Genomic DNA, 72,089 nt, shown 5'->3' on the forward strand with positions numbered 1-72,089 from the left:
AATGGTCATACTTTAGTTCTTTCATTATAGCAAGTCACTAGAGTTTATGTAGTCCCCTGCTTTATTTATTTATTTATTTTAAAAACCCGCATTTACAGCCCGTGAACTACAATTATTGAGTTGCAAGTGTGGCACCACTATCGCAATTATTAGTTGTATTTTTACTTTTTTAATAAAAGAATTACTTCAATGGACGTCGATATCCACATAGCCAAGGGATTAGATGGCACATTTTTTAAATTCAAAATTATAGTGTACCGACAATGGCCCAAGAGGATAAGAGAGGTAAGTAGCCCCCAGGGTTGCCGGATCATTTTTGTAAAATAATCATTCCCAAGTTGGATATAAGAGACTTATGAGAAAAGCAAAATGCTCATTATGGTGACCATGGTGGATTATTTGGATTATGTTTCCCAAAGCAATGAGGATAAGAGATCTACTAGCCCCCACAAAAATTATGAACAGAAGGCAGATCCAGATGGGATTTGCAAATGTTCTAGAATTAGTGGTATTTTTCCCAAGGATTAGTGCCTCGGACGGATCTGTAAATATGTATATACTGATTTCAATTGGATTAAGTAACCTAACAATCCAAAGATTAGGCCAGTCTTTGTACTAGCAGATCTCCATGGCTCTTTCCATGCTTGCTTCAATTCCTAATCTGATCACGCACACAAGACTTCCAATCATAACAAAATCCAGCAGCTGTAAGGCTTCTCCTAGAGGAATCAAGGTCAAAATTGGCAACAGCAATTGTGAGGAAATCACTGTTAGGCGAACTGCAAACTACCAGCCTACCATTTGGGACTATGATTATGTGCGGTCACTTAGAAGTGATTATGTGGTAGGTTTATCATGAATATTGCTAACTGGTTGATTCTAGTTATTAATGTTCCACTTGGTGGTTACTGACAAATACATGCGGTTATGTATGCAGGGAGAAACATACACCAGAAGACTTGATAAGCTAAAGAGAGATGTGAAGCCAATGCTTGGGAAAGTGAAGAAGCCTTTGGATCAGCTGGAGCTAATCGATGTCTTGCAAAGGCTTGGAATATATTATCACTTCAAGGATGAAATAAAGAGAATATTGAACAGCATATACAACCAGTACAATCGGCATGAAGAGTGGCAGAAAGATGATTTATACACAACAGCTCTTGAATTTAGACTGTTAAGGCAGCATGGCTATGATGTGCCTCAAGGTGTGGCTGTGTAGGATTCACTTCTTCATTTTGTTTGTTTTAAATAAGCTAAGAACTTAAATTTAAATGAACTATAGACAACAATACAAATATTGATCTCTTATTTGTTTATCCATTTTTTTTGGAAGCTTTTACAATACTTGTTTTCCAGATATATGTAAGCTATGACTTCATCCCAAATAATAATTAGTAAGCACTCTTATAAATGCAGACGTTTTTAGTAGATTCAAGGACGAAACAGGGAGCTTTAAGGCATGCCTGTGTGAAGATATCAAGGGACTGCTCTGTTTGTATGAAGCTTCATACCTATGTGTACAAGGAGAAAGTACCTTGGAGCAGGCCAGAGACTTCGCACACAGACATCTTGGAAAGGGCCTTGAGCAAAACATAGATCAAAATCTTGCCATTGAGGTGAACCATGCCTTAGAGCTTCCATTGCATTGGAGAATGCCAAGGTTAGAGGCAAGGTGGTTCATAGACGTATACGAGAAAAGACAGGACATGAATCCTATCTTGCTGGAGTTTGCTAAATTGGACTTCAATATGGTACAAGCCACACACCAGGAGGATCTAAGACACATGTCTAGGTAATTAGTTCATCCACTCTCTCAATGTTTTGAGATCCAGCCAAAAACTCTATATCATACTCTTATAATATTTTTATTGTCTCCCTGAGCTCCTATAAAGCTGGTGGAGGAGTACACGCCTGGGAGAAAAGTTGAAATTTGCTAGGGACAGGCTGATGGAGAATTTCCTATGGACTGTGGGAGAGATATTTGAGCCTCAGTATGGATATTATAGGAGGATGTCCACGAAGGTTAACACGCTCATAACTATAATTGATGATGTTTACGACGTTTATGGTACATTGGATGAACTTGAGCTTTTTACAGATGCTGTTGACAGGTTACTGTTTGTCTTACTTTCCATATCCTCTATGCATCATATGCTTCTGATTAAGTTTGCTGCTCTAAAAATTCAAATATCTTCTTTACATATTTAGGTGGGATATCAATGCAATGGATCCACTTCCAGATTATATGAAGTTGTGCTTCCTTGCCCTCTACAACTCCACTAATGAAATGGCCTATGATGCTCTTAAGGAACATGGTTTACACATCATTTTCTATCTTAGAAAAGCGGTATTGTCTGCAACTTTGAACTCATTCCATTTCTTTGATATTAAATTTTTATAAGTTTCCATATGCTGTCTACATGCATGTAATACTCTTGACTCATTTTATTATGATTAATCCTTCAGTGGGCAGACTTATGTAAATCTTACTTACTGGAGGCAAAGTGGTACTATAGTGGATATACACCAAGCCTACAAGAATACATTAGCAATTCATGGATTTCAATATCAGGTCCTGTAATACTAGTCCATGCCTATTTTCTTGTCGCAAATCCAATCACCAAGGAGGCCTTGCAGTCCTTATATATAATATATAAAAAATTATTAATTAATATAATAATTTATATTACTTTTTTATTTTTCTAAATAGACATTTATAATTTATTTATTTTAAATAAATATAATTTATTATATTATATTTTAATTAATTAATTATATTTATATTAAATATAGTGCCTATTGTTTTAATAAAATTTAAAAATATATTTTTATATCAAATTAAAAATATCAATTATTTATTTTCGTATATTATTATTTTTTAAATAATGAAATAAGTATATTTAAAATCAAAATGATATAATATTTTTATTAAATAAATTAAAGTTATATATAAATATATATAAAGTTAAAACCGCAGTTAGTGACTACGACTTTGACCATTTTAAAAAAAAGTCAAAGCCGTAGTCACCAACTACGGCTTTAAACTTAAAGTTAAAACCGTAGTTGGTAACTACGGTTTCTAACCACTTTAGAAAAATAAAACCGTAGTCATCAACTACGGTTTTATGACGTGGCAGTTTATGTGGCACAGACGCATTAGATCGGGCATTATTTTCAAAACAACTTTATTTTTTGGAATTCTTTTTTAAAATGCACTATTTTAGGTCAAAGCTCAAATAGTAGAGTCAAATTTTGAACTTTTAGGTAGTTGAAGTGATGTTAGTATCTCACTTATATTTGGAGGGTTAATTAGGTATATAAAACAGTGACTTTTGAACTTATCATTTGTGTGTTTTAAAGCATAACAAAAATCTATTGTTTTCTTCTTTAATTTCTTTGGGCTAGTGTTTGTTTTCAATTTTTAACCCAAATAAATTTGTACCAAAGCTCGGCTATGGATGAGAAGTGAGACATTTCATTTCAAGTCTTCTAATCCAGAAAATTGGACTTTACTTTGTTCTTAAGATGTTGAGATGTTTTTGAGAAAGGTTACATAAGAAACACAATAAAATTAGTAAATGACTCAACCTTTTTTGGGAGATGAAAAATGAAAATGATAAGAAGGCTCATGAATAATAGAAAGACTTGTAATTATTAAGGCAACTTGATCATTAAGCTTCTCATTATTCAAACCAAGGTTCAAGAAAAGCTCATATGCGATTCCAAAATCAAATGTTTGGCATACACATTTAGAAGAGACAATAAAATAGGACAAAAAATACAATCTATTTTATTTAATCAATTAAAAATTATATATATTTATATATATATATATATATATATTGTCATCTACATCTCATATCCATAAATGATGGAATTTATGAAAGATAAATTATATATTTATTTTATTTTATTTATTTTTTATAGATTCATAATAAAGGAGTTTAGAAATTTTATGTTTCATGTCTTCAAATAGGCTTGCAAATTTGTAAGGGACATTCCAAGCCAATTACTTAACCTTCGTGTTCTAATTACTCATAATCAAAATTTAAGAAGATATTTTTAAAAAAAAAAACTTATAATTTAGATTGTTTTATATTTATATAATAAATAAAAATATTTCATTAATATCTTTTTAAGGTAAAATATTCGGTTGGACTCATAATAATAAGCTTAGAATAATGAAATATTGGTGTTGATATTATTTAAACCATTCTTTTACTTCTTAAATTGATAAAAAATCTGAAAATCAGTAGTCTTAAATAATTTTTTTTATCTTACGAATCTTATTGAGATGTAATATCTTATCCTCAAGGACAAAAATCATGGTCAATCAATCTTATCTGGGATGTAGTATATACTCTCTCTAAAGGAAAAAAAAGAAAAAAAAAAGTCATATCCAATAAATGACAGCCAAAAAGTCTGTTCAATTTTGGTACACTAGTACCTTTTCAATCAATGGTTGTAGTATACACTCTAAAAAAAAAGTCATAAATGACGGCCAAAAAGTCTGTCCAATTTTGGTACACTAGTACCTTTTCAATCAATGGTTGTAGTATACACTCTCAAAAAAATGTCATAAATGACAGCCAAAAAGTCTGTCCAATTTTGGTACACTAGTACCTTTTCAATCAATGGTTGTAGTATACACTCTCAAAAAAAAGTTATAAATGACAGCCAAAAAGTCTGTCCAATTTTGGTACACTAGTACCTTTTCAATCAATGGTTTTCAATCAATGGTTGTAGTATACACTCTAAAAAAAATGTCATAAATGACAGACAAAAAGTCTGTCCAATTTTGGTACACTAGTACCTTTTCAATCAATGGTTGTAGTATACACTCTCAAAAAATTGTCATAAATGACAACCAAAAAGTCTGTCCAATTTTGGTACACTAGTACCTTTTCAATCAATGGTTGTAGTATACACTCTCAAAAAAATGTCATAAATGACAGTCAAAATGTCTGTCCAATTTTGGTACACTAGTACCTTTTCAATTAGTATACACTCAAAAAAAAAAAAAGTCATAAATGACAGCCAAAAAGTCTGTCCAATTTTGGTAGTACCTTTTGTCTTCTAATATTTATGGTTGAAATTTACCCTCCAGATATTTTTTTTTTGTGGCCTACTAGTACATTATTGTCTTTTAATTTTTATGGATATGAATTTATTTTTTTATTTTTTTATAAAAAAATAACCGAAAACACTTTCAAACAAAATTTAGGCCATAAAAATTAAGTTTTAAATTAATAAATTGTTTTTAAATACTACTATAAATTTTTTTCACCTATTTAACTCTTCTATATAAATACATATACATTTTTTTTTAATAATTTTAATTATATTTTACTTTTTTTAATTTTTTTTATAATAAAATCAAATATGAGAAAATAATTATTATTATTATTATTTTTTCTTTTGATCATAAAACCAAATATAATAAGTTTTTTCATGAAAACGTTATCTTTCCCTTGACATTATATCTTAAGAATCCCTATTCATCATTAAATGCCATGGTAAAATATCTCAACAAAAAAAATAAAAAATGAGAGGGTATAATGTTTTTTATAGTTCCTCGTGCTAGATTATTTTTCCTAGTGGTTAAGGCTATGTTTGATTCTCGAAGCGTTTAAGGGAAAATGCGAGGGAAAGAAAATAAAAAAAAAAGCAAAAGAAAAATAAAAAGTAAATTTAAAATGATAAATTATTTTTATATACTATTTTATACTTTCTTTACATATTTAAATTTTCTATATAAAGATAATAATTTTAATTATATTTTAAATTTTTTTTATTTTTCACAATAAAATCAAATATAAAAAAATTATTATTTTTAATAATTTTTTTTCTTTCCTAGTTATTTCTAGGAACCAAATATAACATAAGGAAATCTAAATATAGATAAAAGATTTTGTATACAAGTTTCAGAAATTAGAGATATTTTTCCTAGGAGCTCAGACGAATCTGCATTTCCCATAAATAGTGCTTTCTTGGATCTTAAATACCCCACCAATCGGAAGATTGTAGAGCAGTCTTTTACTATAACACATCTCCATGGCTCTTTCCATGCTTGCTTCAATTCCTAATCTGATCACTCACACAAGACTTCCAATTATTAGAAGATCCAGCAGTTGCAAGGCTTCTCCTCCAGGCAACCAATCCATGATTGGCAACAGCACTTGCGAGGAAATCATTGTTCGGAGAACTGCAAACTACCATCCTCCCATTTGGGAGTATGATTATGTGCAGTCACTGAGAAGTGATTATGTGGTAGGTTTATATATCATGAATATTGCTAACAGGTTAATTCTAGTTATTAATGTTCCACTTAGTGTTACTAACAAATACATGGTTATGTATGCAGGGAGAAACATACACCATAAAACTTGATAAGCTAAAGAGATATGTGAAGCCAATGCTTGGGAAAGTGAAGAAGCCTTTGGATCAGCTGGAGCTAATCGATGTTTTGCAAAGGCTTGGACTATATTATCACTTCAAGGATGAAATAAAGAGAATATTGGACATCATATACAACCAGTACAATCAGCACGAAGAGTGGAAGAAAGATGATTTATACGCAACAGCTCTTGAATTTAGACTGTTAAGGCAGCATGGCTATGATGTGCCTCAAGGTATAGCTCTGTAGGATTCACTTCTTCCTTTTGTTTGTTTTAAATAAGCTAAGAACTTAAATTTAAATGAACTATAGGCAACAATACAAATATTGGTCTCTTATTTGTTTATCCCTTTTTCTTTTGGAAGCTCTTGCAATGCTTTTTGCAGATATATGTAAGCTATGACTTTATCCCAAATAAAATTAGGTACTTAACTAGAAAGCACTCTTATTAATGCAGATGTTTTTAGTAGATTCAAGGACGAAACAGGGAGCTTTAAGGCATGCCTGTGTGAAGATATGAAGGGAATGCTCTGCCTGTACGAAGCTTCATACCTTTGTGTACAAGGAGAAAGTACCATGGAGCAGGCCAGAGACTTCGCACACAGACATCTTGGAAAGGGCCTTGAGCAAAACACAGATCAAAATCTTGCCATTGAGGTGAACCATGCCTTAGAGCTTCCATTGCATTGGAGATTGCCAAGGTTAGAGGCAAGGTGGTTCATAGACGTATACGAGAAAAGACAGGACATGAATCCTATCTTGCTGGAGTTTGCTAAATTGGACTTCAATATGGTACAAGCCACACACCAGGAGGATCTAAGACACATGTCTAGGTAATTAGTTCATCGACATTCTTAATGTTTTGAGATTTAGCCAAAAACTCTGTATCATACTCTCATAATGTTTTTATTGTCTCCCTTGGCTCCTATAAAGCTGGTGGAGTAGTACACGCCTGGGAGAAAAGTTGAACTTTGCTAGGGACAGGCTGATGGAGAATTTCCTATGGACTGTGGGAGTGATATTCGAGCCTCAGTATGGATATTGTAGGAGAATGTCCACAAAGCTTGGCTCATTCATAACGATAATTGATGATGTTTACGACGTTCATGGTACAATGGATGAACTCGAGCTTTTTACAGATGTTGTTGACAGGTTACTGTTTGTCTTACTTCCCATATCCTCTATGCATCATATGCTTCTGATTATGTCAGCTGCTCTAAAAACTCAAATATCTTATTTGCATATATAGGTGGGATATCAATGCAATGGATCCACTTCCAGAGTACATGAAGTTGTGCTTCCTTGCTCTCTACAACTCCACTAATGAAATGGCTTATGATGCTCTCAAGGAACATGGTTTACACATCGTTTCCTATCTTAGAAAAGCGGTATTATCTGCAACTGTGAACTCATTCCATTATATGCTGTTTACATGCATGTAGTAATCTTGACTCATTTTTTTATGATTAATCCTTCAGTGGTCAGACTTATGTAAATCCTACTTACTGGAGGCAAAGTGGTACTACAGTGGATATACACCAACCCTACAAGAATACATTAGCAATTCATGGATTTCAGTATCAGGTCCTGTATTACTAGTCCATGCCTATTTTTTTGTGGCAAATCCAATCACCAAGGAGGCCTTGCAATCCTTGGAGAGATATCACAATATTATCCGTTGGTCATCAATGATTTTAAGGCTTTCAGATGATCTGGGAACATCACTGGTCTGTATTCTACTCTCTCACAATCTCCTTACAAGTCCTAATAAATATATATTTCTGTAATTTCTGTTCATAGACGGCCCATTATAATGGTTTTATTTATTTTTTATTTTTTATTTTATTTTATTTTATTTTTTATTTTTTTATTTTATTTTATTTTTTTTATCCTTGTCTTAGGATGAGTTGAAAAGAGGAGATGTTCCCAAGTCAATCCAGTGTTACATGTATGAAACTGGTGCTTCTGAAGAAGAAGCCCGTAAACACATAAGCTATTTGATTGGAGAGACATGGAAGAAGCTAAATGAAGATGGAGCTGTAGAGTCTCCATTCCCTGAAACTTTTATTAGAATTGCAACGAATCTTGCTAGGATGGCCCAGTTCATGTATCAGCATGGAGATGGACATGGTATTGAATATGGTAAAACTGAGGATCGAGTGTTGTCATTATTAGTTGAGCCCATTCCCAGCTTGAGTTCTGAATAATATTGAAAACCAAATTTGATCTTGAGTTACGGGAGATTCTTGTAGCCCTGATGGATTAATATAATTGAAGGTCTTATAATTGGGGTTAAATGTAATTTTAGTAGAAATAGTAGAGTCAAATTTTTAACTTTTAGGTGGTTGAAGTGATGTTAGTATCTCAGTTATATTTGGAGGGTTAATTAGGTCTATAAAACAGTGACTTTTGAACTTATCATTTGTGTGTTTTAAAGCATAACAAAAAAATACAATCTATTTTATTTAATCAATTAAAAATTATATATATGCACAAAACAATTGTCATCTACATCTCATATCCATAAATGATGAAATTTATGAAAGATAAATTACATATTTATTTTATTTTTTATCGATTCATAATAAAGGAGTTAGAAATTTTATGTTTCATGTCTTCAAATAGGCTTGCAAATTTGTAAGGGACATTCCAAGCCAATTACTTAACCTTCGTGTTCTAATTACTCAGAATCAAAATTTACGAAGATATTTTTTAAGAAAAAAAATTTATAATTTAGATTGTTTTATATTTATATAATAAATAAAATATTTCATTAATATCTTTTTAAGGTAAAATATTCAGTTGGACTCATAATAATAAACTTAGAATAATGAAATATTGGTATTGATATTATTTAAACCATTCTTTTACTCCTTAAACTGATAAAAAATTTGAAAATCAGTAAGTCTTCAATAATTTTTTTATCTTACAAATCTTCTTCAGGTGTAACATCTTATCCTCAAGGACAAAAGTCTTGGTCAATTAATCAATCTTATCTAAAGGAAAAAAAAAAGTCATATCCAATAAATGACAGCCAAAAAGTCTGTCCAATTTTTGTACACTAGCACCTTTTTGTCATCTAATTTTTACGGTTGAAAATTTACCTTCCTTCAGAGATATTTTTTTGTGGCCTACTAGTACATTTTTGTCTTTTAATTTTTATGGTTTAAATATACCTTACGATGAATTTATTTATTTATTTATTTTTGTGAAAAAATAACTAGGAACACTTTTCACAAAATTCAAGCCATAAAAATTAAGTTTAAAATTAATGAATTATTTTTATATACTACTACAATTTTTTTTTTTTACTTATTTAACTCTTCTATATAAAGATTAAACAATATAAAAATATATATATTTTTTAATAATTTTAATTATATTTTATTTTTTTTATATTTTTTATAACAAAATCAAATATGAGAAAATAATTATTTTTCACTATTTTTTTTTTATTGGTACTTAGAGAACCAAACATAGCCTATTTTCCAGAAAAGAAAACATTACTTTTCCCTTGACATTATGTCTCTAAGAATCCCTATTCATCATTAAATGAGTTTTGGTTTTTCTCAAATAATGCCATGGTAAAATATCTCAACCAAAAAAATAAAAAATGAGAGGATATAATGCTCTCTATAGTTCCTCATGCTAGATTATTTTTCCTAAACATGAGGCGTTAAGGCTATGTTTGGTTCTCGAAGAGTTTTAAGAGAAAATGTGAGGAAAAGAAAATAAAGAGAAAAAGTAGAAGGAAAATAAAAAATAAATTTAAAATTGATAAATTATTTTTATATACTACTTTATACTTTCTTCACATATTTAAATTTTCTATATAAAGGTAATGTGGACCCCGTATTTCGGCTCATGCGTTTTCCATTTGATGGCGAGCTCGATTTTTATTTGAAAAAAATAATTTTTATTGATTAAGAAAATGACTTGGAGTCGCTACTTATTTTTGTTTTATTTTTAAAGGGTAAACAAAATAAGAAAGAAAAACCCTAAGTGTGACTTCTTATTTTGGAAAAGGTGGTCTGTAAAAAATCGGATCGGATTCAGGGGTTAGATTACTTATCAGGAAGGTACGGTAAAGACCGTACCACCCCTCTAAGTCCCTAAAGTCGGGTCTCTACTAATAAAATGAATCTGACATGACAATTGATGAGTAAATCAATGAATATCCTGAATTATCATGCACATATAAGAATCAGAACATGCACAAACAACGACCAGAGAGAAAGTGGGTACGTACCTGGGCAATAAGCCACCATGCATTATCAAGAGAGAAGGTTAGTGCACAATTAAGGAATAATAGCATACATGTCAGAGAACAGGATAAATTAATCATGTATGATAATCAAATCAATCAATCAATCAATTATAAAGTCACTTATGTTGGGTCCCCAGCAAAGCCCGTTATTATTTTGAGTGAATCAATTTTGTAAATTTCATTATTTAGAACTACAAAATTTAAATCACGCTTATTTTAAAACATTTTTTTTAAAGTCTTAAAAAATGTAAAAATGGCTTGCCCAAGAGAAACATAGCAACCAATTTTTTTGAAAATGGGACTTGTGAAACCTAAAAAAACTCTTAAGGATGAAAACTTTGGAGACTTGAAGTCATTTTAAAAAAACAGGATTTGAAAAATTATTTACAAAAATGAAGTTTGGGAGAATTGCTTTCAAAATCTAAAAGAGATGAGGAAATGAAAGATGACACGTGGCCCCTTGGTTGCATGCCAAAGGTGGCCATGCAAAACGGGTCAAACCTGTGGGTCCAAATGTTCCTCTGAAAACTCTCTCATTCTGTTGAGTTCTGGTAACACAGCCTTGCCAAGATCAGGTCCGTCTTTCTGCCTTAGTTCTGCACACTGGAGGGCTATCTTGGCGAAGCTCAATGCCTCTTCAAGTGGCCAATCAGACACAATCGGATCCAGTACCTATTCGAATGTATCTTTTTCAATAGCTCTTTCAACAAGGTGGATCAACCTCATTGGCGGCTTGGCTGTTATTATCTGTAGAAGCATGATGCCAAGGGAGTAGACATCAGATTTTATGCCCAGCATGCCTGCTTGCTGATACTCTGGATCTATATAGCAGAAAGTCCCAGCTGTTGATGTCATCCGATACTGGGTCACATTGTCAGCTACAGATGGGGGAACCAGCCTGACCAACCCAACGTCACTAATCTTGTTCACGTAGTTGCGGTCCAGCAGTATGTTCGCCAGTTTTAGGTCATGGTGCACTTGTGGCTCTGGTTTAGTCTGGTGGAGGAACAACAGTCCAATGCCAATTTCAGCTGCAATTCGGAACCTCGGCTGTCAAGACAGAGGTGGAGAGTCTCCTTCCATGAGTCGAACAAGTCCATCAACCATGTCAGACACATAACAAAAACCCCGAGTTTGTGTTCCAGGAGCTTGAACAGCCAAGGATTCACCACGAACTTCTTGAGCAATGAAATTGCTGACAACACGCCCGTCATCAATATTCATTCGGGGTCCTTAAGTATTGAATATCCTGGCAATCCGTATCTCTATTCCATGCTACCTGTGATAATCAAACATCAGAGTTTCAGCCATTCGCTTTCGCTTATCATAGCAACTCCTGACTCATATCTGATTGACATTGCCCCAGTAGCTCTCTTCCTATGGATGCACAGCGGGCTTGCGAGCAATTTCATCCAAGAAATACACTATTAAACGAGCCCATATTCCCATCATACATGCACAGCCTGCTAGCGTGTCAGACGCACCAAAACCACGACAGTCAATAGCTTAGACAATCTGAATTTCAGCCAGCATCACCTTATCTCTCGGCTGAATTAGCTATCCCATGTAACTTTCCTCAGTTTCGCTCTTCATGGAACTTCTTGGTGGGCATAGGCTCATAAGGTTCCATCCTCTTTAAAGTTCCAGATTTTCCGAACCTCATGAGAGGACAACAGTAACCACTTTCAGCAGAGTCAATGTCAAAATTATGGAAGCACCATCTGTGGCCGTATTGATGATGAAAAAGGGGGGGGGGGGGGGGGGGGGGATGGTAGAGAAGTTGAGTGTTAACATGGTGATGGAGATGAATCACACGGCGCACATTGGAGCAAGATCATTCGATTCGAAACTAGGAATTGGAGAAAGAAAATGATGAGTCAATGGGAGAAGGGATCAGGATGATAAGAAGCTGTATTTCTGATTTGAGAGTGTGCACCCGCGCGCGGGGGGGATTTATGGATCCAAGGCTTTGCTTGTTTTTCCTGCTTCCTGTCCAACACTTGAAGATAATGATGATGTCGGGTGAGGTGATGTATATGAGATGAAAATGAAGAGCATGGGGATGAGTTTGATGCACACGAAAGTTGAGGTGACAGATTGGGTAATGAAGGGTAATGAGAAGGATGCACTTAATGGCAGAATGGATAGGTGAGAGAAGATAATGAGGAGAGTATGGTTTTTTTAAGAGCTCCACAGTCCAATCAATGGTATGTATTTTAGCAATGACAGCTGAAGTCACCAATCTTGCATGTCGATAGAAACTCTCGTCATCAAAAGCAGGGTGAAGTACTTTTAGCATATCACAAACAGCATTGTGTTCTTTAACAAATAAGGCTTGTAAAAGGGAGAAACCAACCCAGCAGTTCCTAACATCACCAGAGATAGGAATCCCTTTCCCATTCAAGAAGCCCATCATTCGACATCTTCAATTTGCCATCTTTGAATGTCCTCACTCTCTTCATTCCATCATCGCTATTCCCATAGATTACACTCCCATCCCACTAAGGTGTCCTTGTATTCAAAAAGCCATCTTCCATGTGGGGTGAACTAGTGGGAGTGCTTTTGCTCTTGAAGAACTTGAATGACCTCAATGAGCACCCACTGGCAATATCACTGGGAGCCTTAATCTCTACCTATTGGGTGTCCTCCATATAACCAATCCAATCATGAATTATAAACTGTACCCATGAGCATGCTATCAAGTTGAATTGCTTCCCATAGGACACCTGAACTTCTTTGCCAAAAGCTTTGTGACCACAACTGTTGGGTGAGGCTCCAGCAACCGATATTATTAAGCCCAAGCTCAGCGATCAAATGGTCGAGAAGAGTAAGATTAAAATCCCCGGGAATGGAGAAGACATCACTGACACCGATCTGCACCAAACGGCGAGCCAAGTGACTGCCGAGAGTGGCCTCCGACGAAGCAATGTCAATGGTAGGAGCAACTGATGCATGCTTTGCTTCAATTCCTAAGGGCTTTCTCTTGATGAACTTGGCGCTTATATCAACTGGCTGGAGAACCCCCTTCCTCATCAATCATGTAAAAGCCGGTAATATCCCCCAACTTTTCCAGATTAGCCAAAAACAGAGGGCTATACGAACCTGAATACAGCCATACCATTTGTACCATCTCTTGATTTGGTCAGCCTCGCATCCGGTACTGTCTGTTCATCAGTTCCCATGGACGAGGCAGGCACAAAGAATGGCTATCGAATGATGAATGTGCACTTCTGTGAACGGCCCAAGAACTCAAATCCAAGAGAAGACGAGACTGCTTGCAACAGTGAGACAATGGAGGGATGAATGCGAGGGACTGCAGAGCTAGGGGTGCTCTTCTCTAGCAAAAATGAATCAGAAAACCCATGAGCGCATCTCCTTCTCTGCTTCTCCTCAGTTTCTCAAGTTCAGCAACTATATCTCCCCTTCTGCTTCTCTCTCTCATTTTCTTACTTAGCTCATTTCCATTTCCGTCAATACTCTAGATCAAACAGCCCACCAAGCGCAACACAAATATAGGAATAACAGCATAGACACAGCTAGGGTGAACAATAGGGGTTAAACAAATATGGGAAGGTAAAACATATGATGATACAGAGTTCCACTTAAGGTGACATCCATGGGCTCGAAATAGGTGAGATTAACGTATCAAAGAAAACTCAAAAACAGATCATGTATTCAGAGGACTGAGTTCAACCAAAGTAAACAAAATATTGTCTAGAACTAGAGCTAAAAATGTCAAGAGGATAGGAGAATAATGGAAAATGCGAGATTTATAGTTCATACCTGTAAATGGATTCCCTACCAGCAAGACTAGTTAGGCTTCAAGCTCTTTTCTAAAGCCCACTCTCTTCCCTTTGCTCTCCGCTCTGGTTCCTCTCCCAAGCTCCCCAAAAAGCACCCTCTGAAAAGCCCCCTCCTCCTGCAGCTTCAAACCTCTCTATAACTCTCTCACCAGTAGCCTCCTCTGTCTTGACCTCCTGTGAAAGCTCTCTCTTCTCTCCCCGTCCCACTTGCTTGTCAAGCAAAACCCCTCAAAAAATATCTCTCTCCCCTCTCTGAAAAGGCACCCTCTCTCTGCAGAAGACGCTCCCCCTATAACAAACTCTGAACGTCCCCCCTGCATATCCTCCAACAGGTGTCGCTTCTTGATAGCTCCTCAGAAAGCATTATCTGATTCCATAGCAGCCAACTAAAAGATGCCATGTGGTCTCCTAGGGTTGCGACACTTGGCAACACAAGCTGCATGAAAGTGAGCCCCAAATGGGGGTCTACAGGTAATAATTTTAATTATATTTTAATTTTTTTTTATTTTTCATAATAAAATCAAATATAAGAAAATTATTTTCTTTAATATTTTTTTTTCTTTCCCTAGGTATTTTTAGGAACCAAATATAGCTTAAGGAAATTTAAATATAGATAAAATATTTTGTATCCAAGTTCCTGTAACCCACAACTAAAAATAATTAAAACAAGTTTGTAACAAACTTATTTCAAAGCCTTATATTTACTTGGCCCAAGCCATACTCTCATATCGCCAAAAGAGTAAAAAGTATTCGAGGTGGTTTCAAATCATTTGAAATAAAAAATTTGAAAATCATTTATAAATTTAGGTTTGAAAATGTTGTTAGAATCTTTGTTAATGCTTACAAATACTTATTTTATAAAAATTAGGTATTCATTCCCAATTGAAAAACCATTTTAAAAAACCTATAAAATCAAGTTTTTAGTTGATACTTTGATAGGTGTTTATTTAAAATTTATTTTTTATTATGCAATACATTATTAAAATCAATAATAAAATCATTTTTGTTTAGTCTATATTTAAATGCTATTTATTTTTTATAATTTTTTATAAACAAGTACGAGTAATAAAAATATTAGAAGTACTCCTTAATTGGGATATTGGAAGTCTTAGTGGGAAGAAAACAAATTAGAACTACCATATATTAAAAATGTTAAAGAATGAGTTTCCACGTGATAACACAATGATGGTGTTAGAGTTATTCATTTAGTAGTATTTAATAGTTTTATTTAGTTACTATATTAGAAGTATTATCCATTAAATTATTCTATTTCTTTTTTTAAGAGTAAGGGTAAGTTAGTTTTTTTTTTCTTTCTTTTCATTAGGTTTATTTAAATCATAATATTGTTATATCTTTTTTAAGAGAATTCAAAATCTTAGATTTTTTTCTCTTTAAATCTTTTTTGGATTTCAATATGGTACTAAAGCAAGGTTGGTTTTTTAATGGAACATTTTTTTTTGGTATTTGTTTGTTCATGCAATTCCTTTTCTCATGTTTGATTGTGGGATATTGGAGTGAGTGATCGCATCATTCTTTTTCTATTTGATCCTACTATTTGATTTCATATTTGTTTTTTTAGTTTGTATCTACTTTATTTTGTTTGTTGGTTATTTGTTGTTTATTCATCATGACTAGTGAACAAGATGATTACCTTCAATCTATTAGTGTGAGATTGGATGAAGAAAATTATTTGTATTAGAGTTCTGTGATGAAAAAATTTCTAGAAGGCAAGAAGATGTGAGGTTATATTATTGGCACTCTATGTAAACCTATAAATGAAAAAAATGAAAAATATGCAGAACAGTTAGATGTTTGGAAAGTAAGCAATTCGAAAATAATCACTTGGATCAACAACTCTGTTGAAACTTCAATAGGTACATAGTTGGCAAAGTATGAAACTGTCAAGGAGATTTAGGAACAGTTGGAAAGATTGTATCCGCAATCTAATTTTGGAAAACAATATCATTTAGAGACTGATATTTGAGCCCTTAAAAAGAAAGACATGAATATTCAAGAGTTTTCTTCTATGATGACTAATATTTGAGACCAGTTGGCTCTCATGAAATCTGTAGAGCTTTGACCCTTTGCACTTTATATATATTGCCCATAGAGAGGAATAACGCCTTGTTCAAATTTTTATGACCTTTCATAGTGGTTTTGAAGCATTACGTGGAACAATTTTGCATTGTAACCCACTTCCCTATGTTGATTCAAGGGTCAATGAATTGTTGGTTGAGGAGATACGTCTTAAGTCTTAAGCAGGAAAATATATTCTCTCCACATCTCATACATCTATTTTGTCAATCCCTTTCGGACCACCTTCTGGGCCCACCTTTCAAGCTACCTTCCAACAATCAGAACAAGCCTTATTCAAGGGTTGTTGTGGATAAATGTAGCTACCATAAGTAAAAGGATCATTGGGAGGCTCAATATCCGATGATCCCCCCTAGAACAGTGCAACACCAACCTTCTCAATTGTCTTAGCAAAGTCAATTCAATACTGGCCAACAATGTTTTTATAGGCCTCCACAGTCTAAATTAAAACAACTTTGTTACAAACTTATTCCAAAGCCCCTTTATTAGATTTACTTGATCCAAGTCCTACTCTCATATTGCCGATAGAGTAAAAAAGTATTCGAGGTGGTTTCAAATCTTTTGAAATTAATAATTTGAAAATCATTTATAAAGTTAGGTTGGGAAGCGTTGTTAGAAACATTTGTAGATGCTTATAAATACTTATTCTATAAAAATTAGGTTTTCGTCAATATTTTAAAAATTAATTTAAGAAATTAACCTATAAAATCACTTAAATTGATTTTTAGATTAATACTAAAATCGATGTTCATTCAAAATTTATTTTTTATTATGTAATACTTTCTATAATAAAAATAGTAATAAAAACATTTTTGTTTAGTTTATATTTAAATACTACTTATTTTTCATAATTTTTTATATGTGAGTCCTGGTAATAAAAATATTAGAAGTACTACTTGATTTGATATATTTGGAAGTCTACTTGGTTGGAACAAGACAAATTAGAATTAATACATCAAAAATGTTAAAGAATGAGTTTCTACACGAGAACACAATGCTTACAAAAAGAAGTAGGTGTAGCCCCATAAAAATATGAACCACGAGGGATTTGCCTACGTTCCATAGTCAAAGATATTTTTCCCAAGCATTATGAGGTCAGACGAATCTGCATTTCCAAAGAATTAGTATGAACTACAAGGCAGATCCAGCTGGGATTTGTCCACGTTCCAGAATTAGAGATATTTTTCCCAAGCATTTAAAAAGGATTTCACCCCAACAAAAAACTGATTTTATGGTTAATTGATATCCAAATATTAACAATATATGTTGAAGAATGTAAAGGATAATAATAACCATAAGAATAACTAACCTAACAGACTCAACAATCAATTAACCAATCAATCCAATATATTCAATATCTTCAATCAGAATATACGCAGGAATAAATATAAACTTTTTAGAATAGCCCTAAAAGATATTAGGTTAAAACAAGTTAACCTATTCTAGGCAATTCAAATGTAATATTAAATATAAAGAAATAGACCATGAGACACAAGATTTTTATGTGAAAACCCCCATAGATTGTGGAGATAAAAAAACACAAGATCTAAGACCTATCAATCGAAATTCACTATTCAAAATCAAGTCACATAGATTTACCTGACTGTTTTACCCTAAAAACTTATTCTTCAGTACCTACAAATTGATCCACGTCTGCGACGCAACAACTACCTATTGCTCCCTAGTAGATCATTCAATCCCTCCAAAGGGATTATAGTCTTCAATCAATAATTCAAATAATCAAATCCTTGAATGAGAGAACGAGAATGGTGTGACAATAAAACTTTTCACACCAAAGAGTACCTCTAAAGAATGAGAGGTCTCTAACAATTAGATTTCTACGATCTCTAATCTCTTAACCTAAATCTCTAACCCTCAAAGGGTTACAAATAAAGTTTTTATAGAAAAAAGCCATAAGGATTTCAATATCTCAAGTTTTCAAATTAGTTGGATTGAAAATCATTCAAATTACGTTTCTGAACTTAGCAGGATTGTCATGACCACTTGAGCGGACTTAGACTGCTTGAGTGCTTTAACTACTTGAGCGGGATTAACCGCTTGAGCAGTCCCTGCTTTTTGAAAAACATTTTTAAAAACATTTTAAGCTAAAAAATGATATCAATCCTTTTATACCTCAAATAAGCCTTTATATACCACAAGTCAAACCTTTTAGGACATACCTGTGACTTCCCAGTTGGACGAACAACAACCTTAAATTTTCAATGGAGAGGAAGTTACTATCTAGAAAGACTTCTATGGTCAAACATAAATTAGAACAAAATTGTCAACAAATAAACAAGACTCAATGTCCTAATAGTGTGTAACTCAAAGTTGAAATGAAGAAGACATGACCGATTGAAGCAAGTTGTATAGTGACAATATGTCAAGTTGAAATGCATGTATAAAATTTCAATTCAACAACTTACCAAGTCAAAATGAATTTTGACCACATGTCAAAATTTGAAAATTTTTACTTGACACAAAGGTTATGAGTTTTTCAAATTTGAGACTTTAAGGATTCGAAATTTTTTTACTTGAGACACTACATTTATTAAAGTCATTAGGATTAGTACCATAAAAGTGAGGATGTTTGATGGTGTTGTAAAGATATTAACTAATGTTAAGCATATGCCCAAGTTAAGGAGGAGTTTAATTTCTTTGGGGGCTATGGACACTTTAGATTATGATTTTTCTATAAAAAAAATGGTATTATGAGTATCAATAAAGGTACTTTGATAACTATGAAAGGGATAAAGGTAAAAAAAAATTATATACTTCGATTGGAAAGACAATTTTAGGTGGAGCTATGAAAGTAGAGCCAAGCCATGAAAAGTCTTTTGTTAGTGTTAAAGAAGTTTTCAAAGTAGAAGAGTGCAACAAGATGATCAAGACTTCGTTTTCAACTAAGAGTACTCATTGGCATGAAGATGGAAGTATTTGCAAAAGGAATGAAGTTTTGAAGAAGACAAAAATGATTTCTCGAGTCAAGTTTGACAAGAATTTGAATTTGACACATGTTTATTCTCATTGATTGTGTAATATTGAGAGAATTTGAGTCAAGGTGGAAATTGTGTTGAGATTTGACTCAAATTATTTATTTATTTTTATTTAGGAAACTCAACATCTATAGAGTTTGTGTTTTAGTAAATTATTTTTTAAAGTTTGATTAAGATTGGGAAACTATTGGTTTAGGGTTAATCCATAGGACTCTATACATATGTAGTTTTTATGATAAATTCACAAAGAGAGATAAAGAGAAGAAAAAAGTAAGAAAAGAGTGAAGAGAGATAAGCAAAGAGTATATTGGTTTTTTTATAGCAAAAGGTTGAGAGAGTTTGAAGTGTCCAGTCTTGATGTTTATAATAAATTTGATATTCCTTTCCTATGGATGTAAGTGTTACATTAAACTGCATAAATATTTTATCTTTCTATTTTATTTTATTATTTCCTATTGTGTTTGGATGTTGTGATTTTTGCCCAACAAGTGACATTAGAGCTTCCACTTACTTAACAAGTGGTATCAAAGCTTCCACATACTCAACATATAAGAGCCAAAGAAAATAATAAAAATATAAGAATATGATAGGGAGTAGGAGGGATCCCAAAACATTAAGGTTATGCTTGGTTCTTGGAAAGTAATAGGGTGTTGGATTGCCAAGGGTAACTAAGCCCCCAATGTTTTTTCCTATTTTGAGATTGGACCTTGCTTTGCCCTTACCTAGCCCTCTAGATCTACTTATAATAAGAATATTATAAAATGATTTTCTGAAAATTGAGAGAGAACCATTTTTTTTTGGATAAATTGAATAATTATTATGGACCACCTTGATTACTTATCATACTAGTGAGTTTCTTATGATCAAACCTTTAACTTTGGGATCAGATATGAGGTTTCAGGTTCCCTTGAAACCTAAGTCTTGACACTGATAAACTAGTTTAAGGTCAAGTTGCCATAATAAGAGCCTTTATAATTCATGGGAATTAACCTTCTTTATCACTTTTATTTTCCATCTTCCAAAAATCAATAGGATTTGCTAATTTTGGCATATGCTTTGATGTATCCTTTCTCCAAAATCTCCCGACATCTTGAGAACAAAGCAAAGTTAATTTTGCTTAATTTGGAGGCTCAAAATCAAAGCATCTTCTTATCCATGTTCGAGCTTTGGTACGAGTTTATTTGAACTTAAAAATTGAAAACAATTCAAACATAGATTATCAAAAATTAAAGAAGAATACAAATTTTTATTATGCTTGAAGGTACATACAAATGATACATTCAAAAGTAACTTTTTTATATACCTAATTAGTCACGAAATATAACTAAGATGCTAACATCACCTCAACTATCTAAAAGTTAAATTTTGGTTCCATTATTTGTACAAAAATTACATTTAACCCCTATAGCACGACTTTAAATTATATTAATACATCACATCTACAAGAATTTCCCATGACTGAAGATCAAATTTGGTTTTCAATATTATTCAGAACTCAAACTAGAAACCTTTTGTCATTGTCTAAGGGAATGGGCTCAACGAGTAGTGACAACACTCTATCCTTAGTTTCACCATCTTCAATCCCGTGCCCATCTCCATGCTGATACATGCATTGGGCCATCCTAGCAAGATTCGTTGCAATTCCAATAAAAGTTTCAGGGAATGGAGACTCTGCTGTTCTATCTTCATTTAGCTTCTTCCATGTCTCTCCAATCAAATAGCTTATGTGTTTGCGAGCATCTTCTTCAGAAGCACCGGATTCATACATGTGACATTGTATTGACTTGGGAACATCTCCTCTTTTCCTCTCATCCTAGGAAAAGGACAAAAAAAAAAAACATTGTAAGGGTATGGAAAGAAATCAGAGAAATCTTTATTATAGGACTCATAAGGAGATTGTGAGAGAGTAGCATGCAGACCAGTGATGTTCCCAGATCATCTGAAAGCCTTAAGATCATTGATGACCAACGGATAATACTATGATATCTCCGTAAGTATTGCGAGGCCTCTTTGGTTATTGAATTTACGACAAAAAAATAGCCATGGATTAGTGTTAGGGGACCTGATATTGAAATCCATGCATTGCTAATGTATTCTTGTAGGGTTGGCGTATATCCATTGTAGTACCATTTTGCCTCCAATAAGTAAGATTTACATAAGTCTGCCCACTGAAGGATTAAGCATAATAAAATGAGTCAAGAATACTACATGCATGTAAAGAACATATAGAAACTCATCAAAATTTAATAGCAAAGAAATGGAATGAGTTTACAGTTGCACACAATACCGCTTTTCTAAGATAGGAAATGATGTGTATGTTGGAATTTTTATGTGTGGACTTACATAATCAATTTAATAATGTCATAAATCAGTGTTATTTATTTTTGCATTGTGGTCCATAATGGGACTGGACACATATTGTTGCTTGATTTTTTATGGGCTCACCCTAATTCTCTTTACTGACCTATTAAGTCAAGTGGTGGTCCAAATAATGTGTGTGATATATATATAAAAGAAAAGGAAGGGCTCTCTTGCTGGTTGGCTCCCTGCTCCTTCCTCCTTTGGCTGAAAGAGAGCATGCACTCTCATTTTGGACTGAATCTGGGTGTAGAAGGGAAGAGCTCATTAACCCGTAATTCTCGCACCATCAAGCACTAGAGGAGCTTCCTGAATACCAGAAAAGAGGAAGAAATGGCCTTTCACGGAATTAACCAAGGTGAACGTTTCCGTTTTTGCCGTTCAATGCATGCTTAAATGTCAACATGTGATCCTATGCTGTTTAAATTTTCTTCAATTGGTATCAGAGCCAACATGGATGACATTTGAGCTGCAATTTTGGGTTAATTTTTGGGTTTCCTGTTTCCTATTGTGGAAGCCATTTTTTTGGAATTTTATTTCTCGTTTGATGTTGATTCTCTGTTTTCAAGCCCGATTGTTGTTGGAAACTTGTAGAGAATATTGTTTGGAGCAAAACCCATCATTTTATTTGATTTTTGGAGCTTGTTTGGTGGGATTTCGAGAATTAGGGCTTGCTTTGGTTTTTCCTATTATGCGATTTTTGTGCAAATTTTGGGATTAGATTGAAGGTTTGATGTTTGAGGATGGAAATCTAAGCGTTTTTTGTCGGAAAATGCCCAAAATTTTGGCCGAAAAAGGAAAATTTTTTTTTTCTCCTGCACCAGGCCGTGTTCAGCTGGAGAAGGAGATGAATAGTGATGTGATGACGTCATCATGACGTCATTAAAAAAAAAAAAAAAAACAAAAGCAATTTTATTTTTTTATTTTTGTTTTGTTTGCCTTGGTATTCTTGGATTGATTATGCATATGTTAGAATTATTATGCAATTGTTAAAATTCACTTTATTGGGACAATTATTATAATTATTGGTTTTATGGTATAATTTTTATTTTGTACCAATAATGTTGTCCAAGGTCAATTTTGTTAACTATTTAAATTTATTGTGGCAATTTATAACACTTGTGTGATTGCCTATCGCAATTTCAAGTGTGTCAAGTTGCGCAAATTAAATATTTCAGTTTATCATGACAATAGTGAACATATATGTGGTTGCCTATCGTGACCCTATATGTGTCAAATTGTCTTTGCTGAAATAATTTAACTCCCACATTTAGTCGCTTTATTATTGTTATTACTAAGATCCATACGAGTACTGTGATTGTCCTATCGATGATTATAATATTTGGTAGGATGCTTGGATTGGTGAAGGAAATTAATTTTATATTATGAACCGTACTAATTTTCTTTGCTCTTTCGGTAATAAAATTAGTGCATCTTGGTTATGATATTTAATTGGTTGTCCTTACCGCCGTGGAATTTTCAAAATTCCAAGCTGTTGCTAAATTGAGAAATTCTGGAAACTAGCAAATGCATGATTTTGTAGTAACATGCATATTGCTTAATTTTGCTATTTTCCAACTACTAGCAATCCTGGTATTACTCTGCAATTGTCTGCCATCAAACCTCTTACTGGAATAATTTTGAGGAATGTTTTGAGTCTTTCAATGTGCATATGACTATGCACATTTTGGATTGGGTTTTGAGAGTTGATAAGCCAAGTAAATTTCAGTTCTTCCATATTGTGGCACAAACGCCTAGGTCATATTTCTAGGCAAAGATTAGAGAGATTGGTTAGAGATGGTGAGTATTATGGGAGATATGATGAGACTGGACGAAATCCTGGACCATTTGCTAAGTTTTTGTTGGAATGTGGCATTGATGCGAAATATACAATGCCAGGCACTCCTCAACAGAATGGGGTTGCAAAAAGGAGGAATCGCACATTGTTAGATATGGTGAGGTGCATGTTGTCCAATTCCTCTTAACAGAATTTCTGTGGGGTGAAGCCTTAAGGACTGTGGCATATATTTTGAATCAAGTGCCCATTAAGTTTGTGCCTAAGACACCTTATGAGCTATGGTCAGGAAAGAAACCTAGCCTTCACCATTTCCATGTTTGGGGATGTAAGGCTGAGGTTAGGCCCTATAACCCATAGTCAAAGAAACTTGATCCTAAAACCATTAGTGGTTTCTTTGTTGGTAATAGCATTGGATCAAGGGATTCCATATTGTATTGTCCATCTCATACCACCAAGATCATTGAGTTAGACAGGGTTGTATATTTTGAAGATGTGAGTTCTGTTGATGAAAGATCTAGTGGTATCTAAAGTTTAATAGTATTATCACCCAAAATGGTTTTAAAGAGAATACAGTTGACAAATGCATATATTTGAGGGTCAGTGGGAGTAGTTACATATTTCTTGTTTTATATGTTGATGATATACTACTCGCATCAAATGATTCTGACTTGTTGTTTGAGACAAAGCACATGTTGTCAACCCATTTTGACATGAAGGATCTTGGTGAGGCTTCTTATGTTTTGGGCATAAAGATTCTTCGTGATAGGGATAATGGAGTGCTTAAATTGTCTCAAAGAACCTATATTGAGAAAATATTGAAGAGGTTCAATATGCACAACTGTAGTTCTACTAGAGCGCCAATTGTGAAGGGTGATAACTTTTCAAAGGCTCAGCGTCCTCAAAATGATGATGAGAGAGAGGAAATGAAGACCATTCCTTATTCATCTGTGGTGGGCAGCCTTATGTATGCTCAAGTATGTATACGCCCTGATATTGCTTTTGTTGTGGGCATGTTGGGAAGGTACTTGAGCAATCCTGGGAGTCAACATTGGAAAGCAGCTAAGAAGGTCCTTAGGTATTTGCAAGGAACTAAGGACTTAATGTTGACATATCAGGGCACCAGCTTACTTGATGTAGTTGGGTTTTGTGATGCTGATTTTACTGGCTGCTTAGATGATAAGAAATCCACTACGGGCTATATTTTTATGATGGCAGGAGGAGCTGTATCTTGGAAAAGTGTCAAGCAGACACTTACAGCATCCTCAACTATGGAGGCAGAGTATGTGGCATGTTATGAGGCTTGTTGTCATGCTATGTGGATGCGGAATTTTATTTCAGCTTTGGGAGTTGTTGACTCCATTTCTAGACCGTTGAAATTATTTTGTGATAATTCTGCAACTGTTACTTTCTCCAAGAACACTAGGAGTATTTCTCGCTCCAAACATATTGATGTAAAGTTCTATTTTGTTAAGGAGAAAGTGGCAGAGTCTCTTATTGATATTGAACACATGTCCACAAAAAGTATGTTGGAGGATCCATTAACAAAAGGCTTACCCATAATTGCGTTTCAGGAACATGTATCTCAAATGGGGTTGTTGGAAGCCTAGGTTGTATTGAGTTAGTGGGAGCCATTTTTTGGTATTATAATATTATGGTATTGTTGGAAGGATTGCTACTATTGTATATTTCCCTGTGAATCAAGCAATGAAGCATGTATGATTGCTTTTGATTATTTATTTTGATGAGATTCTATGGGATATTGATTTATGATTATGTGTATGTTGTAATGTTTGATTATGTAGTCCAAGTGGGAGATTGTTGGAATTTTTATGTGTGGACTTACATAATCAATTTAATAATGTCATAAATCAGTGTTATTTATTTTTGCATTGTGGTCCATAATGGGACTGGACACATATTATTGCTTGATTTTTTATGGGCTCACCCTAATTCTCTTTACTGACCCATTAAGTCAAGTGGTGGTCCAAATAATGTGTGTGATATATATATATAAAAGAAAAGGAAGGGGTCTCTTGCTGGTTGGCTCCCTGCTCCTTCCTCCTTTGACTGAAAGAGAGCACGCACTCTCGTTTTGGACTGAATCTGGGTGTAGAAGGGAAGAACTCATTAACCCGTAATTCTCGCACCATCAAGCACTGGAGGAGCTTCTTGAATACCAGAAAAGAGGAAGAAATGACCTTTCACGAAATTAACCAAGGTGAACGTTTCCGTTTTTGCCGTTCAATGCATGCTTAAATGTCAACATGTGATCCTATGCTGTTTAAATTTTCTTCAGTGTAAACCATGTTCCTTAAGAGCGTCGTAAGCCATTTCATTAATAGAGTTGTAGAGGGCAAGGAAGCACAACTTCATGTGTTCTGGAAGTTGATCCATTGCATTGATATCCCATCTAAATATGTAAAGCAGATATTGATCTGAATTTTTAGAGAAGCTAACTTAATCAAAAGCAGATGATGCATAGAGGATATGGGCAGTAAGACAAACAGTAACCTGTCAACAGCATCTGTAAAAAGCTCGAGTTCATCCAATGTACCATAAACTTCGTAAACATCATCAATTATTGTTACAAGTGTGTTAACTTTTGTGGACATTCTCCTACAATATTCATACTGAGGCTCGAATATCACTCCCACAGTCCATAGGAAACTCTCCATCAGCCTGTCCCTAGCAAAGTTTAATTTCTCTCCAAGTCGTGTACTCCTCCACCAGCTTTATGAGAGCTAAGGGAGAGAACAAAAATATAAGAAAAAGATATAGAGTTCGTTGACTGGATCCCAAAAACATTAAGAATGTAGATAAACTTACCTAGACATGTGCCTTAGTTCCTCCTGGTGTGTGGCTTGCACCATATTGTAGTCTAATTTAGCAAGCTCAACCAAAATATGATTCATGTCCTGTCTTTTCTCATATAAATCTATGAACCACCTTGCTTCTAACCTTGGCATTCTCCAATGCAATGGAAGCTCTAAGGCCTGGTTCACCTCAATGGCAAGATTTTGATCTATGTTTTGCTCAAGGGCCTTTCCAAGATGTCTGTATGCAAAATCTCTGGCCTGCTCCAAGGTACTTTCGCCTTGTACGCAAAGGTATGAAGCTTCATACAAACAGAGCAGCCCCTTGACATCTTCACACAGGCATGCCTTAAAGCTCCTTGTTTCATCCTTGAATCTACTAAAAACATCTGCATTAATAAGAATGGTTACTAAATATATTTAGGATAACGTCATAGCTTACACGCATCTACAAAAAGTCATGTATTTTCTATAAATTAGAGATCCAAATTTGCAGTGTATTCTATTCATTTAATTTTATATTTTCAGCTTAGTTAAAGCGAACAAAATGCAGAAGTGAATCCTACACAGCTATGTTAGGAAGTGTCCCAAATTTCTAACTAGTATAGATTCCTTTTTGTAAAGAATATTATATAGAATATTTCTAAGTTAATATATTATTGTAATATTAGACTTCCTTATAAAATAAGGAAGGTTATTGGAAATATCTCTATAAATATTATAGGTCATGAGGGGAAAAAGTTATGAGATGAAGATAGACCTATAGAGACTATATGAGGTGGATAGAGATGTGAGAAAGAACGGAAAGTAATCTATGGAGCGAGAAGGCTAGTAGTAGGGTATGGATACAAGGAGTGGGGAAACGTGGGATGTTTCAGGAACCCAATAGTTGTATATGGTTCTGTCCTTTGTAATATTCTCTATTGTATAAACCTCGTGTACCATATGTGTGATTGTTTTATCTTTGTGTTCTTGAACTAACATTGTTGGCATCAAAGCTTTCGCTGGCACAACAAGCTACACCTTGAGGCACATCATAGCCATGCTGCCTTAACAGTCTAAATGCAAGAGCTGTTGCATATAAATCATCTTTCTTCCACTCTTCGTGTTGATTGTACTGGTTGTATATGCTGTTCAATATTCTCTTTATTTCATCCTTGAAGTGATAATATATTCCAAGCCTTTGCAAGACATCAATTAGCTACAGCTGATCCAAAGGCTTCTTCACTTTACCAAGCATTGGCTTCACATATCTCTTTAGCTTATCAAGTCTGCTGGTGTATGTTTCTCCCTGCATACATAACCGCATGTATTTGTTAGTAACCACCAAGTGGAACATTAATAACTACAACCAGTTAGCAATGTTCATGATAAACCTACCACATAGTCACTTCTCAGTGACTGCACATAATCGTAGTCCCAAATGGTAGGCTGGTAGTTTGCAGTTCGCCTAACAATGATTTCCTCACAATTGCTGTTGCCAATCATGAACTTGATTCCTGGAGGAGAAGCCTTGCAACTGCTGGATTTTATTATGATTGGCAGTCTTGTGTGAATGATCAGATTAGGAATTGAAGCAAGCATGGAAAGAGCCATGGAGATATGATAGTAAAACGACCGATATAATCTTTGGATTGGTGGGTTACTTAAGATCCAATTGAAATCAGTATATACATATTTGCAGATCCGTCTGAGCCACTAATCCTTGGGAAAAATACTACTAGTTCTAGAACATTTGCAAATCCCATCTGGATCTCTGCCTTGCGGTTCATATTTTTGTGGGGGCCAATACCTCTCTTATCCTGTATGCTTGGGAAAAATAATCCAAATAATCCATCATGGTCACCATAAAGAGCATCTTTCTTTTTCTCATGTAAATACAAAGTCTCTCTCTCTCTCTCTCTCTCTCGGTTGAGATATTTTGCGATGATAACAGTGGTGTATATTACACATGCTTTGTAATTCACAACTTCTACCAAAATTAGGGGGCAAACTCAGTATCATTTACTCACATTCAAATTGGGAATTATTATTTTAGAAAAATTGTTATACAAAGCTGAAGGTTAGAAGAGTCTATTACAACAAAAGTCCGATCCAATCCCCTTGGCTATGTTGATTGAAGTCATTCCTTTATCAAAAAATAAAATAAAAATACCACTTATAATTACAATTGTATTTTTATATGCTTCTTTAAACCTATCTAACTTATTTTTCTCTGTTATATAAAGATTAAATAATTTTAAAATGTATATATTTTTAACTAATTTTAATTAAATTTAATTTTCTTTCATCCTTTTCACAGTGAAAAAAATTATAAAAAAATCAAATTTTTTTTCCTTTTTTTTTTTTTTTTTCTTTTCTTACTATTTTCCATCAACCAAACATGACTTTAAAGTTTACTATAAATAAAAGTTTTCTTTTTTAAAAATAAAAAAGTAACTACATATTTTGGTCCAAAACTCCTGTTACTTGCTATGATAGAAAGATCCAAAATATGATTATTTTTTAATAGAAATAAGAGAGCATTTATAAAAATAAAATAAAAAGAAAAAGAAAAAATTAAACAAAAAAACTTCATAGTGAAAATCAATTCTTTCATTCAAAAACTATCGTAGATAAAAATAAAAAAAAAAATTATGGCAAAGAAATAAACAAAAAACTTTAATAGAATTTTATTCTTATTTTCTTAACTGACATAATAAAGAAAGTGAATTTTTAATAATTTTTCAAATAGATACACACAAATAAATACTTGGTGGCAAAGATAGCATAAGATTTGCTAATATCATGTAGTTGTGCCCCTAGTTGATATTGCTAATTGATATATAATATTTTTTTTTTAAAAATATTTTAGATCATGAAAAAACAAAGATTGAGATATTTTGGGCCTAACAAATGTATTTGATTTATAATGAATTATTTTCTTTTATCTTGGATAGTCAAAACATAAAATTTCATTCTAAAAAATAGAAGATATTTTTATTAAGGGTAATTTTGACATTTATAAAAATAGGAGAGGCTCTCCTTTTTCTTAATTAATTTGGAGAGAATCTTATTTTCATAAGTTTGTAAAAGTAAGTATTTTTTTAAAATAATCCTTTCATGCTCTCATAAGCATAATTTTATTTATTTATATACTTTAATATACTTTTTGAACTTTATTTACAAATTTTATATTTGAATTCCATTGTCATATTCTTCATATCTTAAACATATTTTTCATACTTTAGTTATATTTTTTATACTTTGATCACATTTTTTGTACCTAGCTAAGGTACATATTTTTCACTTAAGCTAATAATCATTTCAAAATTTAGAATTAAAATATATTTTTTAAATCTCTTTAATTGAATCAACATATTTTATTGTTACACTAAATTTTTAATTGAAAATTAAATATACATATATTATTATTATTATTATTATTATTTCAATAAGATAACATGCATGAAATAGTAGATAATGATACCTACGTAACAATAAAAAGAGGTTGAGCATTGTAAAATGACAAACCTTTGTACCCAAACAAAATATTAAATAGTTTGCTTATCTTAATTAAATAAATAAATAAATAAATAAATAATCTTTGTAGTAAAAGGGGTTTGTATCAAAGTTAAGTCTTCTATACCGTACCACATTGTGGCACCAATAATTTGTTTTCAAGTGTTTATAAAAAATAAAATAAAAACAAAAAGTAAATCGATTAAAAAATGAATGTAATTAGAGAAGTTAAATGAGTTTGAATTATATACATATCAAAAGTATAAAAACTTTGCAACTCGTTTTTAATTGGCCAATTATTATTTTGATAATAATTTTTACACAAGTTTATAATTTAATAAATTAAACAATCCATTAAGAAAAATAATTAAATATATTACATCCAACACTTATTAAGATTAACATTAATAAAGTATAATAATTTTATATTTTTTAATTATATTTTTTTATACCTTAATCACATTCTTTGAATCTAAGTAACATTTTTTTCACTTACATAGTAACTCCTAAAATGAATAAAACAAATGTATGTAGAGTAGATGATGATACCTACAAAGGGATTGAGCATTGAAAAAGAACATGTAGAGTAGATAATGTTGGTTACACAACAATTGATAGACTAAGTATTGGAGAAGTATGAGCCTTTGCACCCAAGAAAAATATTAAATAATTTACTTATCTTAATTAAAAAAATTGTAGTAAAAAGAGATGGCAATATCAGAGCATAATTCTTCTATACCATACCACATGGAGGCACAATAATTTGTTTCGCCTGTACATCCAAAGATAAAAAATAAATTATCTAAAAAATGAAGGCAATCATAGAAGTTTAAATGAGTTTGGATTACATGCATGTCAAAAGTATTAAAAATTTGAAACTTTTTTTTTAATTGATCAATTATTATTTTGATAAGAATTTTTATATAATTTTATAAATTAAACTATCCATTAAGAAAATTAATTAAATATATTACATCTAACACTTAGAAAAATTAATATTTAATAGAGTACAATAAGCACATAACCTAATTATGTGAAAATTAAATTAACATAATATAATTAAAATTGATATGATAAGTTTTCTTGAATGATATTATTTTTAAAATTAAGAATATAGTTATCTTTAATTTTCCCCTCTTCCGAAATATTGACAAGATTATATATTTTCTTTTTATTTATTACTTTATCATTAGTATTGATCGATGAGTGTAATAATCAAAATTTATAATAACTTAAAAAATATAATTATCTAATGAAATATTGATGTTGATATTATTTAAGGAAACTCCTCTACTCATTATAATAATAATGATTTTGAAAATTAATAAGTTTTAGATTTTTTTTTAACATATTCAATTGAATTAATTAAGGTGTATTTGGTAACGTTTTTCGAAAACAGTTCTTAAAAATAGTTTTTGAGGATAGGTTTTGAAAATTGTTCTTTGATATTTTGTAGAACAAAAATCTATTTGAAACCTTAAAAGATCTTTAACTTATTTTTAATATTTTAAAATATGATTTAAAATAATTTTTATATGTAGTGTTTTATTTTTAATCATTTTAAATGTTTGTATAATTATTTTTTAAAACAACACCTAAAAACCAAATTAAAACAATTAAAAACAACTAAAATATGTTATTTAAAAACACCGTATTTTTTATTCTTAAAAATAAAAAATATAAAATAGTTTTTAGTTGTTAAACAAGTTTTTCAAGTTTTTTGTTTTGAAGAACAAAAAACTATTTTTAAAAATAATTGTCAAACTCGCCGTTAGAAATAATAGACATACAAATCTTATGGAGGGTGTAATATGTTATCCTTAAAGGGACAAGTTTCATACTGAGCATGTGATATCTTGTCCTTAAGGAAACAAGTTATATCCAATAATTAAAACAAAAAAAAACATTTGTGCCCAATTCTGGTACACTTAGTACTTTTTTATCTTTTATTTTCAGGGTTGAAATTTACCTTACATAGAGATATTTTTTGGGAAGAAAAGTAACTTAAATTGGCATCATTTTCCACTAATACTTTTTTGTTTCTTATTTTTCATGGTTGAATTTTACCTTACATCAAAGATTTTTTTTTTTTTTTTTTTTTTTTGTGGAAAAGTAACTTAAATCAGCGCTTTGCCATAGTTGTTTTTCCGGAAGGAAAATAAGGCATTGTTTGATAATTATTTTCTAAAACAGTTCTTTCTTTTTTTAAAAAAAAAAAAAATCATATTGACAATAAAAAAATAGAAAACAATTTATTTTCAAAAAACATTTTTTAGTAATTTTTAGTTGTTTTCATTTGTTTTATGATATTTATTCTAAAAAAATAACTATAGAAAGATAAACAACAATTAAAAATAAAATATTACATATACAAGTTGTTTTTGAAATATATTTAAAATACAATATATATATATATATAAAACATTTTAAGTTCCTACAAAATACTATAAAACAGTTTTTCAAAAATAGTATGTTAGCTAGCGGTTGAATGTGATTTTTTGGCCACAACTTCCTTTTATCTTAAATAGGTTTCCCCAAATACTTCGTGTCACAAGATATTTTTTCCTTCGTTTTTTCTTTTCATGGTAAAAACCAAAACTCATTTAACGATGAAAAGGGATTTGTACAGACTTTTATGTGAAAGAAAAAGTGATTTTCTCTTCTATCTTCTTCTCATTCAAAAAAATAAAAACTCATTTAATAGTGAAAAGAAACTTATATAAACTTTTATGTGAAGGGAAAAGTGATATTTTCTCATCTATCTTTTTTCCATGGAAAACCTATTAAATTGACTGCGGTATTCTGTAATAATGAGAGGTTTACTGCGGAGCTGCAAATTTGTTACAAGTTGACTACAAACCATCACAATGCTCCTAATACATAGCCTTCTTGTATTTCCTTCAAAATTAATAAATTATAATAGTCTCTTTGCAATCCTTTTTTGATAAAATCGAAACTCATTTAATGGTGAAAAGGGATTTCTATAGACTTTAAGTCATAAATAAAAGTGATATTTTCTCCCTTTTCTTTCATAAAAAAAAATAAAAATAAAAATCGAAACTCGTCTAATGGTGAAAATGGACTTATTGTCAAAATATCAAAACCTACCTCTTTTATTAGATTTACTTGGTCCAAGTAAGGGGTGGATCTGATGCATGCCGAGGAAGGGCATATGCCTCCCCTGAAATTTTTAAATAAAAAAATATTAACATAAAGGGTTTTGAACCCTTACTCATGAATAGGTAAACAATCCTCTTGTTACCACTTGGTTATACATACTTTTTGTTCAATTTTTATCCCCAAGCCCTATTCTCATATTGCCAAAAGAGTAAAAAGTATTCAAGGTGGTTTCAAATGGTTTGAAATAAATAATTTGAAAATCATTTATAAATTTAGGTTTGAAAATATTGTTAGAAATCTTGTTAATGCTTACAAATACTTATTTTATAAAAATATTCCTCCACATTTGAAAAACTATTTTTAAAAACCTATCAAATCACTTAAATTAATGCTTTGATAGGTGTTTATTTAAATTTATTTTTTGTTAAGTAATACATTATTAAAATCAGTAATAAAAGTATGAACCACAAGGCAGATCCAGATGGGATTTCAAAAGCAGTAGGAGCTCAGAAGAATCTGCATTTCCACAGCATTAGTGCTTTCTTGGATCTTAAATAACCCACTAATCAAAAGATTGTAGAGCAGTCTTTGTACTAGCATATCTCCTTGGCTCTTTCCATGTTTGCTTCAATTCCTAGTCTGATCACTCACACAAGGCACCCAATTATAAGAAAATCCAGCAGTTGCAACGCTTCTCCTCCAAGAATCAAGCTCATGATTGGCAACAGCACTTGCGAGGAAATCATTGCTCGGCGAACAGCAAACTACCATCCTCCCATTTTGGACTATGATTGTGTGCAGTCACTGAGAAGTGATTATGTGGTAGGTTTATACATCATGAATATTGCTAACTGGTTAATTCTAGTTATTAATGTTCCACTTGGTGATTACCAATAAATACATGGTTAATTATGTATGCAGGGAGAAACATGCACGAGAAGACTTGATGAGCTAAAGCGAGTTGTGAAGACCATGCTTGGCAAAGTGAGGAAGCCTTTGGATCAGCTGGAGCTAATCGATGTCTTGCAAAGGCTTGGAATATATTATCATTTCGAAGATGAGATAAGGGAAATATTAAACATCATATACAGCGAGTACAATAGCCAGGATGAGTGGAAGAATGAGGATTTATACGCTACAGCTCTTGAATTTAGACTGTTAAGGCAGCATGGCTATGATGTGCCTCAAGGTGTAGCTGTGTAGGATTCACTTCTTCATTTGATTTGTTTTAAATAAGCTAAGAATTTAAATTTAAATGAACTACAGACAAAATACAAATATTGATCTCTTATTTGTTTATCCTTTTCTTTTTTTTTTTGGAAGCTTTTACAATACTTTTTGCAGATATACATAGCTATGACTTTATCCCAATTAATAATTAGTAAGCACTCTTATAAATGCAGATGTTTTAGTAGATTCAAGGGCGAAACAGGGAGCTTTAAGGCATGCCTGTGTGCAGATATCAAGGGACTGCTCTGTTTGTATGGACCTTCATACGTTTGTGTACAAGGAGAAAGTATACCTTGGAACAGGCCACAGATTTCGCACACAGACATCTTGGAAAGGGCCTTGAGCAAAACATTGACCAAAATCTTGCCATTGAGGTGAACCATGCCTTAGAGCTTCCATTGCAGTGGAGAATGCCAAGGTTAGAGGCTAGGTGGTTCATAGATGTATACGAGAAAAGACAGGACATGAATCCTATCTTGCTGGAGTTTGCTAAATTGGACTTCAATATGGTACAAGCCACACACCAGGAGGATCTAAGACACAGGCCAAGGTAATTAGTTCATCGACATTCTTAATGTTTTGAGATCCAGAAAAAAATCTCTATATCATACTCTTAATAATATTTTTATTGTCTCCCTTGGCTCCTATTAAGCTGGTGAAGCAGTACACGCCAGGGAGAAAAGTTAAACTTTGCTAGGGACAGGCTGATGGAGAATTTCCTATGGACTGTGGGAGTGATATTCGAGCCTCAGTATGGATATTGTAGGAGAATGTCCACAAAGTTATCACACACTTGTAACAATAATTGATGATGTTTACGACATTTATGGTGCATTGGATGAACTCGAGCTTTTTACAGATGCTGTTGACAGTTTACTGTTTGTCTGACTTCCCATATCCTTTATGCATCATATGCTTCTGATTAAGTTAGCTGATCTAAAAATTCAAATATCTTCTTTATATATATTTGGGTGGGATATCAATGCAATGGATCCACTTCCAGAATACACGAAGTTGTGCTTCCTTGCTCTCTACAACTCCACTAATGAAATGGCTTATGATGCTCTTAAGGAACATGGCTTACACATCATTCCCTATCTTAGAAAAGCGGTATTATCTGCAACTCTGAACTCATTCCATTATATGCTGTTTGTTGGTATATTTATAGGTGAATGGAAATTAAGACATACCGTTTCAATTAGACACAACTCTTCCTAATGGACATAACTTGTGTCAAAGGATATGTTAAGTATTTAAGACACATCTCTTCTAAGAGTCACCAGAAAACCTATAAATAGGGCCCCCCATGGCATTTCTTATTCATTCCATCATCAATTCTGTCCACTTCTTCTCCTTTCTTCCAAGTGCTTGGTATTCAAGAGAGTTCAAGTCATTAAGTGATTCGTTGTTTCTTGTGATTTGGAGTGCTACTATCACAAAAAAGTGATCGTTGTATCCTGGGAAACGATTGTCAACAAACCGTAAGCACCAGTGCAGGGAAAATTCTTCTTAAGGACATAGAGTCAAACTCTAGCCTCAATCAACCGTTTGTAAGATACAATATTTACTTACCTTCTCGTTTATTTATTATACATAATTATTTGACCATACATTTGTGATAATTCAAGAATAACATTGTTTACATGCATGTGGTACTCTTGACTCTTAATCCTTCAGTGGTCAGACTTATGTAAATCTTACTTACTGGAGGCAAAGTGGTACTATGGTGGATATACACTAGCCCTACGAGAACACATTAGCAATACATGGATTTCAATATCGGGTCCTGTAATACTAGTCCACGCCTTTTTTTTTTTGTTGCAAATCCAATCACCAAGGAGGCCTTGCAATCCTTGGAGAGATATCAGAATATTATCCGTTGGTCATCAATGATTTTAATGATAACCACAACATTCAAACCACCGAGATTTCCTTGGCTTCTCACTTATCTTATCTACCAGATCAGTTGCGATTGAATGAAACAAATAAACACTTATCTACTTTAAGAGATAACCCTTGACTATATTTAAATTTCTGTTATGTATTTTTAAATTTTTGTTATTATGTATTTCAAAACTTCTTTTGTAATTGTATATAAATGAGAATAGCCACCCGGTTTTTGGCATTGAAGCCAATACCATTTTACAGATTTCTACAAAGTTTTACATGGTATCAAAGCAATTGGCATACACCTAATTTCAATCGATCCTTTCCTTCTCAACTATGGCCTTCTCTTCTTCCGCTTTCTCCAATGTTATCTTTGCTCCTCCAAACATTGGTCATCTGGTGTCGATCAAGCTGAGTGACACAAACTATCTTAATCCAACATATATTCTCTAGAATAAGAAAGATCAGTGTGTGTTAAGTTGGATCAATGCCACTTTGCAGTCTGACAAGGTGCTAGCTTCTGTCTATGGCATCACATCTGCTCGAGAGGTGTGGAGTTCTCTAGCAAACAAGTTTGCCTCTCAATCCAGAACCCGTGTACACCACCTAAAGCAAAAGTTGCAGACTCTTCATCAAGGGTCAATGAAGTGCACTGATTTTCTTGAAAAAGCGAAGTTGGTGTCTGATGAATTAGCTGCAGTTGGTAAGCCACTTGAGGATGATGACTTAATTTCTTATATTGTGAGTGGTCTCAACCCACCCTTTAATCCCTTTATAACCTCTCTGTCCTTTGCCACTAGAGACAAGAATGTTTCTTTTGAAGATTTTCAAGCCGAGCTCTTGTCATATGAACTGTTATTGGAAAACCAGAATATTGCTATACCACCTGAGACAAATAATTTTGCTTTCTTCACTCCCAAATCCAACCAACAGTAGTACAATCGCAAACCCAAAAACCCAAGTATACCATATTCACGTCCTTCATTTTCACAAAATCCTCGTCCTCAATATTCACCACAACCCTTTGGTTTACCTTCCTCACCTCAGCCAAATCAGAAGCAGCACTCATTTTCCACTCCTAAGTCACCTTGTCAAATCTGTGGAAAGCTAAGTCATAAGGCATTAGATTGCTTTCATAGAATGGATTATGCATATCAGGGTCGTCATCCACCAACCTAGTTAGCTGCTATGGTGGCACATAGCAATGCTGAGCAAGAGGAAGAGACATGGTTTGCTGACAATGGAGCTAATCAGCACATTACTGCCAATCTGGAGCATCTTACTTTACAACAACCATACACAAGACAAGAAAATGTAGCTGTTGGTAATGGCCAAGGTTTAAGTATTGCACATACTGGTACTACTATTTTTCATACTCCTGAAGCTAAATTAAACCTCAAACGTGTCCTCCATTGTCCTCAAGATTTTGCCAATTTTCTTTCCATAAATCAATTCTGTCTTGATAATAATTGCCTCTTTATTCTAACTGGTACTCATTATTTTGTCAAGGACATACAAACGGGGGTGACACTACTGGAAGGCAGGAGTGAAGGGGGTCTCTATCCAATCCAGTTGCGGTCAATGTCTATCAATAAATCACATGCTTTGTCAGCCGTTGTAGGAATCAAAGCATTTCAGTTTGGCATTCTAGATTAGGACATGCATCTCTTCCCATTGTGTCTCAATTATTAAATAAACATTCCTTACCTGTTGAAGGATCAGTGACTAAAATGCATTTTTGTGAACCTTGCCAACTTGGCAAAGGTAAGCAACTTCCTTTCAAACCTTCTACTCGTGTTTCTTCCTTTCTTTTGCAATTAATTCATACTGATGTATGGTCTTGTTCTACCAAATCTCTCAATGGATGCAAGTATTATGTTATATTCATTGATGACTTTTCACGATTCTCATGGCTTTATCCTCTCCAAAATAAATCTGATGTATATGCTTGCTTTGTTAAATTCAAAACACTAGTTGAAAACCAATTTTCTTGCAAAATTAAGCAATTACAATCAGATGGAGGTGGAGAATACATGTCCAACCAATTTCAATTGTTTCTTTCCTCTAATGGAATCCAACATCGCCGCACTTGTCCTCATACACCCCAACAAAATGGGGTTGCTGAGCGTAAACACCGTCATGTGGTGGAAATGGGACTGTCTCTGTTAGCTCAGTCACTTTTGCCCACTAAATTCTGGGTTGATGCCTTTTTAACATCCATTTTTCTCATTAATAGACTGCCAACATCTACTCTTGATAACCAAACACCATATCTTAAATTATTTGGCAAACATCCTGATTATACCTCCTTGCGCACCTTTGGTTGTGCCTGTTTTCCATTATTGCGACCATATGCAACTCACAAATTAATGTTCAGATCCAAGCGTTGCATATTTCTAGGTTATAGTTCCCATCAAAATGGATATATATGCTTGGATCTTGTCACTCAAAAAGTTCTAATCTCACGACATGTTGTGTTTAATGAGAATACATTTCCTGCTAAGGATGGATTGCAGTCTTCTGAACTTCTTCCAGTGGTCTCCTCTCAAGGTACGCCTTTACCTTCTCCTTCATTTTCTTTATCTACTTCTAATTTACAGCATTCCTCTCCAATTATTTCAGATTCACCTGATTCTCCTCTAGAATCTTTACCTATCCCCACTTCTCCTCATATCTCCACTCTACCTTCTCCCATACCTGGTCCAGTTCCTATCCTTTCTATACCTGAAGTTTCCTCTTCTTCCAATCACTCTCATCACCCCATGACAACTCGCTCCCAAACAGGCAACCTCAAACCTCGCATATTTTCAGATTTTAAACTCTATTCCACCTAATATCCTCTCCAAGCATTATCCAGTACTGTGACTCCCCTTGCACCAACCTCTTACCGACAAGCTGCTTTATTACCTGACTGGTGTGTTGCTATGAGAGAGGAATATGATGCTTTATTGGCTAATGAGACATGGAAGTTATGTCCTAGACCTGTTGATCATAATGTGGTGGGAAATAAGTGGGTGTATAAAGTTAAACAAACATCCACAGGTGAGGTTGACATATTCAAAGCAAGATTAATGGCTTTGGGATTTGCTCAAGAAGAAGGTATTGACTTTACTGAGACTTTTAGTCCAGTAATTAAGCCTTCTACTGTACGGGTGCTTCTTACACTTTCTGCTCAATTTGATTGGGAAATCAGACAGCTTGATGTATCTAATGCTTTTCTTCATGGGATCTTGCTAGAGGATGTATATATGAAGCAACCTAAGGGGTTTGTTAATTCAGATTTTCCATATTATGTTTGCAAACTGAACAAGTCACTTTATGGCCTCAAACAAGCACCTCGTGCTTGGTTTATGCGTCTATCTCAAACTCTACTTGAATTCGGTTTCCTATCCTCACCAGTGGATGCCTCCTTATTTGTCTATCATAAGGGCCATATTCATCTATTTATCCTCATCTACGCAGATGATATCCTTGTTACAGGTACAGATCCTTCTCTCATTCAGTCTCTAATCCAAAAGCTACAGACCGAGTTCAAGATGAAAGACCTTGGTCCTTTAGGCTATTTTCTCGGCATCCAAGCAAGTCGTGACTCTTCTGGCCTACATCTTCGACAATCCAAGTACATTGGGGATCTTCTTCATCATACCAAGATGGCTGGGGCCAAACTTGCTTCCTCTCCTTGTACCACCGGCCTTAAATTATCCACTCATGTTGGTGAGCCACTCACAGCTTCTCAAATTACAGAATATCGATAAACTGTGGGAGCTCTTCAATATTGCACCTTGACTAGACCTGATATAGCATTTTCTGTCAACCAACTATGTCAACATATGCACTATCCTAATTCTGTTCATTGGACAGCAGCAAAACGTGTCTTACGTTACTTCAAAGGCACCATTGATCTGGGATTATGGTACACTAAGGGCGAGCAAACTCTTCAAGCCTTTCGTGATTCAGATTAGGCTGGTAATCCCGATGATCGAAGATCAACTACTGGGTATGGCGTTTTCTTTGGCTCTTGCTTAATCTCATGGACTGCCAAGAAACAATCTGTGGTAGCTCGTTCTAGCACTGAAGCCGAATATAGGGCATTAGCTATTACTACTGCTGAGTTGTATTGGATTCGTATGCTCCTCAAAGAACTTCATATTTCTTTGCCCACAACTCCTACTATTTGGTGTGATAACAGTGGCGCTCTTGCTCTTGCTTCTAATCCTGTGTTTCATGCCCGCACCAAACATATTGAAGTTGATTTTCACTTCATCCGCGAGAAAGTTGCTAATTAAGATATTTCCCTTCAGTTCATTGGTTCTTATGATCAGCCTGCTGATATCTTTACAAAGGGACTAAGTTTAGCTCGGTTTTGTCTGCTTCGTGACAAGCTAATGGTGGTTTCTCTCCCCATTAGCTTGAGGGGGGATGATAACCACAACATTCAAACCACCGAGATTTCCTTGGCTTCTCACTTATCTTATCCACCAGATCAGTTGCGATTGAATGAAACAAATAAACACTTATCTACTTTAAGAGATAACCCTTGACTATATTTAAATTTCTGTTATGTATTTTTAAATTTTTGTTATTGTGTATTTCAAAACTTCTTCTGTAATTGTATATAAATGAGAATAGCCACCCGGTTTTTGGCATTGAAGCCAATACCATTTTACAGATTTCTACAGAGTTTTACATTTAAGGCTTTCAGATGATTTGGGAACATCACTGGTCTGCATTTACTCTCTCCGACAATCACCTAAGAAGTCCTAATAAATATATATTTCTGTAATTTCTATTCATGTATAATGGTTTTTTTAATCCTTTTCATAGGATGAGTTGAAAAGAGGAGATGTTCCCAAGTCAATCCAATGTCACATCTATGAAACTAGTGGTTCTGAGGAAGACGCCCATAAACACATAAGCTATTTGATTGGAGAGACGTGGAAGAAGCTAAATGAAGATGGAGCTGTAGAGTCTCCATTCCTTGAAACTTTTATTGGAATTGCAACAAATCTTGCTAGGAAGGCCCAGTGCATGTATCAGCATGGAGATGGACATGGTATTGAAGATGGTGAAACCAAGGATCGAGTGTTATCATTACTCGTGTGTTTTAATGCATAATAAAATTTTATTGTAATCTTCTTTAATTAATTAATTTTCTTTGATCCATTGTTTGTTTTCCATTTTTAACTCAAATAAAAGGAAGCCTCTTGAAAAATTCATAATTGCCAAGATCTATAATTGTTTTAAGAGAACTTGAAACCCAATTGTGATCCCAAAATCAAAGGTCCGAGTGTAAGAGTTTAAGCCATATAATAAGCTATTAAAGTGGTCCATATTAATCATTTAATTTTCTTCCTAAGTAGGTTTAAAGAGCCCAAGTTAGGTTGAAGTAAGGCCCACATTGATCCACAAGGTCATGGAGGCTCCAAAAATCTCTAAATTGGAGAAAGCATGGGATAGTTAGCTGCCCTTAGCAACCCAACCAACCTGCTCACCTAGTCATTCACCTAGTCAATCCTAAGTTTGTGCTCAAGGAGTTTTGGTAATGTTTAATTATGTGTCAAACATTGTTTGCTTGTGTATGATGTATTTCTAAAAACTAAATATAATTTAATAGATTATTAATAATAAGACAATATAAAAGAATTTGTAGTACTATGAATAACAATATGTCAACTTATGGATAATTAAGGTGGTTGATAAAGTAAGTGAATATTAATTATAATCATAAGAACTAATGGGAATAATTAAAAGCTAAGTTAAATTACCGATAGGCTCTTTAGTTCCGATGAATAGGAAAGCTCTTGCATATATATATATATATATATATATATAAAATACTTAAAGCAAAATAGTGAGAATTCAATAAGAAATGTCATCTAGTTAACTAATGATGATTCATAAATGATAAAGAGGTAGGATAGCTCAACTCTAATAATGATCTAAAATTTTATTATACAGAATGTAGAGAATTAATTTACTATTGTTATAGAATAAATGAATTATAAGAAGAAAAAATTAGAAAAAAAAAAAAAAAGAATGTTCACTCGATAGTATTTCATTTCAACTCTAATAATGATCTAAAATTTTATTATATATAATGTAGAGAATTAATTTACTATTGTTATAGAATAAATGAATTATAAGAAGAAAAAATTAGAAAAATAAAATAATGTTCACCTGGTAGTATCTCATTTCATTAACAAGTCTCCCTTTTTATAGATAGTTAAAAAGTTATTTATATGAATATGGATTATCATCTATAAGTTTTCACAATATCATAAATTCTCATATTTCATGACACTATCCCTTATATGATCATGAGATTACGCCTCATTAAAACTTGATTAGGAAAAATCTTATGGGAAAAACCTTTAGAGTGAGGAAAAAAAGTAAAATATTTTTTAAATGATTTGACTGTTAGAACCATGTTAAAAACATTATTAGTAAAATCTAATGAGACAAAACCTATATGAAGGAGAAAAGAGTACAATGTTTTTGTATCAATATTCTCCTTATGTAGAGATGATTATGCTTTCTTTAACCCTTCAACTTATAGTTCTATCAACTCCTTATCCCAATGTCATATCTTAGTTTTTTCAATATAGTATATGGTAATAATTTTGTGAATAAATCAATTAGCTAGATTATTACATGATTAAATATGTTGAATATTAATTTTTAGCATTCTCTCCTAGTTTGTGCAATATAAATAGTATTGTCTTTATATAACTTGGTCATATTATTCTTTTATAAAGAATAATCCACATGATCCTCAAATATGTTGGCTCATTGAACATAGTCATACACATTCATAACTAGCTTCATGAATGACAAGTATCTCTGAATGATTCGAAGAGGTGACTATCAATTTTTTTTTATTGATCTTCATGATAATGTTATACTACCATAAATTATGAATACATAACCTCATTAGAGATTTGTGGAGGTCTGAAAGATAGTCAATATATGAGATTTTGATTCTTTCAAATAAAATAAACCCATGTTGATTGTTCCATGAAGATATCACAATACTATTCGATCTTATTCCAATGTCTTCAAATTGATAAATAAATAAAAATGTTGTCTCTTATGTATATTGTTCAAGATACACTAGTACATCAAATATTGCACTAAGATATTAGTAGACCCTCCTAAAGTGGGCACTCAAGTAACTATAATGAAGACAATAACTGGCATCCAGCTATATGAACCATCCATTCTTGACAACTACACAAACCATTCATGCATAAAAGAGCTCGAAAATAGTCGTCTTAATGCGAACACGACCTAGAGAATATTTTTCAGTTATACATTAAACCAATGGGAACACGACACGTAGAAAATGCTATAACAATATATATATATATGTATGTATGTATGTATGTATATAAGAGAGGTTCTAGAATAGGGCAAGCAAACTGAGAGAGAGAGCACCAACAATTGGCGTTGTCTATGGGAACCGATGAAAAAGTCGAGTTCCCGTCAAAGAACGATTTGAGATCTGGTGAATCGATGATGCCAGACAAAGATACAAGGATATTGACACTGGAAAAACAAGACTAAAACAGAAATCTTGATTCTGCATCTAGGATTTTTCAACAATTCTGAAAACCCTACGTCTATCGGTGAAAAAAGCCATGGATGAAACCCCTCGAGCTCAATTTATGTGCGGACAAGAGACTCTAAATCTGCTCGACTTCGTCACAAAGTTTGTCTTTGATCAAGACAAATGCCTCTGATTCTTGCACGCCTTGTGCGATCGTGCTTTCAACAAGCAATAAAGTCAAAAAAATCAACAAGGGGTTCTAATTCATACTTCAATAGTAAGAAAGAAGAGATTGACTGCATCACAAATATTTGCCTGATTAGATCTAATCGATTAGATATTAATTAAGTTTCAAATATACGTATTGTATGGCCCATTTTTATTCGTAACATCTGTTTATAACTATTCAGACTCTGATAGAATCTGGTTATTTGAATTCATCATGGGATCAAACTCTCCTGCATTGAATTGAAACAATATGGTATTTCTTTTACAATTTTCCCTCAAAAAATGTAATTCAATTGACATAAACCAATTTCTTGACATTATCAGTTATTTTATTATGCCATTCCTAGTACTTGTTTAAGATGTTAGACTCAAAAACTGACCTATTTTTAAGGTGTTTATTTGGATCAACTAGATCTAGATTATTCTTACTAAGAATGAACTTTTAATTTAGCCATTGTAAATACTACAAAGAAAAATGGAAATTTCAAAATTTTAAAGATCAAAACCTAAATTAGCTACCAAAGTTTTTGTTGTGTGACTCATGTTTAAAAATAAAATAAAATAAAATTGAATGGGTGGTCACCAATATGCACATTTTCTAGGAGTTATAACATTTTTCTCTAGTGGTTCAGGTGAACATTTGAAAAGAAGAAAAGAGAGTGTTAAGAGAGACAAGGTTAGAATTGTTTTCTTCTTAGAGAGATCTCTGTTAATGTTATATGGTGAGGTGTGTGCATATAAGCTCGATTCATATAAGAGCTTTGAGGGTATAATTTTTTAGTGATAGTGCATCATCCAAGTCCCCTTACCTTTGTGGATGTAAATCAATTTGATCGAACCACGTAAATGATTGTGTCTGTTTTCTTTTACTACACTATTAACTGAATTCTCGTTAATTTTTTAATATCACATTTTATTATTTGGTTTTTTTTCTACAACAAAGGTTTAACAAGTGGTATCAAAGCGAGGTTCAATTAAAGCAGTTTGAGATCTAGATGATCTTGGAATTTCTTAGCAAATTTGAAGAAATTTTTTAAATTGCAACATCCAAACTAGAGATAGAGAAGTTTGATGGGAAAGGTGATTTTAATTTGTGGAAAATTAAGATGCAAGCTTTGCTAGGAAATCTAGGTCTTGATAAGGCAATTGTAGATACAGAAAAGATGACAAATACAATTACATCAGAAACCTTAAAGAAAGCAAAGAACACAATACTTTTGAGTCTCGATGATTAAGTATTGAGAAAAATGTCAAGAGAAGTTTCAGTCTCTACAATTTGGAAGAGATTGGAGGAGATCTATATGGTAAAATCATTTTCTAACGGAATTTATCTTAAGCAAAAGCTCTTTGGTTTTAAGATGCATGAAGGGAAGTCAATAGATGAGAATATAGATGAATATATTAAGCTTGTTCTTGATCTTGAAAGTCTGGGTGTTAAGATTGAAGATGAAGACCAAGCAATGATACTTTTAAACTCATTACCAAAGGTGTTTGATCAGTTGAGAGACAATTTGAAATATAGCAAATATTATCTTTAGAATGTGTAGTAAGTGCAATTCATACAAAGGAAATGGATATGAGGGTTGAAGGAATATAAATAACCTCTAGTGAAGGTCTTACTATACGTGGTAAACCAAAAAAGAGAAACAACAACCAGAAAGAAAATCATTTCAAATCCAGGTCAAAGTCAAAGTTTAGAAGGAAGTGTTTCCATTGTCACAAGGAAGGGCACCACAAACGTGAATGTCCAAAAAGAAAACCAAAGAAAAATTATCAAGATAGTGAATCTACAGATGTGGGAATAGCTTTTGAAAGCTATGATACTGTTGATGTACTCATGGTGGTTGAAAAGGATTTGACCAATGAGTGGATTTTGGATTCAAGCTGTGCATTTCACATGTGTCCTATAAAATCTTGGTTTTTTAGCTACATGGAACTCAAAGAAGGGAAAGTTCTCATGGGAAATAATGAGGTTTTCAAGGTGTTTGGAATTGACTCCATTAAATTCAGATTACATGATGGTATGGAGAGAATGTTAACTAATGTGAGGTATGTTCTAGACTTAAAAAGAAACTTGATTTCTTTGGGAATGCTAGACTCAATGGGTTGTATAGTAAAAATTGAGAATAGAACATTGAAGATTCTAAAAGGTGCAATGATAGTGATGAAAGGGCTCAGGAAAAATGGCTTGTATGCTCTATAAGGTGAAATAGTAATTGAAACTTCAATGGTAGCTACAAAAGATGGAGATGAAACAACAAAGCTTTGACACATGAGGCTTGGTCATGTGAGTGAAAAGGGTTGTAAATCTTGAGTAAACAAGGGTTGCTTGGGGAACAAAAACAATTAAGTCTTGGTTTTTGTGAGCAATGTATACTAGAGAAGAAAGCCAAAGTGAAGTTCAGTATAAGTTGACATACTACAAAAGGAGTGCTAGAGTATGTGCACTCAGATCTTTGGGGACCTACTAGAACTCAATCCTTAAATGATGTTAGGTATTTTCTGATATTTATTGATGATTTCAATAGAAAAGTATGGGTTTTTATATTGAAATTGAAGGATGAAACTTTTGAGAAGTTTAAATAATGGAAAGTAATGGTAGATAATCATAGTAGAAATTTAAAGTGTTTAAGGACAAATAATGGACTTGAGTTTTGTGGAGAGAAATTCTCTAATTTTTGTGGGAACCAAGGAATTGTAAGGCACAGAACGGTGAAGAGCATGCCTCAGCAAAATGGCCTAGTTGAGAGGATAAATCGTACTATTCTTGAAAGGGCAAAATGCATGTTGATAAATGCAAGATTACTTGCAAAGTTTTGGACAGAAGTTGTCAATACAACATGTCACTTGATTAACAAATGCCTTTCAAGTGCCATAAACTTCAAAACACCTCAAGAAGTATGGACAAGTAAACCAGGGAGTTACCAACACCTTAGAGTGTTTAGGTCAACAACATATGCACTTTTGCAAATGATGGAAAGTTACAACCAAGAACAAAGAAATGTTTATTTCTTGGATATCCTATTAGAGTAAAGGGGTATTTAGCTATGGTGTCTGGATTTGAGGAAAGCAATAATCAGTAGGGATGTTACTTTCAAAGAAGATGAATTGTTGGGCTTGGGAGAAAAAACAAGTGGTGAAGTTGTGGATTATGATGTAAAACATTCAGTGGTGTTTCAAGTAGAAGAATCACAAGAAACAAAAGTTGGAACTGAGGAAATAAGTGCAGTCCAACAAGATGAATTAACTAGCGGTGGCCAACAACATGAATCAACAGCTCAAGGTGAACTAAGTTACAGTTGTCAACAACAGCATGAGTCAATAGTTTAGGGTCAACATCTGCAAGATTATGTACTTTCTAGGGATAGAATAAGGCATGAGATTGGATTACCTCATAAATTTGCACAAGCTGATGTTGTTGCTTATGCATTGCAAACAACAAAGATGATAATGAATGAAGATCTCATTAGTTACTCACAAACAATGAAAAGGAAGGAGTCAAGTCAATGGAATGAAGCAATGGTTGAGGAGATGAATTCACTTCATAAAAATAGAACTTAGGAATTGGTCAGAAAACCAGAGGGCACAAAAGTCATGGGTTGCAAATGGATATACAAGAAGAAAGTTGGTATTCTTGGGGTAGAACTTAAGTGATTCAAAGCATGTTTAGTAGAAAAAGGGTATTGACAAAGGGAAGGTATTGACTACTAAGAAATTTACTCCCCAGTGGTATGGCACACTTCAATTAGAATGTTGCTAGCAATGACAGCTGCGGGTGATTATGAGTTGGAACAAATGGATGTACAAATGACATTTTCACATGGAAACATTGATGAAAATATAGTAATGGAACAACCACATGTGTGTTTGCTTAAGAAGTCATTATATGACTTGAAACAAACACCTAGACAATGGTACAAGTGTTTTGATAGTTTAATGGTTGAGAACAAGTTCTGTAAAAGTCAATATGATAGTTGTGTATATTATCAACAGTTGAAAAATGGGAATTACAACTATTTGGTGTTGTATATTGATGATATGTTGTTGATATGTAAGGACATAGAGGAAATCAATAGGTTGAAATTACTCTTGAATTCAAAATAGATGAAGGATCTAGGATCGACTAAAAAGATTCTAGGGATGGAGATAAACATATTGATGTTCAAATGCACTTTATTCAAGACATATTTGCTCAAGGATTTGTTGTGATGAAGAAGATCTGTACTAAGAGCAATGTAGTTGATATGTTGACAAAAGTTCTTCCTTCAAACAAATTCAAGCTCTGTTATTGGAGTAGTGCAAGAGTAAAGGAAGCTTGTGGAAGGGACTTGAAAGTTTATGGATGCCCTAAACTTGAGTCAAGGTGGAGAATTGTTGTGTGACTCACGTTTAAAAAATAATAAAATAAAAAATAAAAAAACTGAATGGGTCGTTACCAACATGCACATTTACCAAGAGTTATAGCATTTTTTCTCTAGTGGTTAAAGAAAGACAAGGTTAGAATTGTTTTCTTCTTAGGGAGATCTCTGTTTATGATGTATGGTGAGGTGTGTGCATAAAAGCTTGATTCATATAAGAGTTTTTAGGGTGTAATTTTTCAGTGATAGTACATCATCCAAGTCCTCTTCCCCTTTAGATGTAAATCAATTTGATCAAACCACATAAATGATTATGTCTATGTTCTTTTACTGCACTATTGATTGAATTCTTATTAATTTCCGCTATCACATCTCGTTATTTGGGTTTTTTTTCTGCAACAAAGATTTAACGATTGTTTTTAATTTTTTTTTTTAATTAAACTAAGATTTTGCACACATGATGGTAAGTCAATTAATGTCAAGTATTGAAAAGCATAAAAATACTAACATATGGTTGGACATCTAGGGCTTTTTGTAATGATATTCACTTCCTATGTTACTTTTGGAAAGATGGTTGGAAGTGGGGTTATTGACAACACACAACAATTCATAATTTGAACAACATTCCAATTTGTTTCCCTTGAATTCGATAACTTGGTTTTATTTTTCCTTATAAAATAAGCATTCACCATTCTTCCATTGTTTTACTCAAAATTTATATGTAACAATTTCTCCATTCTCTCTGTTCTTTTCTCCATTACTTCCTGGTTTTAAAAGCTTATGAAATCTTCAATTTATTATTTTCAACTCTCTGTTCATGTGGTTTACAAATACAAAAATTTGAACTAAAAATGAACTCTAAGGACTAAGTCACGTATATCCCCTGCTAAATGTAACTACCTTCCAAAAACTGCACCATTTCTCAAATCATATGTGGTATAGACTCCTATATAAAACACAATACCATAATAGAAAAGATGATCCAAATTTACTAGAATTCCTCATCCTCATCAGTTTATTTATGGTATCAAAGAGTTTTAAGTTTCTTCACTTTGGCACAAACACTTCAATTGTTGGCACGTCAAATATGAATAGTATTGTTTATGTAGGTGCTCATAAACACTTTAATTGTTGGAATCGATAATAAGTTGGGGAATTCAGTTCTTAGCAAATGCAATTTACTGCTTTCTTTCATGTTCTCCTTCATCTTTTATAGAAAAATATATTGGCGGCTTTAAAGTATTTGCTCTTATTTTTTACATTGTTGATTGATATTTTTGTCATGCATGTAGAAGAAAATTGATAACAAAACAATTTCTTGGAGGATACCAATGATAATTTATGCTAGTGTTACCCTTATCCTAAATAGCTTTATGATGATATCAGCATATAGAATGCCAATAGGTTATGAACCATCATGTTGTAGCAATATCTTAGAAATTAATGCATTTTTTTGTCAATAGAGGTGTTCTTTTTCCACTCATGAAGTCTGAAGCACCCTGTCATCTGAAGGACGTGTTTCTGATTCAGATATCCTGTGTTATAATGTGAATGAAGAGGTGAGAGAACTCTAATTTTAAAATGATTCAAGGGTATTTTGGCACTGTGTTGTTTGCATAGAATTGAATGCATAGTGGCCACTCTACTGTAGCCACAAACTACCAACGGATCCAATTCGGTTTCTAGAACATTATTAAAGAATCATCCCATGATTCAACCCATTGAATTGACTAGTCAGATCCGATTTTTGAAATAATGTTGTAGAGTTATCTATGATGATTATAATCCACTTAGCATTACAATGGAAGCACTATTTTCACAAGAATAGTTTTAACTCTAATTTTTTCCATTACAATGGCAATTGGTTAGGTTACTTTGTTCTTATCCCATGGGAAGAAGCCTTGTTATTTTTTACTTGTTTTATTTTAAATTGCAATGGGGACTATAGTCTACTTGTTTTTCTTTGACTTCAATCTAGATGTTTACGTTTTAAATTTCAAATTCAATATCCTAAAAGCTTTGAGTCGTCTAATTGATATCGGCTAAAATTCCCTTGTTCGTCTTAATGACATTAGCTAAATGCCTTGAGTCATCTAAACGACATCGGCCGAAATTCCCAAATTCATCTTAATGACATTAGATAAATGTCATGAGTCACCTAAATGACATCAACTGAAATTCCATAGCTAATCTTAATAACATTAGCACAAAAAAAAAAAAAAAATTACTTGATTCATCTAAATAACATTGGCAAAATGCCTTAATGTGTCTAAATGACACCATTTGACTCAATGAAAAAAAGTTTCATCTCAATGATAACGTTTTGTCTCAATGACAACAAACATCATTATAGTTAAAACTCCATCATACTAAGGATCATTCAAACTAAATGTCATCATGCTAAGTGATGTCATGAATAAACATTTGGCTAGATAACATACCCATCAAAGCGAAGTATCATTAGAACAAAATGCATGCTAGAAACCAAACAATCATAAATTACGACAACCATCAAGAATAACGAGTCTTGTAAACATGAAACATTCATTCAAAACAAAGTAAACCTAACATGTATGCAAAAAGTTGAAACGCAAAAGGCAAACTCGTATTCTAAACAATATGAATTTAAACAAGTTTTTCGTAGTAGGGGGCAAAGTCTCTTAATTAATTTTTTTGTTTTTATCCCCCTCAAAAGATCTCTTAATGGCTTCTTTTAAACAAGAAAATGGGGCAAATGAAGTGGGCACTCAAGTAACCACAATGAAGACAATAACCGGCATCCAACTACATGAACCATCTGTGTTTGACAACTACAAGAACCATCCATGCAGAAAAGAGCTCAAAAATGGTTGTGTTAATGTGAATACAGCCTCATCCCAAATCTTGGAGAATATTTTTCAGTTATACATTGAACCAATGGGAACACGACACATAAAAAGCGTTATAACAATATATATATATATATATATATATATATATATAAGAGAAGGTTCTAGAACAAGGCAAGCTAACAGAGAGAGAGAGCACCAACAGAGACAGCGTCAACACCTCCATTTTGTCCCCTAACACATATTTTCTCATTTTAATTTTCTTCTCATTCTATGTTCATTTTTAGTGCACATCTAGGATCCCTCTTGCTTGATTATTCATAGTTCCTTATTGGTCAATATTTGCTCAGCTCATTGTTGATTTTTGACCCACATTTAGGAGGTTATTTAGGGGTAATTTGGGTCCTAGTGTGATTTTTTAGAGATCCGTTAGGCTTGGTTTTTTTGGTTTAATTTTTAGCTTTAAGAGGACCTCTAAGGTTTTAGCATTTTTAAAGAGGCTAAGCAACTGCCTTAGGATGAGCCATTTTTTTTCAGCATTTTGGAGAAAGCCTTCTAGAGACTTCTTATAGCCAGCTGGTGGGGGAGCTCCTCAGTTTGGCAGTTCTTTTCAACATTTTGGAGAAAGCCTTCTAGGGACTTCTTAGAGACAGTTAGTGGGAGAGCTTTGGAGCCATTTTTTTAGGTGAGCTATCAAGAAAAAATAGTCAGGGTGAGCTGTGAGGGGAGGTGCTTTTCTATAGGTAAAGGATATTCTCTACAGGGGTAGTTAGAGGAGAGAAATAGGGCACCTTCTCGGAAAAGGCCTTCAGGAGACGTTTTTGGGGGTGGAGATATTCTCATTTTTGTTTTTTTTTTTTCGATATAAAGAGGGAGAACCGGAGGAGGGAGAGACAAAGGAAGACTTCGTTGAGTTTGGGGAACATCAATGCATTTCATGATGCATTTTGGTAATTAATGTTCCTCCTTTTTGAAACATTGACAAGATTATAATAGAAAAGTTTTTTTTTTTTATTATTTATTGCTCTATCATTAATATTGATGGATGAGTGAAGAAGAGTTATAATATAATTAAAGTTGACAATGATTTAAAAAAATTATTATTTCATGATATATTGATATCGATATTGTTTAAGGAGACTCCTCCCCTCCTTATATTAATAAAGAAATTTAAAATCAATAAGTTCTAAATTATTTTTTTATCATATTCAATTGAATTATTTGCAAATGATAAAGACGTACAAATCTTATCTAGGATGTAATATCTTATCCTTATGCAAAAAAGTCATATATCGTAAAAGATTAATTTGAGTTAAATTCCTTTTATAAGATGGAAATGTAGCAAATTTGGACAGACACACCTTTTGTTTTATTTTATTTTTTTATTGTTGAGTTTTGGTTTCAAGATGAACTTGATTATATCTTCAGTAATGTTTTGGTTTCTTGTCAGTTAAATTTTTTTTAGTTTTCATTCAAACTTCGCATTTTTAACATTGAGATTCAATTTTTTTAAAAAGTAAAAATAAGAAAATTTAAATCTCAAACATGATACACTAATGAACATATCTAATACTTCTAAATTAGAAACAACAATTTGTTAGTCTTTGGCTAGTATGAAAAATGTTCATATTTTTGTTTCCATAATATGTTGTTATGATTAATAATTACATAGCTTCTAACTATGCATAATTTTAATTTATAATACAATATCTTTTATATAGCTTTGGGATATATGAGTTTTAATAATGTATTAGTTATATTTTTTTTTTTACATAGATTCAAGTTATGAATAATTAAAATTTGACTAATCTTCTAATAACATAAAAGGATTAACAATTATTATAGAAATTATATATATAATGATGTACCTTCTTGTGAAGTTTGATGTACGGAGTCCCTAAAAATAAATAAATAATGTTTCATGTAGGTGTTGAGATATTAGGAATGTTTTCCGTATATCATTCTTTCCTTATATTATTTAGTGTTGAGATATTAGGAATGTTTAAATATTAGGAAAGTTGAGATATTAAGAATATTGAGATATTAGGAATATTGAGATAATAGGAAAGTTGAGATATTAGGATATTAGTTGTTATTTCCTTATATTATTCTTTCCTTGTATCATTCCTTCCCAATCTTAGAATGGTGATTACCCTCTATATATTCTTTGTACATGAACGAATGAAAGTATGAATGGAAAAAACTACCATTTATCAATTTGAAGATGGTATCAGAGCCATGGAACTAAAATCCTGGATATTTTGTCGCTATGGTAGTCCGACAGCGATCATCCATCCTAAGACAAGCCCTAATATTGATAAACCAACCTTCAAATGCACTCACTGCAATAAGATTGATCCCACCAATCTGGATATCCCACAATTTTAAAGCAACGACTCTTGGTATGACCAGGAAAACAATGAGGAACCGAGGGTTTGAACCATGGACCTTTAGATCATGTTTAGGCTATCAACACTTTGTTATTAATGATAATAATCGTGATCAATGGAAGAAGGATTCCAAGAAAACCTCGATTGCAACTGTTGCCGAAATAAAAACAGAGGCTAATGTTGCTGAGAAAGCCTCTACATTGGTAGCCGCTACAGATCATGGTGGTAAGTTTTTAAATACTTTTACACCTGTTATTAATAGTGCATGGATAATTGATTCTGGTGCTACAGATCATATGACTTTTGATTCTAGACAGGTTTCACCCCTTAGACCTTCCTCACAAAAAATTGTTTCCACAGCCAATGGTAACACAACCCCAGTCATTGGGGAAGGATCCTTAACTCTTACTGATACTTTGAATTTGGATTCTGTTTTAGTTGTTCCATATTTAGATTACAATCTTTTGTCAGTTTCTCAAATCACTGCAGCCTTATCTTGTATTGTCATTTTTGGCCTGAATTTTGTGTGATTAAGGACATCCAAACAAGACAGACGATTGGTTGTGGTATTAAGCGGGGAAAACTCTATTACTTGGACTTGCAGTCAAAGGATTCAAATAAGTTGCAACAAGCCTTGATGGCAGATGGATCTGAGGGGGAGAAGAAAATGTCTGAAATTTGGTTGTGGCATCGACGTCTGGGACATGCTTCCTTTGGTTATTTAAAAAAATTGTTTCCTAGTTTGTTTGCAAAGAGTGATATTTCTAGTTTCCGTTGTGATATTTGTGAATTGGCTAAAAGCCATCGTGTTTCGTTTCCGTTAATTTTGAACAAAAGTCTGTTTCCTTTTATGGTTATACATTCTAATGTTTGGGGCCCATCCAAAGTCCCAACTTTGAGTGGCTCATGTTGGTTTGTTACTTTTATTGATGATTGTACCAGAATGACATGGTTATGCTTGATGAAGACCAAAGATGAAGTGAACTTCTTGTTTCAAAAATTTCATAAAATGATTGAAACTCAGTACAATGCAAAGGTTCGGGTTCTGTGTAGTGATAATGGTGGAGAATATCAAAGTTCTGATCTTCAAAAGTATTTGGAAGGACATGGCATCATTCATCAGACTACTTGTTCCAATACACCCTAGCAAAATGGAGTCGTTGAACGGAAAAATCGGCACTTGTTAGAGGTTGTTCGTGCTTCCTTGATAGCATCAAAAACACCGATATCTTATTGGGGAGAAGCAATCACATCTGCCGCATACTTGATCAATCGGGTACCTTCCAGCTCAATTAACTTCCAAACACCTCTCCAAGCTCTTACTAATGTCGTAGTTGCCCCAACTGTCCCAAATCTACCTCCTGGTGTTTTTGGTTGTGTGGCATTTGTGCATCTACACAAACACCAACGCACCAAGTTAACTTCCCATGCATTACAATGTGTGTTTGTTGGATATGCATTGCACAAAAAGGGATATCGATGTTACCATCCTCCAACTCGACAAATGTATATTACAATGGATGTGGTGTTTCATGAAGATTCGATGTATTTTTCATCTAAGTCTGAACTTCAAGGGGAGTACCATAAGGAAATTCAGACTCTCGATTATGATTATCAGATCTCTAAGGAGAATGAATCTGGACAATCTGAACTAGTGAACCAAGAAGCGGGTGAGTTGGATATGAGTGGTCAACAATTTGGGTCCGAAGATGTCTTCACTGAAATACCAAACCAATCGTCGTCTGTTGAAGGTGTTCTTAATTTGGAACCTAATCCATTCATGAAACGGTTACCACACCGTCATAATAGAGGTATTCCTAAACCCATATATGAACCTGAATTGTCTACCAAAGTCAAATATCCCATGAGCAACTATGTGTCTAACCATCGTTTGTCTGAATGAAATAAGTCATTTGTAAATCAATTATCTACTATAGCTATTCCTAACAGTGTGCAGGAAGCCTTAGCTGATCCAAGGTGGAAAGCAGCCATGAATGAAGAGATGAAATCATTGCAGAAGAATGAAACATGGGAACTCGTAGAATGTCCACCAGGAAATAAGCCAGTTGGGTGTCGTTGGATCTATACTGTGAAGTACAAGGCAGATGGTAGTATTGAACGATTTAAAGCAAGACTGGTAGCAAAAGGGTACACTCAAACTTATGGAATTGACTACACAGAGACATTTGCACCTGTAACTAAGATCAACACAGTTCGAGTATTACTGTCTTTAGCTGCAAACCTAGATTGGCCATTACAACAGTTCAATGTGAAAAATGTCTTTCTGCATGGCGAGTTATCTGAAGAAGTATATATGGATCTTCCACTAGGATGCATGGTATCAGAAAAACAATGTCAGAAGGTGTGCAAATTGAAGAAGTCATTGTATGGGTTGAAGCAATTCCCGAGAGCATGGTTTGAAAGGTTCACAAAGTCAATGAGAGCTTTTGACTATCGTCAAAGTAATTCAGATCATACTTTGTTCCTGAAAAATCAACATGGTAAGATTACCGCACTCATCGTATATGTGGATGACATGGTAGTTACAGGAAATGATCCTGAAGAAAGAAAAGCTCTGCAAAATTATCTATATAGAGAATTCGAAATGAAAGATCTAGGTCCTCTGAAATATTTTCATGGGATTGAAGTTTCTCGATCAAGTGAAGGAATTTTTCTGTCTCAAAGAAAGTATGCCTTAGATCTTTTACAGGAGACTGGAATGTGCGGATGTCAACCTGTTAATACACCAATAGAAGAAGGTCTGAAATTGTGTGTTGAGCCTAATCAAGTATCAACCGATAAGGGAAGATACCAGAGACTTGTGGGGAGATTAATGTACTTAGCTCATACAAGACCAGATCTTGCTTATGCATTGAGTGTAGTGAGTCAATACATGCATAATCCTGGAGAGCAACATATGAATGCAGTTATGCGTATTTTGAGGTATTTGAAGAATGCTCCTGGGAAGGGAATTTTGTTCGCTAAAAATGTTAATCATTAGAGTATAGAAGTATATACTGATGCTGATTGGGCCGGTGCAGTAGATGATAGGAGATCTACATCTGGTTACTTTACCTTTGTAGGTGGTAATCTTGTGACATGGAAAAGTAAGAAGCAGAATGTCGTCGCTCGTTCAAGTGCAGAAGTAGAATTTAGAGGTATGACTCTAGGACTTTGTGAGGCATTATGGCTAAGACTTCTCTTACAGGATTTAGGTTACCTATCTAGGTAACCAATCCAATTGTTTTGTGACAATAAAGCCGTATGTGATATTGCTCATAATCCAGTACAACATGATCGTACAAAGCATGTCGAGGTAGATAGATTCTTCATTAAGGAAAAGTTGGATGATAAGATTGTGGAATTGCCTAAGATTCGATCAGAAGATCAATTGGTCGATATCCTCACCAAAGCTGTCTCAAGTCAAGTGTTCTCAAAATTTTTAGACAAGTTGGGCATGTGTGACATCTATGCACCAACTTGAGGGGGAGTGTTGAGATATTAGGAATGTTTTCCGTATATCATTCTTTCCTTATATTATTTAGTGTTGAGATATTAGGAATGTTTAAATATTAGGAAAGTTGAGATATTAAGAATATCGAGATATTAGGAATATTAAGATATTAGGAAAGTTGAGATATTAGGATATTAGTTGTTATTTCCTTGTATCATTCCTTCCCATTCTTAGAATGGTGATTACCCTCTATATATTCTCTGTACATGAACGAATGAAAGTATGAATGGAAAAAACAACCATTTATCAATTTGAAGAGTAGGAGTCTCAAAAAAATAAATGATATTTGAAACTATCACTTTAGCCTCGTGTTAATAATGTATTTTAAAATAAATGAATTATAAGAAGAAGAAAAATTGTAATGGTCATAGATGCTACTATTTCATTTCATTAGTTGGTCTTCCTTTTTATAAATAGTTAAGAAAAGATTTATATAAATATAGATGACTATCCATAAGTTCTCATAGTACGATAAATTTTCATATTTCATAACAACTATACAACTATACCAAAATTTACTAAGTAGTAAAATAATGTCTTATAACATTTTAATGAACTTAAATTTTGACAAGCTAAAACTAATGTCAAATAACTTCAAGATTATACAAATAAATATAAAAATAATGCGTTGTCACAAAGAAATGTAATTTAATAATAGTTTTATCTCGTTTATCATCATTTAATTCTCTTCTCTTGTACTTATGGGTCAAAGTTTTGGATTTTTTAGTCCTTGTCACTAGTAATTTGAAAGTGTTTGTTCTTTGACAAGCCTTGAATTGGGAGGAGGAATATATAGTCAAGGTTGACACAAGTCAAGGTAGCAAATGATGAATGAGTTTGTCGGCTCAAACAATGTTATTACATAGATCCATAGCCATTGAACAATTTTGAATGGCATCTTTCAAAAGAAAGATATGTATGTATGGGTAAATGTCATGTCCCTTTATAATATGATAAGCTACAAAATTATAAAGATAACTTATTGATTTTGAATTTTTTTTTATCCAACTTATTTATCTTATCTGTTAATACACACTAATACTTTTTTGTCTTTTATTTTTCGTGGTTAAAATTTACCTTACATCACAATTTTTTTTTTTTTTTTGGTGGAAAAGTAACTTAAATTGACACCATTTGCTTTTTGTCTCTTATGTTTTGTTTTTTGTTTGTTGTATTTTGTCATAGCCAGCTAGAAAACAAATTTTGCCATAGACATTTTTCTTTTTTTACTTGTGGAAATTCTTTTAGCTGAAATAGGTTTCACCACAAACTTTCTTATCACACGGAAAAGAGATATTTTGTCCTTTTCTTTCATGGAAAAAACCAAAACTCATTTAATAGTAAAAAGGGACTTATACAAACTTTATGTTACCGAGAAAATTGATATTTTTCTCTTACCAAAACTCATTTAGTGGTGAAAAGGACAAAACAATTGCCTAACTTTATGTTACCCAAAAAATTGGTATTTTCCGTCACCATAACTCATTTAATGGTGAAAATGAACTTATTACAACATATTATATATTTTGTGGTAAAGCCTTTTTTGTGGCTCAAAACAATTGCCAAACTTTATGTTACTGGGAAAATTGATTTTTTCTGTCATCCAAACTCATTTAATGGTGAAAAGGGAGTTACTACAACAAATTATATATTTTGTGGAGTTACCCAAAGCTGGCACGCAGAGGTACCTAGCCCCACAAGGCAGATCCAGATGGGATTTGCCCACGTTCCAGAATTAGAGATATTTTTCCCTAGCATTAGGAGCTCAGACGAATCTGCATTTCCAATAAATAGTGCTTTCTTGGATCTTAAATACCCCACCAATCGGAAGATTGTAGAGCAGTCTTTTACTAACATATCTCCATGGCTCTTTCCATGCTTGCTTCAATTCCTAATCTGATCACTCACACAAGACTTCCAATTATTAGAAGATCCAGCAGTTGCAAGGCTTCTCCTCCAGGAAACCAATCCATGATTGGCAACAGCACTTGCGAGGAAATCATTGTTCGGAGAACTGCAAACTACCATCCTCCCATTTGGGACTATGATTATGTGCAGTCACTGAGAAGTGATTATGTGGTAGGTTTATCTATCATGAATATTGCTAACAGGTTAATTCTAGTTATTAACGCTCCACTTGGTATTACTAACAAATACATGGTCAGGTATGCAGGGAGAAACATACACCAGAAGACTTGATAAGCTAAAGAGAGATGTGAAGCCAATGCTTGGGAAAGTGAAGAAGCCTTTGGATCAGCTGGAGCTAATCGATGTTTTGCAAAGGCTTGGACTATATTATCACTTCAAGGATGAAATAAAGAGAATATTGGACAGCATATACAACCAGTACAATCAGCACGAAGAGTGGATGAAAGATGATTTATACGCAACAGCTCTTGAATTTAGACTGTTAAGGCAGCATGGCTATGATGTGCCTCAAGGTATAGCTCTGTAGGATTCACTTCTTCATTTTGTTTGTTTTAAATAAGCTAAGAACTTAAATTTAAATGAACTATAGGCAACAATACAAATATTGGTCTCTTATTTGTTTATCCCTTTTTCTTTTGGAAGCTCTTGCAATGCTTTTTGCAGATATATGTAAGCTATGACTTTATCCCAAATAAAATTAGGTACTTAACTAGAAAGCACTCTTATTAATGCAGATGTTTTTATTAGATTCAAGGACGAAACAGGGAGCTTTAAGGCATGCCTGTGTGAAGATATGAAGGGAATGCTCTGCCTGTACGAAGCTTCATACCTTTGTGTACAAGGAGAAAGTACCATGGAGCAGGCCAGAGATTTCGCACACAGACATCTTGGAAAGGGCCTTGAGCAAAACATAGATCAAAATCTTGCCATTGAGGTGAACCATGCCTTAGAGCTTCCATTGCATTGGAGAATGCCAAGGTTAGAGGCAAGGTGGTTCATAGACGTATGCGAGAAAAGACAGGACATGAATCCTATCTTGCTGGAGTTTGATAAATTGGACTTCAATATGGTACAAGCCACACACCAGGAGGATCTAAGATACATGTCTAGGTAATTAGTTCATCGACATTCTTAATGTTTTGAGATTTATCCAAAAACTCTGTATCATACTCTCATAATGTTTTTATTGTCTCCCTTGGCTCCTATAAAGCTGGTGGAGTAGTACACGCCTGGGAGAAAAGTTGAACTTTGCTAGATGGAGAATTTCCTATGGACTGTGGGAGTGATATTCGAGCCTCAGTATGGATATTGTAGGAGAATGTCCACAAAGGTTAACACACTCATAACAATAATTGATGATGTTTACGACGTTTATGGTACAATGGATGAACTCGAGCTTTTTACAGATGTTGTTGACAGGTTACTGTTTGTCTTACTTCCCATATCCTCTATGCATCATATGCTTCTGATTATGTCAGCTGCTCTAAAAACTCTAATATCTTGTTTGCATATATAGGTGGGATATCAATGCAATGGATCCACTTCCAGAGTACATGAAGTTGTGCTTCCTTGCTCTCTACAACTCCACCAATGAAATGGCTTATGATGCTCTGAAGGAACATGGTTTACACATCGTTTCCTATCTTAGAAAATCGGTATTATCTGCAACTGTGAACTCATTCCATTATATGCTGTTTACATGCATGTAGTAATCTTGACTCATTTTTTTATGATTAATCCTTCTGTGGTCAGACTTATGTAAATCCTACTTACTGGAGGCAAAGTGGTACTACAGTGGATATACACCAAGCCTACAAGAATACATTAGCAATTCATGGATTTCAATATCAGGTCCTGTAATACTAGTCCATGCCTATTTTCTTGTCGCAAATCCAATCACCAAGGAGGCCTTGCAATCCTTGAAGAGATATCACAATATTATCCGTTGGTCATCAATGATTTTAAGGCTTTCAGATGATCTGGGAACATCACTGGTCTGTATTCTACTCTCTCTCACAATCTCCTTACAAGTCCTAATAAATATATATTTCTGTAATTTCTGTTCATAGACGGCCCATTATAATGGTTTTATTTATTTTTTATTTTTTATTTTATTTTATTTTATTTTATTTTATCCTTGTCTTAGGATGAGTTGAAAAGAGGAGATGTTCCCAAGTCAATCCAGTGTTACATGTATGAAACTGGTGCTTCTGAAGAAGACGCCCGTAAACACACAAGCTATTTGATTGGAGAGACATGGAAGAAGCTAAATGAAGATGGAGCTGTAGAGTCTCCATTCCCTGAAACATTTATTGGAATTGCAATGAATCTTGCTAGGATGGCCCAGTGCATGTATCAGCATGGAGATGGACACGGGATTGAATATGGTGAAACTGAGGATCGAGTGTTGTCATTACTCGTTGAGCCCATTCCCAGTTTGAGCTCTGAATAATATTGAAAACCAAATTTGATCTTGAGTTATGGGAAATTGTCGTAACCCTGATGGATTAATATAATTTAAGGTCTTCTATTTGGAGGGTTAATTACGTATATAAAACAGTGACTTTTGAACTTATCATTTGTGTTTTAAAGCATATTAAAAATATAATGTATTCTACTTTAATTTCTTTGGGCTGGTGTTTGTTTTCAATTTTTAACCCAAATAAATTTGTACCGAAGCTTGGATTTGGATGAGGAGTGAGACATTTCCATTTCAAGTCTTCTAATTCAGAAAATTTAACTTTGCTTTGTTCTTAAGATGTTGGGAGGTTTTAGAGAAATGTTACATAAAAACACGATAAAATTAGTAAATGATTGATCATTTTTTGGAAGATGAAAAATGAAAATGATAAGAAGGCTTAGAAAGACTCATAATTGTTAAGGCAACTTGACCTTAAAGTTTCTCATTATTCAAATTGAGGTTCAAGAAAACGTCATCTGGGATTTCAAAGTCAAAGATCCATAAAGAGATTCATCAATATAGGAAGCAGTCAAGTGATCCATAGTAATCATTCAATTCATTTAAAAAAAAGTTCTTTCTCAATTTTATGAAAATCAACTGCCTAAGTAGATCTGAAAGGCTAGGTAAGGGCAAAGTAAGGTCCACATTCATCCACAAGGCTGTAAAAGCCCCAAAAGTCTCAAAATAGGGGGGGGGGGGGGGGGGGGGGGAAAGTAAATGTTCTCGAAAATAATATTAAAAAAACAGTTTTAAAAATAACTTTTTAAAATTCTTCTTTAATGTTTTATAAAACAAATGTTTGTTTGAAAATCTAAAATATTATTAACTTATTTTCTATGTTTTTAGATATACTAGTAGAAGATCACTTGTGATGCATGTGAGGGATATATCAATGTACACTTGGTGATGTTTGCAATCTCTAACAGTTGATTGACCCAAGTTTCATGGCAATGTAGAATAAATTTATATTAACTTGTTAAATATTGACCAACAAGATGGTAATAAAAAAAAAATGCATATGGTAATTCTTTAGACTTCAGTCAAGTTTGAATTCTATGAAAGGATTTTTCTCAATTCCATGAGACAAGGTTATTTCTCAATGTGAAAAAAAAGAAAGAAAAAAAACTGTTTCTTAGGATGATAAAATCTTTATTGATCCAAATATATAAACCTTTGTTAAGAAGAGGATAAGACAAATCTCTTTGCACTTTTTAAGATTTAGGAAAGTTGTACAAGTCTTAGTAAGAAGAATAATTTTTAATTAAACTTTGTACCCTTTATTACAATTGAATTTCCCATGGACAGCTGCTGTAGTTACACTTATCATGAAGCCACCAATCATGATTAGCATTGGTTTAGTAACTGTTGTAGCCTCATCAACTTTAATAATTGCTTCAACTTCTTGAGCCAAAAAGTGCAAAGAGGGAAGCAAGAAAAAATAAACAAGAAGAAATGGGGATCCCAACTCGCTCAATTACTTGCAAGAAAAAGGACAAAGTGAAAAATATGGTGCTATCTTTCAACGTTTCCAAAAGAAATAAAATGTCATGTAAGTAGTTTTGATATAACAAAGAATCTGAGGTAAATCACTAACGTCTAAACTTAATCATATCTGAAAATGTGAATCTCAATAATGAACTACACCTAGAGGGGGGTGAATAGGTGTTGTAGAACAATTTTAAAATTCTCCCAACAAAGATTACCTAACCTTAATAAAACATCCACAAGCAACAATGTATGCATCAACACTCTCCCAACAATTTATAAATGCAAAACACATGCAAATGCTTCAACACTCCTAAAAATAAAACAAAATATAGAGTGAGAGAAAGAGACAATGAACACCAGATTTTTAACGTGGAAAACCTCCGAAGAGATCAAAAACCACGGGCCTATCACCGATTGAAAACTCCACTATGAAGAATAAAAAAACTGAGTACAAGGTTTTACCTAGCTCAAGCCAACCAATCCTTCCCGGAATACTTGACTAGTACCTTCATTTTCAGCTTCTCCTTTTGGAGCACACTTGGAGTCCGCACCAAGCTCAATCTCGGCCTCTTCTTGAATCCACACAAGAAGAAAATGGGTTTTTGCACAACCCAAATAGAATGAGAGATTTAGATGTGAATGAAAGAATGAATCAACCCATTTATTGCTCAAGAAAATCCATTGAAAACAAGTTTTGAAAACATTAAGAGAAGTTGATTTTCTTTGTAATCAAAAACCCCAACTTAGGAAAGCAAAAATGAGAAATGAAGAACACTTGGGAGTGTGGCTGCTCTCCCCACGTTTTCAGCAGTCTCTCTACTCAGAAAATGAGAGAAGATTGGGTTTTAAAGTGTAAAAAGAAACCCTTAATCTAATGGCTGAGATTTGATCAAAAAAACATTAGTTGGATAGATCCACACCTACACCTGGATCGATCCAGAAATAGAGGAATAAAAGCCTTGCACCAAAAACCATTTTTCCCAACTTTCTAACACATTTTAAAGATTAAAAACCGGGTTGATTCACACCCAATCACTCCACACTCGACTACATACCTTGGCCTCTTAGCAAAGTCTTAGTCTTCAAAGTCAAGTAGTCCGAATAGGAATAGGAAAGCCGAGTTAGGGGACACTTAGGAATTTTGTCCGGAATTGCCAACCTAGCTAAACACTCACAATCTCCCCCTTTGGCAATTCTGGGACAAAACCCTTTACAACACGAATGAGTACAAGTAAGTAAGCCCCACCCAACTCTCATACAAGACCCCTCACTCACTCAAAACCACAACTTAGGTACTACAATACCTGCAAATAAATCTCAAGAAAAGCATTAGTAGCACCTGTACATATTCCAAGGCACTTCCACAAGATTTGAATAAATTAACACATAGATATCCACATATATCATTTGCCTAAAGATAATCAATATATCCATGAGTCAAAATAACATTCATGAGTCAAAATAACCATGTTCAATAACCACAAATACAAAACAATATGATCATGATCAACATATCAAATATCCAAAGCACAAAACACAATGTCATGATCAACTACATGTCAATTGTCAAGTGTAAAATGTCTCCCCCTTTTTGTCCCAGAATGAGACAAAGAGTTGTCCAAAATAAGCCATGTACATAAGTTGATCAAAATGAACATGATAAGCAAATTACACAAGACAAGGAGCTGTCCAAAAAATGATAACTAGCTGCTACTTGGCTAAGAGAGATGCTTATGGACAAAAACTTCAAGAGCGTGCAGCTGATCCATGTTGCAAAGCATTTGTCCATCAATTAGAGAGAAACCTCTCTCCATATAAGATTGAAGTTGAGAAATCTGCTCAGACAATAAGGTGGATTGAGCAGAAATCTTTTCATCCAAAGCATCAAACCTAGCACAAATTTCAGCTAGGACAGTGGAATCTACATCTGAATCAGCGTCACTTTCACCAAATTTTCTCTTGGCTCTACTATGACACACCTTCTTCTTAGAACCAAGAGCACCCTTAATCTGTCCTTGACGTCGATTCCAAGAAGAGGTATCAATGGGACCCATTGGCATAAGAAAAGGAGAATTGACAGGAAATACAACTCCAGCCCTTTGGCAGATTTGTGTGATCAAAATGCCAAAGGGAAGAACCTCCTTCTTAGACACTGTAGGATCACCTCGAAAAATCATCTCATCTAAAATGCAAGATGCTAGATTGATGGGTTCCCGATGAAGGATACGAGACAAGAGAATGCAACCATTCTTACAAATGTTTGCCCGATGAGAGGAGGGATAAACTGAGAATGATAGAAAAGTAGCTAACACCCAAGCAGGACGAGATAAACCACCAGTGTGCACCCCTGAGCCTAGCTGACCTCGGACCTCTCCCCATAAGTCAATAGACACTCTATCCAACAGGTCAGAGGTGATTTCCAAATCACTCACAGAGGGTGCTTGAACCAACGGGATGCCTAAGACTTCAGCAATTATCTTAGGGGGTGACTTTAACAACAATTCCAAAAAGACTTGATTGGAGGTAGGACTGATCCAAGTCATGCTCAATAATGTTCGAATAGAACATTCGGACAATAGGAGCACAAGCAGACCTAGTGAAGTTTGCTAGAGGAATCCATCCTAGTTCTACAAATAGGTCTGGAATTGGTGTGTCGAGAAAGGATTCTAAATGAAGTTGTCTCTCAAGAACAAGAGACCTCTGACGGTAAACCTTAGTGTACTGGTCTCTACATAATTTTGCCGGGAACGCATTGAAGGGAATCCCATCAATTGAAGTTTTTGCAGGAGCCTTGGGGATACTGGGAGGCTGGATAGAAGGAATGATGGATAAATTTTCATCTCGAGCACCTTTTGAGGTTCTAGAGGATGACCCTTTAACAGGGGCTTTGCTTTTACGACATTTTGGAGGCATATTTCCCAAATAATCCACCCAAATAGCCTACTGTGAGAAAATCTCACACAAAAACTAACCAACAACACCAATGGAAGAAAAAACCAACCTGTACACACGAGAAAAGCTGTGACGACCAAGGGCTACCAGATCAGCAATCCTTTGACGGGGAAGATATCAGATCAGTGATACCACAAGAAAAACTGGAACGAATGCCGACTAACGGAAATGGAGTTGTAGTCCAGCGACAAACAGGCGACAAACAGAGAGAAAAACAATGAGACAAGATGAGCTTACAGTACACCGAAATGCCGACAGCAGACAGAAATGAGAATGAGAGCTGTGCACGGCGAAGATTTCCGGTGACAACGGCCGGAACGAACCAAACGACGGTGAATAGAAGAGACGAAGGGTTCTTCTCTGGAACGAAAACCCTAGGGCTTGGAAAGAAATGAATGAGACGAGTAACCAGTAACCAGATTTGGGGTTTTTGAGTTTTTTTTTTTTTTTACCAAAATGCCCCTCATCCATTTAACCCATGAGTATAACCATTTGAGGACACAATTGGAAATTTTCACACAAAACAAAGAAAACATGTTTAGGGATTTTGAATTTTTTTTTTTTTTTTTTAATAAATATAAAAAAAATTACGAAAATACCCCTGATTCATTAAACCAAAGGAGTTGAACCAGATGAGGGCAGAAATGGAATTTGACACAAATGCATAAGTGGTATCGATCTTGGTGGATCGATCCACACATCGTTCAAGAGCTCTCGGTGAAGGAACAAACTTGTGCAACTGCAGGAAACTTTTCACAAAAAATTTCTAAGTGTTGGAGTCAAATGGTATCGATCTTGGTGGATCGATCCACACATCGTTCAAGGGCTCTCGGTGACAAGACTGTGCACACAGTGGATCGATCCACACATTCAGCAGATCGATCGACACCCTACTGAAAAATGACTTAGGCAAAAAATCTACAATAAAAACACAAGAAGTCCAACAAGCTTTCCAAACATTGAAAATTTGATTCACCATAGCTAAGATTCAATAGGATGACATACTTATCTTTCAATCAATGAGTTAGAATTGATTCATATTGAACAAGAATGCTACCAAGAGCTTAACTTTAGACAAAATTAATAAACACAAAGATTGAAGAACCTTCCAAATTTATTAAATGAATAGGTAAAAAAAAACAAATGATTATCAACATTCTAACAAGTATGTTTAAGCTCAAAGAAGACTTACTCATGACGCCATAAAATAGTGAGTATGTTAATTTCTTTCCACTTATAAACCTATATCCACCCATAAAGCAAAAAATCATTTTCAAGACACACTTCCTTCCTAGAGAAATTCAAGATAATATTCCAAGAAGTCAATTTGCACCTCTCTTGGCCGGATTTCTGTTTAACACGGCTTATTCACATCCCAAAAAAAATCATACGACATTTGTTTTTCACATTGAGCATTGAAATGATTTCACAAACATGAGCTTCACTCTTAGGATCATTTTTATTTTTTTTTTTAAATTTGAGGATCACTAAGGTGGCCTTTACAACATAACAACATATGGGATGTCCCACTCTTGCAATGGAGGCTTTTTAACCCTTGAAACATTGCCAAGGAGCCATAACCATTCTGGGAAACTTAATATTTTTCCTTTTTTTTTTTTTTTTTTTTAATTTCAAAGAGAGGGCAAACAATCAAGGAAGAATAATCTTAAACACTCAAGGATATTCTGGATGACTTTACTCATTTTTTAATGCTCATTAGATAAACATAAGTTTGCATTTAGACTATAAAGAACATTACTCACAATTTATGTAATCACAAGATTCAACCATGAGCTATTACTCACTTAAAAGAAATGAAGCTAACCTTTTGAGGTTTATCTAATCAAATCAAAATAGCAAGGATTCAATATCATGTTTACCAATCAAGCCATGGAGATAAAAACATCTTGAAGCATTTAAGATCATTAAGAGTCAATTTAACTCTTAAACAAAAGAGTAAGCATGTCACTCTCATGAACTCAACAAATGTTGAAAATTTATGGAAAAATGAAGAAATGATTGAACCAAAACAAAAGGACATCAACTTGATTAAAGTTAGGAACAAAGGAAGACAACTAGGACTCAAGGATATGCAAGAAGGAGTCCTAGACAGGTTCTAGAGAAAGTCAATTGACTGTGCATAAACCTATGGACTTTCTAAGTGATTCAAACCTAGACACATCCAAAGGTTTAGTAAGAATATCAGCAATTTGACCCTCAGTTGGAACATATTCCAATGACACCACTTTGTCTTCTACTAAGTCACGAATGAAATGATGTCTAATGTCAATGTGTTTTGTTCTAGAGTGCAGAACAGGGTTCTTGGAGATGTTGATTGCACTAGTATTGTCACAAAACACTACCATGGTTCCTTGATCAATCCCATAGTCTCTCAACATTTGCTTGATCCACAAAAGTTGGGAACAACAACTACCGGCAGCAATGTATTCCGCTTCAGCTGTGGAAAGCGAAACAGAGTTTCGCTTCTTACTCATCCAAGCAACCAAACAATTTCCAATATAGAAACAACCACCTGAAGTGCTTTTTCTATCATCCACATTTCCAGCCCAATCGGCATCAGTGTAGCAAGCTACATCAGAATGAGTGTCAAATGGATACCAAAGACCCAGCTCTAAAGTACCAGCAATGTACCTAATGATACGCTTAAGAGCTATGAGATGAGATTCCTTAGGACATGCCTGATACCTAGCACACACTCCAACACTAAAAGCTATGTCCGGTCTACTAGCAGTGAGGTACAAGAGACTACCAATCATGCTCCTATACAATGTTTCCTCTACCCCTTTCCCGGATTCATCCTTACTTAGCTTTAGGTTGGTTGGCATTGGTGTCCTAAAATGTTTAGTTGACTCAAGCCCAAACTTTTTGACAAGTTCCCTTGCGTACTTGGATTGGGATAGGAAAATCCCATCCTTGAGTTGTTTCACTTGGAAACCAAGAAAATAGGTCAATTCTCCTACCATGCTCATCTCAAACTCACTTTTCATCTCTTTGGCAAAATCTAAAGCACACTCACTGGAGGTAGAGCCAAACACAATGTCATCCACATAGATTTGTGCTACCAAGAACACTTCATCATTTCTTCTAATGAACAATGTTCGATCAACTCCCCCTCTCATGAATCCTTTCTTAAGAAGATAGGATGTGAGTCTTTCATGCCAAGCTCTAGGAGCTTGCTTTAAACCATAGAGAGCTTTTCTAAGTCTATAGACATGATTTGGATACCTAGGGTCTTGAAACCCTTTGGGTTGCTCCACATACACTTCTTCATTAAGGATCCCATTTAGAAAGGCACTCTTGACATCCATTTGAAACAATTTAAATTTCCATACACAAGCTACAGCTAAGAGTATTCGAATGGATTCAAGTCTTGCAACTGGAGCAAAGGTTTCATCAAAATCAATTCCCTCAATTTGCTTGAACCCTTGAGCAACTAACCTAGCTTTATTTCTCACAATCACACCATTTTCATCCATCTTATTTTTGAAAATCCATTTTGTTCCAATGACATTCACATCTTTTGGTCTAGGCACTAAGAACCAAACATTATTTCTAGAAAATTGATTTAGCTCTTCATGAAGAGCATCTACCCAAGCTTCATCATTTAAGGCTTCTTCAACATTTTTTGGTTCAATTTGGGAGGTATAGCAAACATAGCTTACCTCATTTAGCTTGGATTGTCTCCTTGTTACCATGCTATCCTCATAGTTCCCAATCACATTGCTCAAAGGATGGTTCTTAGGTACCCTTGACTTATTTTTCTTTGATGGCTCAATTCTCCCCCTATCTCCTTTCTTTCCTTGCTCATCTTTCTTTTCTTCATCTTCACTTAACTTTTCATCTTCAGATTTTTCTTCAATCACTTCAATATCTTTTGACACATCAATTCTATCATCATCACACTCTCTTGACCTTGATCCCATATCATCCACAATCACATTGATTGATTCCACCATACATTTTGAACTCAAAATGTATACTCTATATGCCCGACTTTTGGAGGAATATCCTAAGAATATCCCTTCTTCACTCTTGGATTCAAACTTTCCAAGATTTTCATGATCTTTCAAGACATAGCATCTACTTCCAAACACCCTAAAGTACTTCACACTGGGTTTCTTACCTTTCCACAGCTCATAACAAGTCTTCCTAGTATGAGGACGCATGTGAGTTCTATTGGAAGTATAGCAAGCTGTGTTGATGGCTTCAGCCCAAAAATGTGTAGGGAGTTCATGCTGATTTAGCATTGTTCGGGCCATTTCTTGAAGGACACGATTTTTTCTCTCAACTACCCCATTTTGTTGAGGTGTTCTAGGAGCGGAAAACTCATGTTTGATTCCTAGAGAATGACAAAATTCAAAAAAATTTGAATTGTCAAATTCTCTCCCCCTATCACTCCTAATTCTTTCAATGGGATGCCCTTTTTCATTTTGAATTTTCAAACCAATGTCCTTGAAATTTATGAATGCCTCAGTCTTATCTCTTAGGAATGCAACCCATGCATACCTAGAATAGTCATCAACCATCACCAAAATGTATTTCTTGCCCCCTAAACTCTCAGTTCTCATTGGTCCCTGATTACTACTCAAAAAGTGCTATTTGATAGCCTTTAATTAATCCTTTTTAACACTTTTGAGTAGTAGTTTAGGCCTTTTAACTCAATTGGCATGTTAAGGATCCTTTAAAGCAATTTTGATCACTTTGTGTAAGTTTTGGTGTTTTTGTTAGTATTTTGATCACCAAAGCAAGTCAAGAATGAGGAGAGCTATGAGGAATCTTGGGCAAAGCTTAGAATTCAATTGCCAAGAGTGAATCCGGATTGCAAGGAGAAAAAGCAAAGAGAATCTGTCATGGAGCATATTCTTGATGACAGTCGTAGCAGCCACTTTTGGAGCACTTTCTGAAGTCCAAATGATGCAAGCTATATACCATTTCAAAGCTCAGGAAGTCAACAATCCAATGCTTCAAACGGTGCGTGATTCGGAGTTGAAACGAAGAAGTTGCAGCCATTACAAGTCAATCACTCTAAAGTGTTGCGGAATCAGCATTTTGTTGCGAGAATTTCGCAGCACTTTTGTACAGTAAGGTGTTTCTCCTTCTGACGATGCACGAACCATGCCGCGAGAAGGGAGCTGGAAACTTCAAGGTGGAAGCCAACTTCGCAGCCCTATGAAGACAGCTTGGTCTTGCGAAATAATTTCGCAGCCCTCTTGGGTGTCTGCGAAATTTCGCAGGCACCACTTTTCTCCTGCGAAATGGCTCCTGAAGCCTCCCGAAGCTTGCTACCGACATTGGGAGATATTTTCCATTAGATTTTTGTTGTCTAAATCCCAAAATACTCCTTGTAAACCACCAATTACATGATTCCTTAGTTTTAAAGTTAGTAAAAAGACCAAATATCTTTGTAAGAATTAGTTTTATATTAGTTTGATATAAATACCTCTCGGGAGCCTGTTCTCGGAGAGGAGTTCCTTCTGAAAACATTTGGTAAGGAAGTAAAGGTCTTTTCTTTCTACTGCCTTACCTTCTCACTTTGTATTTTCATTTTATTTCTAAGTTATGAATTCTCTGAGGAGTTTTCCCCAGAGAATGAGTAACTAAACCTCCAATTCCTTGGAGCTAAGGTTGCCGGGGAAGGTTCCAAGTGCAAGAATGCAAAGCTCTGTGGTTTTAGCTAGTAATGAAGAGGAAGTGAAATCCTTTAGTGATTTCAATGTTTTTAGTTAACTTAAAACACCCTGGAGTCACCTAGGCCAACACTTGGTAAGGCAAGTGATTTCCAACCGTGGAAATGCACTAGTTTACCCCTTGCGAGCCTCTGGTAGGTGACTTCAAGGTAGGATTTTCCGGAATTACCAACACTTGGTAAGCTTTTGGACTCCTAGGAGACATCCATTAGTTATCTCTTGCGAGTTTGTGAAGGGAATCCAAGGTTAAAGATCACCTTGAATGGTAAGTGCTCGTGAGAGGCATGAACCATTGCAAGTTGCATCAGTGAGAGAATTAAAGTGAAATCTAATTGAAGGAGTCTCTGTACATCACCGGTTAGAGAATTAACTATAAGTTGAATCTCTAATGCGAGGAAATGAACCATCTGACCGGAGCTATGT

General features: G+C 33.9%; 4 protein-coding genes and 2 pseudogenes across 4 annotated transcripts; 4 read left to right on the forward strand and 2 right to left on the reverse strand.

Moving 5' to 3' along the window:
• Positions 1–251: 251 nt before the first annotated feature.
• Positions 252–2,637, forward strand: LOC132254943 ((-)-alpha-terpineol synthase-like; the record flags this gene model as incomplete). Its single annotated transcript, XM_059742055.1, has 6 exons — positions 252–844; positions 938–1,205; positions 1,417–1,792; positions 1,893–2,111; positions 2,209–2,347; positions 2,467–2,637. Coding segments are annotated over exons 1-6 (1,389 nt in total), but the record flags the coding sequence as incomplete, so codon positions are not given.
• Positions 2,638–5,999: 3,362 nt separating this feature from the next.
• LOC132252496 ((-)-alpha-terpineol synthase-like) lies at positions 6,000–8,638 on the forward strand. Its single transcript, XM_019217615.2, has 7 exons — positions 6,000–6,270; positions 6,365–6,632; positions 6,855–7,230; positions 7,331–7,549; positions 7,647–7,785; positions 7,876–8,124; positions 8,299–8,638. Exons 1-7 carry the CDS (start codon positions 6,055–6,057, stop codon positions 8,602–8,604), a joined length of 1,773 nt encoding a protein of 590 aa, XP_019073160.1. The 5' UTR covers positions 6,000–6,054; the 3' UTR covers positions 8,605–8,638.
• Positions 8,639–10,893: 2,255 nt separating this feature from the next.
• Positions 10,894–11,888, reverse strand: LOC132254911 (U-box domain-containing protein 52-like). The gene is made up of 2 exons (XM_059741974.1): positions 11,769–11,888; positions 10,894–11,714 (listed from the first exon to the last, which is right to left on the reverse strand). Exons 1-2 carry the CDS (start codon positions 11,886–11,888, stop codon positions 11,337–11,339), a joined length of 498 nt encoding a protein of 165 aa, XP_059597957.1. The 3' UTR covers positions 10,894–11,336.
• A 9,059-nt stretch (positions 11,889–20,947) lies between these two features.
• LOC100250958 ((-)-alpha-terpineol synthase-like) lies at positions 20,948–28,209 on the reverse strand (annotated as a pseudogene).
• Positions 28,210–33,606: 5,397 nt separating this feature from the next.
• On the forward strand, positions 33,607–41,379 carry LOC100245817 ((-)-alpha-terpineol synthase-like; annotated as a pseudogene).
• A 17,568-nt stretch (positions 41,380–58,947) lies between these two features.
• LOC100268139 ((-)-alpha-terpineol synthase-like) lies at positions 58,948–61,684 on the forward strand. Its single transcript, XM_059742220.1, is given in 8 exon segments — positions 58,948–59,207; positions 59,302–59,569; positions 59,792–60,167; positions 60,268–60,308; positions 60,311–60,476; positions 60,574–60,711; positions 60,802–61,051; positions 61,204–61,684. Coding segments are annotated over 8 exon segments (1,761 nt in total). The 5' UTR covers positions 58,948–58,991; the 3' UTR covers positions 61,510–61,684.
• Positions 61,685–72,089: the final 10,405 nt, after the last annotated feature.

The sequence above is a fragment of the Vitis vinifera genome, chromosome 13, assembly GCF_030704535.1.
Source record: "Vitis vinifera cultivar Pinot Noir 40024 chromosome 13, ASM3070453v1".
Taxonomy (NCBI): Eukaryota; Viridiplantae; Streptophyta; class Magnoliopsida; order Vitales; family Vitaceae; genus Vitis; species Vitis vinifera.

Coding starts and splice junctions, on each gene's coding strand:
- LOC132252496 (XM_019217615.2), top strand. CDS start 6,055: ATGGCTCTTTCCATGCTTGCTTCAATTCCTAATCTGATCACTCACACA. Junction 6,271..6,364: donor CACTGAGAAGTGATTATGTG/GTAGGTTTATAT, acceptor TTATGTATGCAG/GGAGAAACATACACCATAAA. Junction 8,125..8,298: donor ATGATCTGGGAACATCACTG/GTCTGTATTCTA, acceptor TCCTTGTCTTAG/GATGAGTTGAAAAGAGGAGA.
- LOC132254911 (XM_059741974.1), bottom strand. CDS start 11,888: ATGAATATTGATGACGGGCGTGTTGTCAGCAATTTCATTGCTCAAGAA. Junction 11,715..11,768: donor TTTGTTATGTGTCTGACATG/GTTGATGGACTT, acceptor CTGTCTTGACAG/CCGAGGTTCCGAATTGCAGC.